Source organism: Populus nigra, chromosome 4 (assembly GCF_951802175.1).
Source record: "Populus nigra chromosome 4, ddPopNigr1.1, whole genome shotgun sequence".
NCBI lineage: Eukaryota > Viridiplantae > Streptophyta > Magnoliopsida > Malpighiales > Salicaceae > Populus > Populus nigra.
Window position 1 is genome coordinate 21,857,962 of NC_084855.1, and position 72,089 is coordinate 21,930,050.

The window sequence follows — 72,089 nt, forward strand, 5'->3', positions numbered from 1 at the left end:
AAAGTATTTTTGAGTGAAAATGAATTTTTATGCCAGCCTTTCTTAATTTTCCAACCACTATGGCCTGGACAAACAACCCAATAGATGACATCGCCCATTTAAAAAAAAAAGCATGGGCCTTGGCTTTTTTTTTTTAAGGCCCATGCCAATGAGCTTGGCTTTGTTTTGTTTTTATTATTTTTAATTTCATCATTTAACATTGAGTTTTTATTGAATTTTTTTCATTGATTTGTTTTTTAATTTTATCATTCAACATTTGATTGATTTTAAATTGGTCTTCATAGTTTGTTTCGGTTTGATTTTTATGAAGTTATTGCAACCTCAAATAAACATCCCAATATTTGGTTGGTGCTTAATTTTACAAACATCTATTTTTTTTAAAAAAATAAACATTATTAAACCTAGTGAAGTCCATGACCCAAATCGCGTGTTTGACAGGTTGACTTGGATTCGTTGAAAATTAAACTTCATAGTTTTTTATTTTATTTTTTTTTATAAAGTTACCGAAGTCTCAAACAAATGTTTCAACATTGAGTTGATGTTCTAATTTTATTATCATATGATTAAATAAAAAATAATTTTTAAAGTTATTAAACTTAATGAAATCTATAATTCGATTTACAAATTTGACAAATTAAATTATAAAATTTTAATCAATCTAATATATTATCATCTTAATATATATTTTTTTAAATATCGACTTCAATTCATATTCCCGAGGACCTTGAGATAAGCAATCTCTAGAATATTTGCAATTAGCAGGAAGAAGATTTAAGGATTAATTTAACCTTTTTATACACGAAAAGTTTTAAAAGGTACGGGATTAAACCTTGTAGTGTATGAATAATGCCTCCGCTTAAGGCTAAAGTAACCCGTTATTTGCACTATATATTTTCATTAATTCATAAAGAAAGCCCTTTTATTATCAATTTGGTCAAATGAACACATGTATTTTCAAATTCAATCAATTAAGTACAATTTTCCAACATTGAAAAATCTTCAATCCTATTGAGTGATGTCCTTCTTTCTTTCCTCGAGTCATAATCATAAACTTGTAAATCTTCCTTTCATTCATGCTTATATCATTGAGTTTTCTCTCTTTTGATTTTCCCGAACTTTCAATCGTTTTGAGATAGAAATTACAAGTGATAAATTGACGTTAGTGATGCCCAAAAGGGGTTTTTTTTTTTTTTTTGACGAAATGGTCTAAACCATGCTAGTTCTATCCTTTTGTTGAGTGCCCATAAATCTGACCGAGACTTAATTGGTCCACGAAATCAAAGATGGTCTAGGAAATGAAAAATCCAGCAATTTGCACCACTATAATTAGTTTTAGGTCTTTTCTATTTCAGGGAGGTTTCTAGATTAGAGAAAATTATAATTTGTTTTGACAAATGAAAGTAATTCATTCTAAGTTAACTCTTAGCAAAGTAAAAATCTCCAATACCTTTAACTCTTAGCAAAGTGGATTTTGGTACAAACTGCTACTTAAGCAGTGTGCTGGAACAAGCCAGGCATCTCTTACAGAAGTTCACACAAAAAGAGTTGTAAAGGGTAAGGCAGAGAGAACGGATTACCCTTGTTTTAAATGAAAGCCACTCATCAATCACGTTACCACTGTTGCCCTCTTTGGCCAAGGAAAGGTGAGAGCTTTACCAATGACCTTTCATTTTCTTTTCTACCATTTTCACTTTCTTTCCAAGCCAAGTTATACATCAATAATGTCACACAACTTGAATATCACCAGAACTCTCTGCATCTGCATCCCCACACGTCTCTCGACAATGTGTAAAGACCGCTTCCACTAAATGATGTAATAAAGCTCTTTACCTGCAAAAGGTCTACTGCTCCATTGTATCCTGTGAAATGTTGGCCTGCAATTAGAAACCAAAAGGAGTGAGTACAAGTCTTAACAGAAATTTTTATTTTGATTGTTGCGCTAAGGGGAAGGGCAAGAGCTTGCCTGTTCCTTCGAAGCATTCTACAGTACCAATAGTTGAGACTTCTGATCAATGCCGTTGAATATGAAAGTTCCCACCATGGGAACAAATTGTTTTGTTATGAGCTGTGAAGAAGATCAAAATTTGAGATATCATGGAGGTATTCTTGAAACACAATTTTGATCAAGAAAAACTTAAATGTGACACTATATTGGCAAAGATAAAAGCACGTTGTGTACTAGGGATAGATATATATAGCACCTTGATCACTTCTTGTGATGCAATTCCCCCAATAAAGGCAGCAACTGCATGGAGTTCAGAAGCACCAAACCGGCACATTTCATTGATAAGGTCCTCAGTTACAGTTGAGCCATTGCAACCCAAGTCGTTAAGTAGACCAACAACTGCAGTTTTCAATCGAGATATATCCTCGTCCATTTCCCTACATGACACCAATGTTAAAGCAGATCACAGTTTAGTAGAAGAATACAATGGCTTTTTGGAAAAAGAGTAGCAGGAAGTATTCTCATATGTTACCCTTCAAATTGCCCAGGGAAACTATTATAATTAGCAGAAAAGCGGTCAACAGCTCGAAGCAGGATGTAAAACCCCATGGCAACACTGCAACTCAAGTTCAAAGAAAATCAAAGGTTCTGAGCCAAACAAATTCCTCTCAACTAGTCTAATATACAGTTCATTTGTGTTCTGATGTAAAACTCAGACAAAAAATTATTCTTTTAATTAAAAAAAACACGTAGCAGTTGTGATCCATATTGAAATTCTCCAAGATAGTTGGCGAATCAGATTTCCCATAATATGGGATTCCAACAATTGTAATGTTTGGAGTGAATAATGCATGTGAATTCTGCTCAATTCATGTGTTTTGCTGAGACACGTGAATTTTGATGCTTTAACAGCTGCAACACAACTGTGATTTTACATTAAATAACTTTTTGTCTATGTTCAAGGCATCCGGCATTAAAAGACCACAAGCTTTTGTGCTAGGTACTTTGTGTTTTTTAGCACATGGCTCTTCAAATAAAAGGTAATTTAATAGAAAACGAACTTTATCAATAAAGCACATACCACCATTTTATTCTCCTCAAATCTTTCAAACTATTCCGTCTTTTTAATCATTATTGTAATTTGTAAACAAAACTTTGCTTGTTTATCATTAGATTTCTTTACACAAAATACTACTAGTAACTTGTGGTTTGAGGACAACTACAACAGCAACAATAATAAACAAATTTTAGACAAAATAAAATAACTGTACAAAATTATTATTTATTGATAAAAAAATTTTTATCAAGAATGACAAATGAATTTGTGAGAAAAATAAATTTCATGAACTCAAAAAAAAATAATTAAAAACAATCAAACAAAAAGAGATTATTATAACTAATATGTTACTGTTTTTCGTAACACATAAAAAATGGTGATAATTTTTCATAGAGCCACCAACATAATATTTTCCTTGAATACAGGAGATAGTTTTGATAACAGTTATAAGGATATTATTTATATTTTTGAAATCTCATTTTAATGCTTCCCTTCATATTATATAGATGTACAAGACAGAAATTAATCAGAGAATCATTCTCAAAAATCTTCTCATGCCAGGGAAACAGGATTGTTGCAAGACAATGCTATCTGAATTGTAAACCATAAGGTGAAACTCACCTGTATTCCTCATCAGTTAAATACTTCTGTACCTCCGGTACTGCAGGATTGCTGAACTCATCTTCAATAAGTCGATACCTGCAAACCTACAAAGAAGAGTTTTAAAATGCTCACAAACACACCTTATCTAAGAACAATATAATCCATCTCAAAGAGGAACAATATCAAGCCTCTATTATGTTATAATGACATAGTTGCATGTCTAGAAGAGGATGTTTTTGGGACACGAAAAAAATATGCTTTTCCAGTGATCTCAACTGAATTGTCTTACTGGGTAACATTCCAAAAGTTACATAACTCAACGATAACACATAGGTGAGAGTCCATATGCTATCACTTCAACAATTCCTTGAAATTAGTTGAATATAAATGGGTAGTTAATGGTGAACATGTTCATTCTGATAAGAGGGAGAAACATAAAATTTTAGTTAGCTTAATAATCATGAATCATAATGTAAGGATAAAGGCACTTCAGCCTAGGTACTTAGACAAACAAATATCTGAAAGATAAGCAGTCACCTCAAGAGGAGATGCACACAATCAATTACAGACAAACAGAAAATAAAACATAATATATGAACTTACCTTTAGTTTTCTTGCATTTTTACAGAAGCTTTTAATCATTGCCTTTGAGATGCTATCTGGATCTCTACCAATTCTCTTCAAAATACTCTTAACTCTTTGCTGAATAACAAGAAAATCAGCCTCTGCTTTTGCTAGGTAGATCTTCTGCAAATTTACATAAAGCCTGCAAAAGAGTTGATATTCCATTTATATCTTCCTTTTATTTTCATAATTTAACCTGCTATGAAAGATTATCAACCCAGATAGGCTTAGTCACTAACTCAGTTGAAGATGTCATATCTGGTATTGAACCTTCAAGAGGCGCCTCCCCTCCACCTTCATTCACAATGAACTCCTAAGAATGTGAAGGCCCACTTCAAGAAATCAAAATCTCAAGCATGGAGTGTGATAGATCTTAATGTTATCATCAAACTAGATCCTATCCATACATAATAGGAGAACATGTCTCACAGACTCCAATTGGACACTGAAAAAGCGGAGAAAGAAGACAAGAAAGTGAGATGGATGTAAGATGCACATTAAAGCTTGAAAAAAATTGTCCACCCCTTCAGAACTTGTGCACAAAGACTGAAAAGAAAGAATCTATGGCAAGCCATGGAGTGTGAAGGCCCACTTCAAGAAATCAAAATCTCAAGCATGGAGTGTGATAGATCTTAATGTTATCATCAAACTAGATCCTATCCATACATAATAGGAGAACGTGTCTCACAGACTCCAATTGGACACTGAAAAAGCGGAGAAAGAAGACAAGAAAGTGAGATGAATGTAAGATGCACATTAAAGCTTGAAAAAAATTGTCCACCCCTTCAGAACTTGTGCACAAAGACTGAAAAGAAAGAATCTATGGCAAGCCCATCTACCATGAAACCCAAACCTCTAATAGTCCTATTACTTTCTTTCTAAAGTGAAAATTCATGAGCAAACTTCCATGCATAGTGCCTGATCAAATGATTGCAAAGAACCTCTAAAGAGAAGGCATAACTTCTAGACATCCAGAGTTTACCCCAGACTTTTGTCCAAACTAATAGTTTAGAAATAATATAAACATGATGCTCCCTTAAAGAGAATGGGCTTCCAAAGAAACAAAGATTAGTGATCTAAATTTTTCCAATAGTAAAATTATCCACCATGATACACATTTGGCCAATTTCAGTTTCCCTGAAGTCCACAACAAGCTTGTCAATCCATTCATGATATAATCCTAAAAGCATCATTTTACAGACTGCAATACAAGTGAATTGCACTTTAACCACTGTCAGTTAACAATTGGAAAACAAGTGTGAGCTATGATATCAAAGATCAAAGTCAGATTGTAATGCCTAACCTTCAATGCAGCAACCATCACCCAAAAGTCAGATGAATTAGAATCAACTTCACTGCAGCTGTCATGGATTATCTGCAGCAGATCAGAACCTAGGATACCAAAAACAGAGAGAGGCAACATTAGAGAGAACAAAGCCACCATTCACAAGGAACTAAACAATATTGTTAATATTTTTTTCTATTTTTCCTTTCTTTCCCTTTTTTTTTCTTTTACAGTTATATTCTTAATGTCCACCACAAACATCATATTAATTTCAATGCCAGAATGATCCCCGTGGAAATAGATTAAAAAGCTACTTGCATATTGACTGTGTTAGAATAATATAGAATCAGTCAGGATAAAAAAAGAAAGTGCAAGAAAACTGAATCAATTATGAGGATAAGGGGGTAACGTGACAGATAATTTATTGTTAACTCATTCTGTTATATAAGGCAAGCATCCATCCTACAGGGTAGGACAGATGAGTTTCATGGAAATATATGACCAATTGCTGATCCTCCAAGCAACACAAGTGTGCATGCAACCTTTTTCTTTCCTTTATGGTAAAACGTAAAATTCTTCTATTAGACATTTATGCTTTACCTAATATGAAGAATGAACAAGTGAGCATAACAAAAATGCTCTACTTCTATCAATAACCAACAAGTTTCTACAGGAATATCATTCTCCAAAAATTTCAAACCCATTCTTCTGAATACTTTATACTCACTGATTCCTCGAGGAGCAAAGACTTTAAAGGAGGCCTCAATAGCTTCTTTATAGTTGTCTTCATCAATTGCAACCATTCCTGCTTTTAAGAGCTCCTAACGATTCAAACCCCAAAGTAAATGGCATTAACAGACAGAAATAGGAAGAAAGTGTTACAGGTAGACTTGTAAACTAAATTGTAAACCTTGAATTCTTTCTTCTCATCCCTAGTTGATGGCAGGGCACCACCATGAGCTTTGGCCCACTCCTCAGCCATCTTGACAAGAATGACAACATAAGGTGTGTGCTTATGGGCAACAGGATCTGCCACCTTTAAATCAATACTTTCTGCAAACCTATCATATGTAAATATCGCATAAGAACTTAAGTAGAATACAGCATGTATGCTTTAAGCTCCAACCAAAAAACGAAGGATGTTTATTACAAATGGGAGCATGTTCTCTAGGTACAACATAAAGTGAGACTGGGAAGAAAGATACTTCATCCCACTTTGTTTGTCCATGTCTCTTTTTTAGAGATTTCCCCTAATATTTGTCTGCTTTCTAAATAAAGTACATGTAAAAAATATTATTTTCCTATCTTGCCTCCTTTTAAAAGATGTCCCATAATATTTGTGCACTTTCTAAATAAGTACGCAAAAAAATATTATTTTCCTATCTTATCCTCGATTTTTTGAGGATTTACATCTAAATTTCAAATTATATGGAATTCTACATTTTCCAAAGCAGAGTTATTTTTTAGCATATGCACAGTAGAGAGAGCAGTAAATGCTGTTTAATTAATAGCTGGAAATCCAATAGTAGACTAATAGAATGGGACAGAGGGAGTAATAAATTTCTTCAATTCACTAGAGTAAGCAGTAGTCTACTGGTATAAGATACACATGTGCATTCCAAAATATCAAGTAAAAATAGATTCAAAGACAAAGCTATATGTACCTTTTGAGCTCAGGCCATGGGTTATTTAACCGTAGGTCATCCAAGAAATGATCAGGCTTTGACTCAATCACTGCATGTTCCTGCCTCAGAAAATGAAAATTCAATTTTGGAACACCTAGATACATGGAAAGCAATTTCCAGACTTGATAGTTGATATGCTAAAAATTGTTACAAGTGATGCCCATTTCAGTTTTTATATTCTTCCGATTTTGGCTCACCAGCTTTCCCTTCCCCTACACAACTCCCTAGAGAGAATTCCAGTACTCTTTTGCCATCAACTTATGAAAGAGATGGAAATGTCCAAAACAATGAATCAGAGAAAATTAAATAATGATGTAGCCACAAAGTAACCGAGTAGGTCATCCATTCAGTGCCTCAATGCAGTTTAATCCTCAGTTTCTGGAACGTCAAGATGGTTAGAGCAATTTCAATCATGATGAAGTAACAAAAAAAATCACCTTCACACTATTTCTGACAAACCCAGTAAGGCCATAGGAGCGTGCAAAAATTAACAAAACATTTGCCTCCCTGCAGATTTTATCAAGCTTCACCATAGAGTCTTCAGCCAACTGCAAGTGATATCAGAAATCACCCATCAAAGTCATAGCACAGAAAGAATTAAGATAACAGAAAACTGTCTTGAGAAATGGCAAATCAGAATTTTCAATCATGAAATACATGTAATTTGTTTTCAGATGCTGAGACAATGAGGAAAGACTATGCAAGAATTTTTTTAAAAAAAGAGCAAAAATGGGGCAAAAATCCCATCATTAGGATACCATCACCACTTTACAAAACCACACGCAAACATCGGCATATTTATTTTATATCCAAAACAAAGTAACACGAACATACAATCATAGCGACAAGAGCAAGCTCAATATCCTATAGCACGGTATTCCATCAAGAATGCACAATTACCCTACTATAGACATCAAAATTCAATACCTGAGTAGCTACAACAAGCGTAAACTGCGAAAAGAAGGAGGGATTAGAGTCAATCAATGCCTCAGGATACTCTTCTATGAACTTGGCTTTAACAGCATCATTCAACTCTTGAAGAAACGTGCACACACATTTCGCCTTGGATTGCCCAACACATGATTCATCCACTACCAACCACCATCACAAATAAGAGAAAGCAAAGCAAAGCACGACAAGAAAGAAAGAAATAAAGAAAAAGAAAGTATACCCATGAAATTATTTCCAAGGTCACCCAGTTCAACTTTAGACCCATCAATCACAGTGATGGATCCAACTCCACCAAGTACAAGATTTTTCAGTGTCTCGGAACCGGTAGGACCGCAATTAAGCAAACAAATGCTGGCTTTTTCTAGGGCAGTCTGTCCTTGCTCACCCCATATCCTAAACACAATTTCCAAAATAAAAATTTAAGGGGAAATTGAAGCTTGAAGTGAAGATAAGTAGAAAGTAGTACCTGAGTTGGCGATCGTATTTGGTTTTTGGCTCCGCCATTGTTTAGGGTTTGCTTTAGCTATAGCTACTGTCAACTTCGCTTGATAGTTACGCAGATTGCCAGAGGACAAGGAGAGGACGACAGAGGAAGACCGTGGGCGTGTCTATATATATATAGGCGTGGGTAAGCCCAGATTGGAAAACGAGTCCAGTGTTTCTGGTTAACGAAAGAAATGTACATAGATCCTGTTTTGAACTGTGTTCACTAAATTTTAAAAAACAAATTGTTTAAAATTATTTCATATATTTTAAAATTATTTTAATATAATAATGTTAAAAATAATTTAAAAAAATCATTTTAAAATATTTATAAACAAAAATCATTTCAAAATATATTAAAATAATCTATTTTTTATTTTTTAAAATTTATTTTTAATATTAGTATGTTAAAATGATATAAAAATATTTAAAATAAAATTTAAAATAAAAAAAAATAATTTTTAAAAAATAAGATTAGAGTAAAAACATACATATCATTGCTTTTCTATTTCTTAACTCTTATGGATTATGCTTTTTATAAATAAAAATTATAGATTATGTTATTCAATAACTACATGTATTATAATTTATGTTCTTTTGTTCATTTACGTTAGTTGAAAGATCTATGTATTTAGCTGATAAAGACGAGATGTTTTATTCTTTTTTTATTTTATTTTAAAATATTTTAAGTTTATAAAAAAAAATATGAATTCTACCTTTTTATCTCGTTAAGGTTTTTTTTTCTTTTCATCCAGTTTTGTTAAATCACGTGGTATGTGTTTAAAATATATGCAATAAAGAAATTTTGAATTAAAAAACCCAAACCAATGAAAAATTATCTAAAGTGAGAATTTACTTATAAATACTCACCTTTATCAAACATTTGATATCAGTGTAGTAAATGTGAATAAAAAAAATATTATACAATATACTAAAAGGGCTCAATATCTCTCTTACTGTTTACCTAAACTCAAAATATTATGAATTGTAGCAATATAATGGCACCTCAACCCTTGCCACAAAGAGTTGCAAAGGCAGCGGGGGAGAGGGTGGGGTTGTCTTTTCACTGGGATGTTATAATATCCCACATCGGCGGGTGAGGGTTTGGTAGCTGGCCTTATTAGTAGTGTCAGTTACTAACATGTTGTACGCGTTTTGGAGCGTCAGGCTCAGAGTTGGACTCGCATCACCAAGAACAAAATCGTGAGGACGGTAAGGCCCAAAGCGGACAATGTATGATATGTTGGGCTGGGCTATTACAGATGCATTTGGCATTGAAGGGATGATTGGGGAGAAAATGATCACTTCAAGTTTTGGTGAGGTTGCCCTAGGCGTTAGCTATGCCCGTGCCCTCACGTGAGGACATCTGGCGTTTGGTCTGACCTGTTCTTGCGCACTCGAGCGCCACATGACACTGGGGTTGGCTTGCCCTTGCCCTGGGTGGGAGCTAGGCTCGCGCCCCCACGTTGGGACACTTGGCGCTTGGGTTGTCTGCCCTTGCACTGGGGCTGCCTTGCCCGGGACACACAGCCAGACACAAGCACAACGTGGCATTAGGGTTGGCTTGCCCTTACCCAGGGCACACATCCAGACCCGAGCATCACGTGGCCCTGGGGCTGGCTTGCCCTTGCCTTGAGCATGAGCTAGGCCCGCGCCCCCACGTGGGAACACCTGGCGCTTGGACTGCCTTGCCCAGGGCGCACTGCCAGACTCACGCTCCACGTGACGAGACCTGGTGCTTGGGCTGCCTTGCCTATACGCTGGCTCAAACCCGATATGGTGCTAGGGTTGGCTTGCCCTGTGCCCAAGGCTAATTTGTCATGCGTCATGACCCAATTTTCATGGGTCCTTTGACCTAAGGCTATTGAATCTTGAGTTTCTAAATATAATTATTCCTCTTATAAATATTATTATTATATTTAAAAGTATTAATATCAAACATATTGTAATTGTGTTCTAAATATTATTAGTTCAATTACAATAAAAATGATAATATTTATATCCCAAATAATAGTATTATCGATATTATTACTTTGAATTATAATAAAAATCATAATATTAAGAACACAAATAATATTATTTTTAATATTAATTCTTTCAATTATAATAATAAAAAAATATTTGTACCGCAAATAATAATATTTATACCACAAATAATATTATTTTTAGTATTGATACAAATAATAATATTTTTTATATTAATACTTTGAACTAAAATAAAAATAAATATTATTACTTTTAATTATAATAAAAATAAAAATATTTGTACCACAAATAATAATATTCATACCACAAATAATAATATTTTTTATATTAATGCTTTGAACTATAATAGAAATAGTAATATTTATAACACAAATAATAATATTTTTAATATTAATACCTTCAATTATAATAAAAATAACAATATTTATGACACAAATAATAATAATAATTTTTAATTTTATCCTTCAAATCAACTATATAGTTTTTATCTGGTGGTAATAATATTTTATTTCAAAGTTATTAATGATAATAATGATAATAAACATAATAATTTCTATTTTTACTCTTCAAATGAGTTTTGCATCAAGACCTAATAATAATGGATTTTCATCAGTATCCAATTCGTTTGGAACCTACGCCCCACGCAGTGACCCCTGTCACTTGGGCTACCCTAGCTATGTGCAGGGTAGACCGAAGCGCGTAGGTGATGCTGAGGTTGGCATGCCCAGAGTGCACAACTAGACATAACACTCATCTCCCTTTGGGTATGGGCAACGAGAGACCCATGCCCAACCCCGCTTGGGTCCAAATCAAAGGTATTGTTCCACCAATATAACAGTATTGGCTTTATAGAATTTATAAAGACAATAACATGCATGTTATGAGGTTGTGCAGGATTGCAAGGCCTAAGCCAACATGTATGTTGATACAACTGCTAAAAAAGCTACATCTTATTGCTTACTTTTGCATTAAAAAAAACTTTAGACGCACTTGCTCATTTTCATTTGCTGAATCATGAAGCATTTGTATTAATGTTTTTATTGTTTGGTGTGTTGGTGGAATACAACAGCATACATTATTATTCTATGTATTGTGTCTTCTAGCTATGTTAAACCTTGCACCATGCAGTAAAAATATTAAATCTTATTTTGGAATTAACGAAATCTACTACATGCTTCAATCTTAGAATATGTTGTTTATTCACATCTGTTTTTAACCATTCGGTTAGGGTTTTTTTTTTGTCTTTAAAAAAAAAAACAAGGTGCTAAGACTTTGTTATTGTTAGAGAAAAAAAACATGAATTTGATTTCAAATATAAAATTAAAAACTATAAAACTTTAAAAAAAAAATTTGAACCCACATGGTTATAAACACAAATATTTTTTTAATACCATTTTAAAAAAATAGTATTATTTGTTTTTTAAAATATTTATAATACAAATAGTACTATTTTTAATATTAATACCTTCAATTATAATAAAAATAAAAATATTTGTAGCACAAATACTAATAATAATATTAATAATAATTTTAATTTTATCCTTCAAATCAACTATATCGTTTTTCTTTGGTGGTAATAATATTTTATTTAAAATTTATTAATAACAATAAAAACAATAATTTATACTTTTAGGACATAATGATAATAAGCCTTTGTCAGGACCCAATTCGTGTGGGTCCTGCGCAAGACCCAAGTCTAATGGGCTTGCACAGGACCCAATGGTAATGGATCCTGCGTATGATCCAGTTCTAATGGTTCATGGTTCATGTCTTGGGACCTAATTCGCATGGATCCTCATTAGGATCCAAATAATTTGTGTTCTAAATATTCTTAGGTTTTTTAATATAATAATTTGTGTTATAAATATTTTTTTTTATTTTTATAATTCAAAGTGTTTCTATAAAAAAATATTATTATTTGTGTTATAAATATTATTATTTTTATTGTAACTCAAAGTATTGATATAAAAAATATTATTATTTATGTTATAAATATTCTTAATATAATTATTTGTGTTATAAATTTTATTATTTTTATTATAATTAATCGTATGAATATTAAAAATATTATCATTTATGTTATAAATATTATTATTTTTATTATAATTAATAATATTATAATAAAAATATTATTATTTGTATTATTAATATTATTAGTTTTATTATAATTAATATTATTAATAAAATAATTAATAAATTTGAAAAGAAAATATTATTATTAATATTGAAAAAATATTATTTTTTATATTATAAATTTTTATAGTATTTTTTATGAATGAGACATTTAGTCTTTTTATGGTTTATCATATGCTCGAGATAATTTGATTTTACAAAAACAAATATGAGTTGATATATTTTAATAAGTACTATGTGTTTGTTAGTTTAACTATTTTCGCTTAAAATACTAGATGGTGGTTCGCGCTAGATTGTGAACCGGGTTAAATTTTTCCTAACATACAAGGTAATGATAACTTGAATCAACCCGAATTAACTTAATTAACACGTGACCTATGATGTTTGATGGAGAGAAATCTGCAAAAAAAAAAAGAGGAAAAAAATCACAAAGTTCAAGGCTTAATAACATAATATCAAATAATAAAAAAAAATCAATTTTTAAAAGATAGCGTCAAAGAAAACCCGAGTCAACTCGGGTTAATTTGACAAACCAACCATCCCTGATATGAGATCGAGATAAAAAAAAATTCTCAAAATAAAGACCTAGCAAAAAAGATCTAAGTTTAATAAAAAAAAATATTAAAAAAAAACTCGAGCTAACTTGCATTATCTTAACAAATCTGCACTCGTGATAACCTTACAAAAAAAAAATAACAAAGCTCAAAGGGCAATAATCTAATGTTAAATGATGGAACTAAAAAAACAATCTTTTTTTAAAAAAAAAAGTCAAGAAAAAAAAAAGACTTTCAAAAGAAGAATCTATATAAAAAAAAGATCAAAGTTAAATAAAAAAATATTAAAATAAATCCAAGATAACTATGGTTAACTTGACTAATTCGCACCCGGGTTAACCCCGTAGCAAGAAAAGCAAAAAAATCACAAAGCTCGAGGGCCAATAATCTAATGACAAATGATAAAAATGAAAACAAAACATCAATTTCAAAGAATAACTTGTCAAGAAAAGAAACTCCACTAACCTATTACTTGGGATATAAGATCGAGAAAAAAAGAACTATACTTTAAAAAACAATCAAAGTTAAATAAAAAAATTTGAAAAAAAAACCAAGATAACTCGAGTTAACTTGATTAATCTTCACATAAGATAACCCCACAAAAAAAAGAAGCAAAATAATCACAAAGCTCAAAGGCCAATAATGTAATGTCAGATGATAAAATTGCAAAAATAAAACTAATTAACAAAATTGTCCAGGGAAAAAACCTGAATCAACTTTACTAACTCGTTACTTGGGATACGAGATCAAACTAACCCAACAAAAAGAAAAGTGAAACAAATAATGAACTTCAAGACCTAATAACCAAAATGTCCAATGATGAATTTGAGGAAAAAATCAATTTTTAATAAAAAAACAAAAAAATGAACTTAAATCGAACCAATGTTACGAGACTAAGATTTCCCAATAGAAAGGTAGACACAAAAAAAAATAACAAAGTAAATTTTCCAATTAAAAAAACAATTTTAAAATCAAACAATAAGGACAAAATCTGGTATAAAAAACTAAATTAAAAAAATAATTGGGGACTAAATTAAAAAAATTATACAAAAATAATAATCAAAAGAATAAAAATCCAAGTGGTATAAAAAGCTAAATAAAATAAGATAATAAGGGGCAAGATTGGAAAAAAGATAAATGAAAAATAGCAATAAAAAAAGGGACCAAAATTGGATAAAAAAATGAATGCAATAAAATGATCATGAATGAAATTGAAAGATTAATAAATCAAGAAAATGATAAAACACAAAAAAAGAATAAGAACCAAATTGAATACAAAAATCAACTTAAATAAATTTTACAGGGATGAAATTGAAAAAAAATAAAATTTAAAAAGCATCAAAAGCAAAATAAAGAGTAATTAAAAGAATGAAGGTCAAAACTTATAGAAATATAAATTGAAGGACACAATTATTTTTTGGATGGACTGTGCAAATTTCTAGGCCAAAAAAGGAAAAAGAGAGGGAAAAAAAGATTATTGAAGGCCAACCATGGCTCCACCACAAGCACGTGTCATACTGGTAGAAAAAGGACAATACACTGATGCTAACGCCACATTGGATGATAGAATTTAGTAATTGAACGGTCTCGCACACGCCACCTAAATGACATGAGGACCACTATACGATCTGAAATATACGTTAGCAGCTTTTTTAAAAAAATATTTATGTTTTAAAAGTTACTAAACAACTCCTAGGAGAACCCAAAAATATCCTTGAAATCATGCTTATAAATTTTTTTACTTTAGTGGTAATCCAACTGTTAAAAAAAAATAATATAAAAAACCTCATGTGTAACTTTAATGTTATTTTTGCTCTAAAAGGCTTAGGCATAGTTTTATCGCCCAAATAATAATAAAAAAGTTAAAAAAGCTCTGAATAAAAAAATATACAATCTTTTTCTTTCTAGAGCAACAAGGTTATTTAATTGTGAAAAAAATATGTGTATATCAATTTATCCTCAATCAATCTTACAATACTTAATAAATCCTCTTAAAAAATGATTTTACCTTAATTACAAGCTTTATCAATTTGATAAGAAAGATATATTTTTTTTGTTTCGGTGAACTATAAAATATATCTAGAGTCAGAGTAAAACATTGATAACTTTTAAATTTTTGTTAATACAGATTAAATCAAATAACCAGGCAGCTTGAATTGACTGGTTGATCTAATTCAATAAATAGAGTAACAATGCATACTAGTCTCCTACACATAGAAATAAGAAAAGGAAAATTCGATTGTCAAATTATATTTTTTTCTCCATAATTTAAATCACTGCATTTCTTACAATTATCCATTTTAATTACAACATAAATAAATAAAACCCGATTTTTAAAACTACTCCCTGGCATTGCTTGACAGTTGACACAAGGCTATTTGCCTATTGTGCTTAGGAATTCAATAAGTTCTCGCATTATATCCTGTTTGGAAGTATTATATTATGTTTGGAAATATGACTGTGATTATTTTTTAAAGTGATTTTTATTTTGAAATAAATTAAAATAATATATTTTTTTTAAAAAATATTTTACATATCAGCATATTAAAATGATCCAAAATATAAAACAAATTAATTTTTAATAGTTTTATTTGAATCTTTTAGAAACGCAGGTTGACTTGTGTTTCCAAATGCTCAAATGGTGTCAATTTAAGTGATTTTTTTTTTATTGATGTAAGTATTCGGGTCAGCTTGCATGTACCTCGATTAATCCTACGGGTCCTGAAGGTAACGACCATATAAGCCTCCAATGACCTTAAAGTTTATGAAACTTGAACCGATGACCTCTAGAAAACAAATCTAAAAACTGATTAATTAAACTATATCCCTTCTTAATAATATAATGCAGTCAAATTTAGTATAAATATAATTTTGAGGTCGTTTTGTCTAGCCAGATTTCTTGGCCTCCCACACCGTCGAAAATCACTTGCACATCATATTCTTGCTACAGCCTTCCATGCGGCGTCACGTTATTTTCTTAATAATAATAAAAAGAAGTTCTCAGCCCAACGGCTGTTTTTTATAGAGCTATATTAACTTGTGTTTGGGAACACGTGAAGTTTTTTTAAAATAATTATTTAATTTAAAATATATTAAAATAATATTTTTTTTTATTTTTTATATAAATCCATTTAAAACTTCAATTTTTTATAATTATAATCTCAATTTTAATTTTGAAAAATTAATTTTTAATTGATCATCATGCTTTTCTAAAATATTTTGCATACACGATAGCATATGAGAAACAAATTCCAACAAATAAAATGTTGTCGACATATGGTAAAATTATAAAATAAAGTTCAAGCTTTTCAAATATTATTGGCTAGGGGTTTTTTAATTTAAATATTCTTTTTTTTTAATTTTCATATACGTGGTATTATTTTCAAGTAATGATTTTATCAATTGACACACATGTTTTTTAACAGGTGTCACATGATGTAATAAAATTGAATGGAAGAAAAGCAGTTTTAATGAAAACACATAGTAGAATGGTAGAATTCATAGAAAAGTTTTATATAAATGCAAAATGCATAAAAAAAAGGTACAAAGGCAAAACACGCCATTAACCCTTTTGTTTTTTTTAAAACATATAGATGATATGCAGTTGGCTTTTTAATTAATAGAAATGGTCAAAAGAGTGCTAGCCTTAACATATTCCTGAAAGGCATAATTTATAATAATAAAAAAATTATAAATGGACACAGTTTATAAAAAATAAAAAGTCAAGGGTTAAACACCCCACCCCATTGTAAGGTATGCAGTATAAAAATGCAATTAGTGTCACGACCCAAATCCCGGATTCATAACCGGCACATAAACAAGGTTTTCCTTCAAGATTCCATACCTATGCGAACCCAAACTTACACACAAACTTATCCTAACTCAATCAGAGTTCAACACAGCATTAATAACAAAATCAACTTCATAATATAATTGAATTGTCTTAATACAAGAGGTTATATAAGTTCAGAGTTTTGGAGTACTAACTAAACAAAAAGGAAATGTACAAAGTACAACCAAAGAGCAGGTTCTGAAGGTTCAACAAAAGTGACCTGCTATCAAGCTATAAGCCTGAAAAGGATAAATAATGAGAGGGTGAGTTCAACAACTCAGTGAATAGATAACGTTCAATACACACACACGAGGTAATACAACAATGAGATATATATATATATATATATATATATATATATATATATATATATATATATATATATATATATATATATATATACATACAAGTATGGCTTTTAGGTTCTTATAGAAAAATTTCTCAAATAGGCCATAACAAGAATATCATATGGTAAAACTCGTTAGAAAATCAAAATGCAATGAGCATGAGGCTCCGTACTGTGGGATTATCAGTCCACACAAGTTGGTGACTCCCCTGACCAACTAGGGTTCAGATACGATGTGCATAAAGACTAACACTACCCTATTAGCATGGGTATTCTGACTAACATACCATAGATTCATAATCATAATTAAACAAACATATTCATATCTCAAGACTTAACTCATGACATCAATCAAATGAGGAGCTATCAATTCAGAAGTCAATTCAGAATATATATACTGGTTCATATCAATAATTCGGATTCAACAATTGATCATACTTATCATAACAAGGATAATAATCAACATATATTATCAAGAAGCATGATCTAATTCATATTAAGAAATCAAGTATTTATAATATTTCTCATGCATATGGAAAATTATCCACTCACCTGACTCGAAAGCAAATAGAAGTCAAAAGCAGACATCGAAGAAAATCCTACTGACGTCCCGCTGGTAGAATATCAGGATTATCTGAACATAAAGGAGACATATTCAAGAATGATTCAAAAGAATATATAACCTATTTAATACACTTATCTAAGAGTATATTCCATAACCCTATATGTTTTTGAACTAACTAGATATTTTTCTAAAAACCCAGAATCTAACGGTTTTCCCGAAATCCAATCCATAATAAAACAAATAATAAAATTGGTAATAATTCACTAAATAACACTTAATTATTCATCAAACCAATTTGCACAAGCTCATATTACAGCTAGAGACTAATCTGAAATTTATTATATTTTTAAGGGTCAAATTGTAACTTTTGTCAAATTGAAGGACCAAACTAAAAATATCATAAATCCATTACTATACTGAAATCCTGACCATAATTAATCCTCATTTCTGTCCAGATCATCTCATTATACTCCAGGGACCATTCTAGAATTTTTTTCAAATTGCTAGGATCAAATTGTAATTTTTATCAAATTGAAGGACCAAACTAAAAATATCATAAATCCATTACTATACTGAAATTCTGGCCATAATTAGTTCTCATTTTTGTCCAGATCATCTCATTATACTCCAAGGACCATTTTACCAAATTTTTTGGGTCAAATTGTATTTTTTGTCAAATTGGAGGACTAAATTGAAAGTGTTAAAATTTCATAACTATACAGGAATTCTGCCCATAATTCATATTTTATTCTGTTCAGAATCTCGGAATAGGCTCCAGGGACCAATCTGTAAATTTTCCAAAGTTTGGGGACTAAACTGTAATTTTCCAAAATTAAGGGACTAAATTGAATTTTCATCATCTTCAATCTCAACCCCAGAATTTTCACAGATTACCTATTGTTATCCCCTGATTTCTAACACAAATTCACCATTCAAACAAAACCATAACTCAAAATCATCATTTTCATCTGCAATCTCTCAAATTCAACTTAATAATCAATTACCCACAACAATCAATCTTATAACATTCAATTTAATTCATCAATTAAACTCAGAACACAAATTTTCAAAATCCTAACATTCATCAAAACTGAAATTAAAGTTCAATTAACATACATTTATACATTTAACAACCTAAATCTTACCTTTAAACTTATTTCTTCAACTCTTTTCTATTTCTCTTCTAATTTCCCTCTTTTCTCTTCTTCTTCTTTCTCCCTTCTCTCTCCTGCCGATTCTCTCTCAAATTTTTAGATCCCTCTTTTGTTTTTTTCTTCTATTTATATTTATTATGTTTATCTAATTACTACACTACCCCTCGTTCATTTATACCCACACTTTAAGCCACTAAGGGCTTTGTTGCCATTTCCTATCTTTTAATACAAAACATTACAGTTAGGTATTTGGTAATACACTAAACTATATTTTATATTGTAGGGCTCATCAAAAAATTAAGTTTGAAACATAGTTTTTGTGAAACAATTTTTACATGTTGTTTTTTAACCGAGTTTCGTAAAACTCTGTTTAATTTTGCGTTTCAAAAGTACTTTTTTTAAAATTTGAAAATTTTTAATTTTTTTCTTTACTACAATTTTTTTGTATTTTCAGATCATTTTGATGCGCTGATATCAAAAATAAATTTTTAAAAAAATTATTTTGATGCATTTCTAAGTAAAAAGCACTTTAAAAAAGCAACCACAACTAAACATTTTATACATGTTTTTTTGTTGTATATAAACCTTAATTATAATTTTTACCAAACACGTATCTAAATTCAACCAACCACGCTTAACCACACTTTTTTTTTTTAAATTTATTTTTTTAACCACAACCACAAACACAGAAACTATTTCAAAAACAAATACACTCTTACTTTCAGTTGCACAAATTATCAAAAAAGTCACGATAAATACACTAATATAAATATTTATATATAAAATCAACTTGTTTATTTTTAATGTAATATTCAAGAGAAGAATTTGTAAATCACACCGAATTATATAAATACAAGAACACAAGAATAAATTATCCACACCAAACAAGTTGATAAATACATACTCATTATATAAAGATCAAATTGTTATATTTCGGATATGAATATTGATCACCGACCTTATTTCATATTAAAAACTAAATTTAATGTGGCTTCATATCTCAGGGTTAGGACACATCAGCGCAAAACCCCAACACTTCAATATTCCATCATAATTCATATAAAAAATAATAATACGTTGAAGATTATTTAAAATAAACAAACATTCATTCAGGGTTCGAAAATGACTCTCGAGAGCTGCCAGAATGAACTGAAAGTTGCTGGAACGGAACCTGGAAGTGGTGGCGCGTGGGAATCATATGCTGGTAGTTGCCAAATGAGTGGGACTCCAGCGTTTACACCTCACACTCCATCACCAAACTTGCAAAAATAAAACAAGAAGCCCAACCACACTCCAGCATTGTTACCCCAACCACACTCTAGTTGTGCTGTACTCGTCATGGTATTTTAGCATGTATTTACACCGTGTCTCTTACAAATGCTTTTGTGTTGTTTTTTTGCTTTGATTTTTCTTGTACTTTTACAATTATAATTTTTTTCATGTTGTCAACGTGGAGTTGGTGAGCTAAAGATAATAATAATAAAAAATAACTCTTTTAAAAATAGAGAGGAGGAACTCAAGTAGTCTACTCCAATTAAACTATTAAAGAACTAAAATGAGTTGAAATTTGCCGAGATTTCAAATGTTATTGGAAGTTGCAAGGAAAAAGACTTTCCTCGTGGTAATGTTCTGGAAATTCCAGTCGAAAACTTCAACTAGCCAACTCCATCTCCCTCGAACTTTCCAAGAAACCAAACTGAGACGAAAAATATTGTTTTTATGTTTTAAAAATATTTTTAAGAAGATTTGAATTTTTTTATATTTTTAAATTATTTTAATATATTAATATCAAAAATAATTTTTTAATAAAAAATATTTTTTTAAAAAATTACAACCCACTTTTTATCTTCCTTGGCAAAGCAAAGGTGGGAATGTCAACTTTCTCTGGCAAGAGGAGACAACTCTGTTTTTTTATAGAACATTGACCCTTCCTTCGTCGCTCCACGATGCCCGGTCCTTTCATTATCAATATAATTTTCTTTTATTTATTCCCATTTCTATTAGAATAGTATTATTTTGAGGTCGTCTTGTGTAGCCCAGGTTTCTTGGCCTCCCACGCCGTGAAAAATCACTTGCTCATCATATCCCTCTAGCCCTTCATGCGCCGTCACGTTATTTTCTTTATTAAAAAAAAAAATATTCCCAGCCCAACGGCTGTTTTTTACGGCGTTATATTAGACTTGTGTCTGGTAATGTTTTTCTTAAAGAATTATTTAATTTAAAATATACTAAAATGATATATATTTTTTTATTTTTTTTATATAAATCCATTCAAAATACATGTAAAAGAACTTTAATTTATTTTTTTAAATAAAAAATACTTTAAAAAATAGATTTACAAATACTTTCTAAACCCAACCCGTTTTGAGTTTCAAATTTTAAAGGTTAATATATATATATTTTAAAAAATTAAGATAGTTTATTTTTAAAAAGAGTTTAATAGCTTTTTATCAACTCAAGTCAGTTTCTTCTTCCATTTTTTTAACTTGAATTGGTCAGCCAGTTTATAACTATAGCTTTTTTTAACACATGGTTCTGACTATGTGGCATATTATCAGAGGACCACGTCACCAGGCTTAACAATAATGTGGTACTGGAAAATCCCCGAGCCACCGCCACAACTAGGGAAATGGAATGCAAGGAATAAGAAGATGCCACCCTAATAATCCCCTGCAACCATATCCATCAGGTTCACACATCCCTAAAAATATCAAGGTCCAAGGATTCTGTTTTACTGACGTGGAAACTAACCATTTGTTGAAACGTTTAGGCGAGGTCAGACTGCATCGCAGAAAAATCAATGCCTTCATTTGTTCCGCTTAATCATAATTTCACGTCTATAGTTTATTCGGAAAAATTAATTAGTCCTTGTAGTTTAAGAAACCAGTACCTAATCCTTGTTTTTTTAAATTATTTATAATGTAATCCTTTTATCAATTTTATGTTCTTTTTTTCATTTATTTTACCTCTTCCTTTTCTAAAAATAGAAAAAAAGCACGTGAGATGAGAAAATTTGATTAAAAAAAATATAAATTATTAGATAATCCTAGTATAATGCACTCATCCACGTAAAAATGGTAGTACTTTATAATTTCAAATATTTAACCTTCATGTGATGCTTATTTAACTATCATAAATATTTTTACAATATTTATATCATTTTAAAAATATATAAATTAAAATTTTTTATTCAATACGAAGTGAAACATAAAAACAATAGTTTTTTTATCCTAATTTTACCCAAATAAGAGATATATATATACATGGGAAATAGTTAATAATTTCTCGTAAATAAATATTTTGTAACAAAAAAAAAGAATTAAATTTTCATTTAGTGTGATTTTTGTGAATTGATGTGAGTTGTTTAACAATATTATAAATATGTTTGGTTAGAAATAACTTATTTTAAATCAAATTTTATTGCAAAATTAAGTTAGAATTTTGATCTAATCAATTTTAATTTTAGTTTTTAACTTATAGATTCTAACCTATAATACATATATTATTAAAAAAAGTTGATTTAATTCATTTTCATAAATCATGTTTCTAATTTAAAGTGATTTTAAATTATTTTTATCATACATTATTTATGAAAATAATTTTTAAATTGTAACTCAAAGCTAAAAGTCGATTTCATAAGCCATATCAAATGTACTCTAAATTAAAAATGGGCAGTACTAGATAAAGGACTATTTATTTATTTATAACATTTCAGGGGCTAAGTTATTACTTTTAATAAACTATAAGAATTGAATTAGAACCAACTCTCCTAGTCTCCCTTCCTCCCAGCCAGAGCTCTGAACCAGTAGTATATTAACGTTCTAGAAGAGAGCGGCACGCAGCCCTAGGTCTTCCAGTTGCTCTCCACACGCCTCTCCCTCTCTCTCTCTCTCAAATCATCATCAATCAAATCTCAGAAACAGCCATGATTTGTTGTTAGCTTCCTCTCTGCAACCTGAGCTCATCATCTAATCCTTATCTGGTGTGCTTTTTTATGTGAAATCATCATGCATATAACAGGCTTAGGATCAGCCTCTTCAATTCTTAGGGCTTCTAGGGCTAGGTTTCCTCCTCCTGTCTCCAAAACTTCCCTTATCTATTCTCCTAAATTTTCTCCTTATTCGACCACTAATAACCAGCTCCGATCTTTGAGCTTCTCCTCCGCTGTTCGATCCTTCCGCTGCTCTTACTCTCGCTGGAGCCACGGTGTCGATTGGCGCTCTCCTGCTACTCTTCGCCATCAGATCAGAGCCGTTGCTCCCGTTGTCGAAAGCTTCCAGCGAAAGATCGCTACTATGGGTATTCTTCATTCTCATCTCCCCCAACTATCATCTGTTTCGATTTCTGTAGTTAATTATTTTAGCTATAGATTTTCAGGGCAAATCATTTTGCCGTTTCAGAAATGATTGATTTTTTGTAATCGGCTGGTTACTTTCTCAGTACTGAAGTGGATGGTTCTTTTTACTTGAGAACCTGCTTTAATTATTAATTATTAATGATCAAATAATAACAGCACTGATTAAATATATTTGATTTCTTAAGCTCAAGAACATCCTTTCAAGGGAATTTTCACCAGCCTCCCCAAGCCAGGAGGCGGCGAGTTCGGAAAGTTCTATAGCCTGCCTGCTCTTAATGATCCAAGGATCGGTATTTTCTGCAACATTTGTGCTTCATTTCATTTGGGTTGTCAAATTTAAGTCAACTTAGCAAGATAGCTTTGACTATATGTGATCTGTGATGCGTGTTTCTTGTGTAAATAACAGAGAAACTGCCCTATTCCATCAGAATTCTTCTGGAATCTGCTATTCGTAATTGTGATAACTTCCAAGTAACAAAGGGTGATGTTGAGAAGATCATTGACTGGGAAAACACAGCTCCGAAACTAGTTGAGATTCCGTTCAAGCCTGCTCGTGTTCTTTTGCAGGTATGTCTGAAGCTTGAGAAGGTATACACTGTTTTGGCTATGATAATGAATTTGTGTTTGATCTGTACGTTTTATTTTCAGGATTTTACTGGAGTACCAGTTGTTGTTGATCTTGCTTCTATGCGTGATGCTATGGCCCAACTTGGCGGTGATTCCAACAAGATCAATCCTTTGGTGCGAGTCTTTTTTTCCATGAAGTTTGCTATATGCAAAGTCACTTTAATTTATTATAATCAGTTTTTGTTTAAAAAACGGTGCTAAAACACCTTTCCTAGACAAGCATGGTAAATATTGCTGCCTGCATGCTTCTGGAAATCTGAAACCGCTGTTTTCTGTCTTATCTCATCTTGTTCATTGATCCTGATCAAATTCTGGAAACTGCTTTGTTTCGCAGGTTCCTGTAGATCTTGTCATTGATCATTCAGTTCAAGTTGACGTGGCAAGATCAGAAAATGCAGTGCAGGCAAACATGGAGCTTGAATTTCAGAGGAACAAGGAAAGATTTGCCTTTCTTAAATGGGGTTCCACTGCTTTCCAAAATATGCTTGTGGTTCCTCCAGGTTCTGGTATTGTTCATCAGGTATAATATAAAAGGGTGGTGTGTTTCGTGTTCTGAGATTTGACATATTGGCTTATAACTCTCACTTCCTTTAGCAAGCCAATTATATCCCAGTTTGCATGACTTTTTAATATAATTTCTTATGGTAGTTGATAAATAACTAGAAGCTCAGACTAAGTATCGAATTTATTTTTATTGATGTACGGTGGTTGCACACTTAAATTTCAGGTGAATCTTGAATATCTTGGACGCGTTGTATTCAACACTGATGGTGTTCTCTACCCTGATAGTGTGGTTGGAACTGATTCTCATACAACCATGATTGATGGGTTAGGAGTAGCTGGCTGGGGAGTTGGAGGTATTGAAGCAGAAGCTGCAATGCTTGGCCAGGTAGTTAATGTGATATCTCATGGTCAAAAAAATATTTCTCCAGTGTCAATACTAGAACTTCCCAAAAGATAACTAGTATGCCATCTTAAACCATGTTTCTATCACAGAAGAGTATGAATGCAAAGGCGAAGAATTTGCATTTTATTTGCACGCATTTTTAACTTATTTTGTTGTGGGATTCCTATATTTTTTAATTAGTGTATATCAGCATTATGTGGTTAAGTTTGGGCTCAAGTGCAATTTTCCCATGGTATGCGAGTGCTACTAATTTATCACTTCTAGGGATGCTTCTTTTTACTACTTATATAGTGTTTCTTTAATACTCAAGGTGTACTAGTTGTATAGTGTTTTTTTAATACTTAAGGTGAATTTGTTTTTCTTTCACATATTATGTATGGGGTTGCTATTGCATGGATGCTTTGGGATGCTATTCATTTTCAACTATCTGAAATAAGTGTGGAGGAGCATTATGCTATGATTTTGTCTCCTAACATTATACTTTCTCAAATTGACAGCCGATGAGCATGGTGTTGCCTGGTGTTGTTGGGTTCAAGTTAAATGGAAAGTTACACAATGGTGTCACAGCTACTGACTTGGTTTTGACGGTGACTCAAATGCTGAGGAAGCATGGTGTTGTTGGAAAGTTTGTTGAGTTTTACGGTAATTTGATTCATGGACCTTAATTGACTTAACTATCAATTGCTTTCTCTTGTTTCTTTTGGATGAGGATTTCATATTGTCTGTTTCCTGCAGGCGATGGAATGAGTAAGCTATCATTAGCAGACAGGGCTACTATAGCTAATATGTCTCCTGAGTATGGTGCAACTATGGGGTTCTTCCCAGTGGATCATGTTACATTACAATATCTCAAATTGACTGGAAGGAGTGATGAAACTGTGAGTCTCATTTCTTTTTTCCAACATATAGTTTGCAATTTGAAATCTATACTGGATGCTAGTTGACGGGTCTTCTTTTAATAGGTGGCAATGATAGAAGCATATCTCCGTGCAAACAAAATGTTTGTTGACTATAATGAGGTAAAACCTTTTGCTCCTTTTTCAATGTTTATCTTTCTTCTGAGCACCTGATATACTCTTTATTTTGTTATTTACCGTGCATCTATGAAAGTACTAATTTTCCCTCACCAATTAATTCAGCCCCAACCAGAAAGGGTGTACTCATCCTATCTACAACTGGACCTTGCGGATGTTGAGCCCTGCATTTCTGGACCAAAGAGGTGTGCACTTTTTTACATGCGTTAACTCCTGTTCATCAACACTATCTCACACACTGACACCTTGCAGCTCATTTTCAACGACTTCAATGCAAATCTAACATATCCCCTTCGATTTATAGCTCATCAAAGCATGTGTCATTCCTTGCAGGCCACATGATCGTGTTCCATTAAAAGAAATGAAGGCTGATTGGCATGCTTGTCTTAATAACAAAGTTGGATTTAAGGTTGGTTGTAAACCATTTCATTCAGTGGGAATAACTGATATCCATGATCTTTGTTTCCATTGGATCCAGTTGTCTAAAATTTATTTTAATATAATTTGCCTTTTCCCTGTTAAGGACTTCGATAAATTGAGTCAAAGGAAGTGTATCTGCTTCATATCATAATGACTATATGGTCACCAGCGGTTCAGTTTCTAGATTTCATTGGTTCCTATAGAGGTCATAGCTATACCGCATTTTCTTGTTCTTTTTTTTTTTTACACTGGGGCTTATCTTTGATACAAGTTGGCTGGATCTATATGTTTCCACAGTTAAAAGCCATTGAATGTTGCTTTTTTAGCCGAGAAAAGGATAGGTGGAAGTTTATGCTTTTCACTGCACTGTGAATGCTGGATCACTGTATTTATCAATGTTGCTCAAATTTTCATCCTTGCTGGATTTAAATGACACTCATTGATTACCCTTATTTATGCTTTGTCCATTTACACAGCTATAATGAAATTTCATTATCACTTCCATAACATCTGGTAACAGCACCACCTTTTACTTTGTTTGTCTGTCGCCTCTCCAACCACAAGGAGTAGTAAGTGTCTTCCATCTATCCTACCATTTGCTGTTAGCTCTCAACCTGGACTACACTGTAAATTCATCCACGATGTCCACACCCTATGTATGTTTGTATACAAAGGGGTAGTTTACTGAGGATGTGGGCGAATTATTTTCATTTGCATTTCTGCAGGCAATGATAATTTGCTGTTGATAGTGAAGCAAATGTATCCAATCTTAATAGGGATTGAGTGGATTTGGATTAATTTTTATTTAATTTTTTGGGTAGGATACCATCGAACTGGCCTCAACTTCTGATTAGTGGTTTTCTACAAATAAATTTTTAATCTGATATGAAAACAGGGTTTTGCTGTACCAAAAGAGGCACAGGACAAAGTGGCAAAGTTTTCATTCCATGGACAGCCAGCAGAGCTGAAACATGGTAGTGTTGTGATTGCTGCAATCACGAGCTGTACCAATACATCAAATCCCAGTGTCATGCTAGGTGCTGGTCTTGTTGCTAAGAAGGCTTGTGAACTTGGTTTAAAGGTTAGGCATGCATAGACTTCTTGTACTTGTATTCTTGAAGGTGCCTCCTCTCGCTGTTATGCCAATTTTCTTTCCCTGATCTTATCAATATGGCACAAGCATTTGTTTTGGCCCTTCTTATATTTCTAAGAATGTAAAAGCTACTGTAGAATTGAATTATTCTTTAATTATCATTTCATAATTGTCCACAGGTAAAGCCATGGATAAAAACAAGTCTAGCCCCAGGCTCTGGAGTAGTTACAAAATATTTACTCCAAAGGTATTACCTGAATAGTTTGAATGTTTATAGAATGCAAGTTCCTTTTAATTTTCGTACTTGAGAGAAACATCAGTTAATTATGTTTGATATTTTTTTTTTTTTGCATTTTGTAGTGGGCTGCAAAAATATTTGAATGAGCAGGGCTTCAATATTGTTGGATATGGATGCACAACATGCATTGGAAATTCTGGGGATTTGGATGAATCTGTTGGTTCTGTTATTTCAGAAAATGGTAATTTTGAGATTATATCGATACCATTAGTTCATTGACCGTGTTTGCATTTGAACTTCTCTTTTCTGACTACTTCCTCACTTTCTCTCTGCAGACATTCTTGCAGCAGCTGTGCTTTCTGGTAACCGAAATTTTGAGGGCCGTGTCCACCCCTTGACAAGAGCCAACTATCTTGCTTCACCTCCTTTAGTGGTTGCCTATGCCCTTGCTGGGACGGTATGTGTGCTTGATACGTAGACAAATGATTATATGTAAACCTTGCTTAATATGGTTTAGGGAGAGAGGAATTTAAGTTAATTAATGTTAAAGGGAGCTAAGTGTTGACCTAAAGAGGAGTTGGCTAAATTTTTTAGAGTAGCGGTGTCATTTTTCTCTCTCTTTGTCAAACTTATACTAGGCATCACTTTTACTTGCATTTAGTGTTATGCCCCACTGGCATATATCTTTAAAAATATTCTAATTAAATTTTGTTCAAGATTTATTTTTGTCCTCACCAGGGCCTTCCTGTAACTTCATAAAGCTTCTAACAACACTGTTAACTCTTCGTGCCTTATACTCTTGACACTGTTACTGCTCTACCCTTATATATTCCAACCTGCTCTTTACACGGCATTTCAAACTTTGCTTTAGCTGCCCCAAGTTCCCAATGTTTGTCTCTGTTATGCTATTAGATAAGGTTTGTTGATTACATTTTTGTTTTGAAACTAAGAGATGAACGGTGAAGGGTTTTTTCTTCGCAGCTCCTAATTCAACATAATTCAACGATTTTATGTTGAACATTCTATGTCATGTTTGGTTTATCGGGATCCAGTTTCTTTGCTGAGCTTCCATTGAAAATCTCATTCTTATTGTTGCTGCTCTTCATCAATAAGGTGACATGAAAATGTTTTCCAGGTTAACATTGACTTTGATAAGGAGCCAATTGGAACAGGAAAGGATGGTAAGAGTGTCTATTTCAAGGATATCTGGCCAACAACAGAGGAAATTGCAGAGGTAGATACTGTCAAATTTGCTTGTACCTCTTGTTCTGTAATATGATGTTTTACTGCTAGAATGGACTGAAATTTACTTGTGATGCATGTTTTTCAGGTCGTTCAATCCAGTGTGTTGCCTGCTATGTTCAAAAGTACATATGAGTCCATCACAAAGGGCAATCCCATGTGGAATCAGCTATCCGTGCCAGCTTCAACTTCCTATTCATGGGACCCTAGCTCAACCTATATTCATGAGCCCCCATACTTCAAGAACATGACCATGAATCCTCCTGGAGCTCATGGGGTGAAGGATGCATACTGTTTGCTTAACTTTGGTGATAGTATCACGACAGATCACATTTCTCCAGCAGGAAGCATCCACAAAGACAGTCCTACTGCAAAGTATCTCCTTGAGCATGGGGTGGATCGCAAAGACTTCAACTCTTATGGAAGTCGTCGTGGAAATGATGAAGTGATGGCTAGGGGAACTTTTGCCAATATTCGCCTTGTTAACAAATTTTTGAATGGGGAAGTGGGACCCAAGACTGTCCATATTCCTACAGGCGAGAAACTCTCTGTGTATGATGCTGCAATGGTAAGTCTCTTGTTATTAGATGATGCACAATTTTCCATCTTGACTTGTTTCCCCTAAATTTCACTCCATCGTCAATATTATTCATTTATAGTTTATTTTGTGCCAACTGAAATAATAATCAAGGAATTCTAGATGGACTGTATATGCCATTAGTATACAAGTTCCCTTGCGAATTTTCTTATAGTTCAGTTGTATGGGCCCAGTTGTTGCATACACTGATGAACTTGGGCATATTTTAAGTGTCACAGACATGATATGCTTCTGCAATCTGAAGAGGTTTCCTGTGTTTCTGTGCCAATATATCCTTGTTTGCAAATAACCCATGTTTGTGAACTTGGTTTTTATCATTTCTTTTAATTAACTTTGAGTGATCAATCTACTATTTCAGAGGTACAAGAACGCTGGACATGACACCATTGTTTTGGCTGGAGCTGAGTATGGAAGTGGAAGCTCCAGGGATTGGGCTGCCAAAGGTCCAATGTTATTGGTGAGTTTTTCCTTTCATCATTTCAGCTTGAGTAGGTTTTTACCCATCTGACTCTGTTTTGAATTTCAATGCACCCACCCTTGTAAACTTTCTTATGGGCTTCATTTGTTGGTAGGGAGTGAAAGCAGTGATTGCCAAGAGTTTTGAGAGAATTCACCGCAGTAATTTGGTGGGAATGGGAATTATTCCCCTTTGTTTCAAGGATGGTCAGGATGCGGACACACTAGGATTGACTGGTCATGAGCGCTATACTATTGACCTTCCAAGCAATATTAGTGAGATAAGACCTGGCCAAGATGTGACTGTCACAACTGACAATGGGAAATCCTTCACCTGCACGGCTCGCTTTGACACTGCGGTGATTCTCTTTCTTGAGCTATTTACTATTTCAAGTTCATGTTTGAATAATGTTGGAACATGGGGATTGCTCAAGTTTTTCTTGGAAATCGAGGGAGTAATTTGGGTAATATATTAACTTAATTCGACTTATATGAACAGCAGGAACAAATTATCAATAGTATTTTCAGTCCTGCATAGTATTGGCAAACACTAAATTGAAAAATGTGTTTATTTGTTGAGTACGGAGAAGTTTTTCAATAATAAAAAACAAAATCAAGATTAGTACCCTTTTTTTATTTTTTAGTTTCGACCTTATTTTTTTTATAAAATTGGAGTTAATATGTTTCTAAAATGCTCCTAATTATTGTGGATAGTTCAAATATTTTCCACTTTTAGGAATATCAAAATACAGACTATCCGAACCTCCCTAACTTTATCGTACTGAAGCACCTGATTGTAAATAAAATCTCAACATTAAACTGGAGAATTTCAGCCTTGTGCTGTTTAGATGGTATTGGGTAGCATCCTGCTGTCTTTTTATTTTTTAATTTTTTTTTCGTGTGCATTATTGTGATCGTCTTTAAAAGTTAGATAGATGGAAGTGCATGACCACATCTTTTGCATGGTTGAAGGCCGCCTCATTTTTCTTAGCTGATGCCCTTAATTGCAATTGCAGGTGGAATTGGAATATTTCAACCACGGAGGCATTCTTCCATATGCTATTAGGAGTTTGATGAAGCAGTGATTACTCCGTCACTGATCAAGGCCTTCCTCCCCCTGATAACTTTCTCGATTGTATAACTCGAGAAGAAAATAAGAGTTTTAATAAAAGGGAAAAGTCCTTTTTCACGGGACAGGCATTTATTTTCACTTTAATGTCTGAATGAATCGTCGGCCAGAGGATTGCTTCCAGAAATATGATTCTGTTGTTCCGGTGATTGCTCGAAACCTCCTCCGTGAGTTACGTGATTATCATAATGTCCTTTGAGAAAGCGATTTGAAATGGCTTTCAGTAATAAAAATGTACTTCATTAGGAACGGAATTATAAATTATTGTCTAGTGATTTCGATACCGGCGAACAGTTTCTTTTCTGGGGCTGAGGAAATGTGTGTTGAAGCTGAAACCATGCAGCGTGAAACACTAGCAAATTTTGTGCTGGATAACAGTAATTTTTGCTACTTGAATATTGAATTATAGTTTGCCTAGTGTTTCATGTCATGTGTAAGTTACTAAAATAATTGAATTGCATGTCCTGAGTTTCATTTTAGTGCTAAGTCTGTATGCAGTGAGAATTTCTTCTTGACATTTGCCTAAGAATATGTTTGGAAGTGCAAGGTATTTATGTCTTGGGTGGTTTTTTTTTTAAATATTTGTCTTTAAAAAATATTAAATTTATAATTTTTTTTAGTTTTTTATAATCTTTATGTGCTAATAAGAAAAATAATACGACGATGTATTTTTAGAAGAGATTTTTTTTTTAAAACAACTTGTACTAAGTAAAAAGGTATCTCATTTGCGAAGAGATTATTAATAGAATATTTTAAATCCTAAAATTTTCAACCGATTTCCAAAATAGATTTAGTAATTTATGAATTTTCAATCGTTTGAAATCCTTGCAAATAGGTTGGAAAAACTTTTAAATTGACTAGTAACCGTTTATAGTAAAACATTCAAATTGCCAAGTTGAAAATTATTTTGTTGCATTGCACAGTGGCTGGTACAGCTATTGGCGTAAGTACCGTTTCAAATTATTTATGAACTGGAAGTCTGAAACATTCCATTGCTAAGAAGTTCTGATCAACCAAAACCAGCTGACCGCCCCCTATCCCTGGTACTGCGGCGGTTGCAAAATCTTGAATCAAGTGCGTTTAGAAACCTTCTAAAAAAATTTGATTTTTTTTATTTAAAATAAATTTTTATATATATTTTTAGATTATTTTAATATGATGATATTAAAAATAATTTTTTTAAAATAAAATATTTTATTCTAATATATTTTTAAATAAAAAAATATTTTGCCACACTACAACTATGATTTTGATGCATCTAGAACCTGCATGCGACACACTCTCTCCTCTTTCATTTCGTTCCCGTCACACCCGAAATGCCCCTCAGCAGCCATTGTTGCCATTTCCTCGCTGGCAGACCGAGCGTCAAAATCGATGGCTAGTAGACTTGAAAACTCGTCTGAGTGAAACACACTCTTTTTTTTTTTTTTTTCCTTCAAATTATTGATGATATGAATCTTGATACTTGTTTTAGGTACCTCGACATCTGGACCGAGTCATGCCTCAAAGTACAATGGGTGGAAGATGATTTAGTGTGGTCTTGTACACCTGGTAGGTATGTCCTTCGACTTGATGAAATCTTGTTTGATTTTTAAAAAGATAAAACTAATATTAATTTAATGTTTTAGTTTTTATACAAAATATATTGAAATAACAATATTTTAGATTGATTTAAGTTAAGCCGGTTTAACTTATTTAATCTGTGACCTGGATTATGATCCTGATTAAATTTAATAACTCTGGTTTCTGAAAATTATTTTTCATTTAATTAAACAATTATAAAAATAAAAATTTATAAGGACAAAAAATAAGATTATCGAGGAGAAATATATTTTTTCAATCAAAATTATCTTTTCTATTCATGTAATATTTTATTTATTTTGACAATAAAAATTATCATTTATTAGTAGTATAATTCATTGAATAAAAAGCAAAAATAAATTAGAAAAACTATAACAATTTGAAATAAAAGGAAAAAAATATATTTTAAATAAAAAAATAATTTTTATTGATGCATTTTTTTTTAACTTCAGCAAAAAAACATGTTTTTTTTATACGATGAGCATTGCTTTTTAAGCAGAAACTCATGATAATCGCGAAACCAAGCTTCATTTAAAAAATTAAAAAATAATCATGAATCAATCATCTCTCCATAACTATATGAAAAACAAAAACAAATTTTTTTTTTAAAAATATAAATAATCTACAATTAAAAACATTAAGAAAATAGATATTTTATTTCAATTCAATGATAATGAGAAAATTATTTTAAAAATTATACATATCGAGCCAATACATAATTATTCATAAAACAATTAATAATACCATCATAAAAATTCCTAATCTTCTTAAAAACAACAACATATATTTTGTTTTTTATTTTTATCATGAGCATGTTTTTTGAATAAAAGACAAAAACAATTAAAAGAAAAGTTTGTTAATAGTATCAATTATTTGAAATAAATAGAGAAATATATTTCTTTAATTTAAACTCAATTTCTTTATTAATACATCTCTTTATTGATTTAACAAAAAAATGTTTTTTAATTGTCAACACTGTTTTTAAATAAAATCTATTATAATCTTAAAAGCAAGTTTTTAAGAAATATTAAAATGATATCTCAATAACTTGTACGTGATTGAAAGAAAAAAATTAATAAATATGATAAATTCATGTAATAAATTTATTAAAAAGCTTTAAGAACAAAAATTTTATCTTTATTGAATATTTATGAGCAATTTTTCTTATTTTTTGTATATTAGGTACATAATAATTCAAAAACAATTGTTAATATATATTCCCATAGAAACCTATTATATTATTTAAGAACCATGAAAAAATTAAATAATAATTTAAATATGATGTTAAGCCATTTTTATAATGCGTGTCAATCAAAATAAAAAAAAATTAAAAAATAGACATAGAATAGGACCAGCACCCCTTATCCAATTAAAAAAAAGTTGTGCCACGTGCACGCCTAGCCTCTTTTATTTTTTTAAATTTATATATTTTTTTATTTTTCAGAAGTAGATGATGAGTAATTGGCCACTAAAGATAAAAACTGCTTTTCAATCTATTTTTAAATAAAAACATCTAATAATTACCAATAAAATATCAATAAATTAAAGTTATCAACTCAAAACATTCCTAAACCAATATAAAAACACAAAACTTAAAATATTTTTTTTTCAACCTTGATCTATATTTTTTTAGTGATATAAAATCTTAAAAACACTTTAATGATATTTTTAGAGGAATATAATGATACTAAATTTGACTTTTTTTGTTCCTAAAATCTGGCCAATTTTATGTTTTTTCTCTTCTCCATAATTTTATGATGACTCTCTCTCTCCTCATAAAATACAAGGACCGGAATGCAAAATAAATAAAATGCAAGACTGAAATGTAAAATCTCAATTAACAAGGAACGAAAATAAAAAAAAAACTTTGAAGACTAAAATTTCAAAATCTACAGCTCATGAAAACAATAGAAAAAAGTCTGTTTCTTATTTCTTGAATTTGATCTTCTTATTTTTAATTTATTTTAATCAATAAAACTAAAATTTATTTTATCAAATCAAGCACTATAATTTGTTTTTGTTTTTGACACTATAAGAATTTATAACAAGCTAATCAAGAAAAATGGTTAGGCCCGAACAAAAATTAACATAATATGAAAGAATAAAATTAAAAAAAACTCTCAATGACTTAAACAAAAAAAAAAGCTTTCAAGACTCATCGAAGCTATAGTGTTTTTCCTTGTAAATGGTTGTGGGTAGGATTAGCAAGTATGGAAACTGGATAAGAAACAAAACCAAGTATAGAAATGGATTGTACTTGTGGGAATACATATCAAAAAGTTTGAAACATGCACCCGTATAGTTATTCACTGCAATTACACAGATAATTTGATTGCAGTTGGACCTGTAGTTGATGATCGGTAGTGTTGATGATCATCCAGTAAGAAAAAAACCCTTACCGTTTGTACTAAATTCTCAAAACAACAAGTATAGATGCTTTTACAGGGATAAATTAATAGAGTTAATGGCAAATTGAAAACATGTTCATTAACGCTCCTCTGGAATGCTACCCAGAACCGGCTTCCAACTGCTGCTACTCATGATCACACCGCCATCTCTACTTTCTCCAGCTTGATCAGTCCTCCTCTCTCTCAACCTCAATGCGCCTATCATTTGCTCCACAGAAGAGTAGTTTATGTTCTTCCTAAAATCCAAGATTTGCTTTAACTCTTCTCTTGTAACCAAAACCCTAATCCTCACAGCTCCACCACCTTTAGATGTCGTTGTCTCACCCATCTCGCCATCTTTACCAACATTAACCTCTTCATCTAATCCTAACCTCACCGTCCTGGCCTTGCCACCTTCAGCATGTTTGGGGCGCTCTATCTTGGACGACACCAAGGGTGTTGTAGTCTCTTCTATCATGCGTTCTTGATCCGCTTCACTTTGTTGCTCCAACTTGGCATTTTGTGACACAGTCTTGCTACTTGTCAGGCAGTTCCCCATAAATGAAACCAGGAAGTGTAAAAGAAAAGATGGAGGCCAGGGAGAAAAAGATTAAGAGTAGTGAAAGCATATAAATAGAGAGAAAGGGAGGCTTGAGGAGGCGAAGCACATGAATAACCGGGTGTTACGCCGGGTGTTCTAAAGAAAAAGAAAGAAATTAATATTTTTTTTTCTCAGCTAGTCTATTGGCTTGTGAGAAAAACATATATTTGTTCATCCTTTTGGGCCACAACAAAGATTATTTAAGCATCACGAGTCAATCATCTTATCTTAGGGTAATTCCTTGACTTCTTGACTCAACTTAATTTGAGATTAATATCTAAAAAAATATATTTTTTTTAATTTGCGCATCACATCAATGTGAAAATACATTTTTAAAATAATTTAAGGAAATAATTGAATCTTTGTTAACGTGTATGAATTGATCTGAAAATGTTTTTTTTTTAACCATGCAACAAGTGAAGTTATGCGCATAAAATAAATAATTAAAAAAGTCAATTGTCTCTATAGCTTCAAATAAATTTGTAGCGTCTATATATCTAATATTGTTTATTGAGATTGTTCTTTGTTGATCCATGATCCAAAGCATTTTTTCAGCTTTGCTAATTGACAAAATCTGTGCTTGCGTGAGATTTGACCCTAATAATTATCAATGTTACCGTCTAATTACGCCTGTTTTTCAGGGCTTGCATGTTGATTATCTCAAGTTTAAGGCCCTCTAATTGCGCTCGGGCTGCCACAACTTTAATCTGGGGAAATCTTTATCACTCCGCTTACTGCTAGTCTCTGAGCAAATCAGGTAGTTCGGGTTTAAGAGTTAGAATTTTCTTGTAAAATTAAACTTAAAAAAAGAGAGAAAAAGAGAAGAAAAACATGAAAAATCACTATGAATGATTAGGCAAAAATCAACCAGCCAATAATTATTTTAGTTGATGCATATTAATTTAGTTATACCACATTATGTGTCTAATAATATTATCCAACCGTACTGATATATATATATATATATATATATATATATATATATATATATATATATATATATATATATATATATGAACAGAATCTGCACCAAATCACTAATCTTTAATGAACAAAAATTGCAGCTTGTAATTATAGAATAGCAAAACGTTGTGAGCAGCGAAAAGTGACTAATTTGGAACTGGCCATATAAATTGCACTCTTGTAAAACCGGTCCGCCCTCTGTTGGCTTGAACCAATAATAGACTTAACCGGCGTTCATAAATCAATTTACTTACTCATGAATCTTAAATCAATTCGATTATGAATTGGTGGTAGCGGTTTAAAGTGTTTTTCGTTTAAAAATATATTAAAATAATATATTTTTATTTTTAAAAATTATTTTTAAAATCAATACATCCAAACGATCTAAAAATATATATAAAAAAATTTTAATAATTTTTTATTTAAATTTAAGGTTCAATCAGTTTTAAAACGAACTCTAAGTATGATAGATGATGTACAGTCGGCAGCAAAAATCTACTCCTATCATCACTCGGATCGAACACGCTAGAATTACAGATTAGCAAATCTAAACAACAACATTAATGTAGTATTGCCCTAAACTTTTCTAGATTAGTACTTCATGCACGTAGTTAAACAGTAAAAAAGGGCAAAAGTTTCAAAGTCTTATCTGGGGTTGAAAATTTAGCCATAAAAAAGACAGCTACGTATCAAACTGGGAGATCGTATGATCCAGTGCATGTGAAATGTCCTTCAACTTTTAGGGCACAAATCTGAAACTTCTCTGGAGGTGCACGATACAATCATGCCAGATTTCTTTAAAGGATCGTCGTCGTTGAAATACCAGGCGCTGACGCGTTTGAACAGGCAGATGTTGTAAGCATCATCTTTCACATGGGATTAGGTGACCAGTTCCTTGGTTTCTTACGAATGTGGAGAGGAGATACTATGCCTTTGTTTGCATGTGCGAGATGACCCATTTGTGCCTGCTACAATTGCTCCGTGCAGTTTTATAATGGAAGACAACGAAGAAGATGCATGCATTGGACAAATTTAAAACTTACATATCACGGGGTGATCCAGATGAGTGTTTACGTGTAGAAGTAAACACAAGCTAAAACATATACATACACACATATATATATATATATACATACACACACACACACACACACACACACACACACACACACATATATATATATATATATATATATATATAAAGTTAGAAGTTAATTTAATGGCTAATTAAATGATCATGATTATTCTTTCCTATTAACAATTAAAAACTCAGCCACATCAAGGGAGTTTAAGTAAATATACAACCATTTTTAAGAACTAACCTAATAACTTTACTTTTAGGTTGACTAAGTTTCTAACCATAAAAAACTAGTTACATGAAAATCCTATTCAGAAAAGAAATCGTTGATGTTACTTAATATTCCATACAGATCGTAGCATAAATTTTTAAATAGATATAATTTTGCTTGCTGCAATTCACTTCCAATTATTTTTTTTTGAAAAAAGTTTTTATGATCTTTTGTCTAACAATTGCACGTTATGCTAAATTAAGAATCAAAAGAAATTTATTTAGGAAATTAATGCATATCATAACATAAATAGTCGTCATCAATCACAAAATTAAATTTTATGAAATTAAATTTAAGATCAAAATACAAAAATCTTAAACCAATAAAAATTATAAAAATTGACACTTTAAAAATCAAATTAAAGTTTTTCCTGCATTTTCAAGAGTGAAAATGGAAAAAGGTTATTTTTTTTTTGTTAAATATTGTACTTGTTATTTCAGTTTTTTTCAACTATAACCTGAATTTCAATTTTACAATATTGATTTTTAATTTAAGAACAAGACATTCTTAGACACTTTAAATAGACAATAGCATGTAAAGAAAAGCATATCGGGAGACATAAAATGGTGCAAATATAACTTGCAATGATAAAAATAACAAATAAAAAAAATGTTCCATGACTAAAATGAAAAAAAAACAACATTCCTTCAGTCCATTAGAAAATTGAAAATCACCAACGAAAAACTTCGTTGGTGAGTAAATACCATTTCATTGACTATTTACATTGCTGATGAAGTTACTGAGAGAAACACATAGTTGGAAATTTTTTTGTTAAATATTTGCTATCTGTCGACATTATAAATTATTGACAAAAACATTGATAAAATATTGATGCCAAAGAAATAAAATGCACCAAGCATATTCTATCAGCCATTTCATCGATAAATAAAGATATAAACAAACTACAATTTTTTTAATAAATTAATTTAAAATATAAATGGATTATAAAAAATGAATGAGTTTGTTTATTTTGTTTATCAAAACTTTACAAAAAATTCAACAATCGATGATGCTAACATTGTGGATAGATGTAAATCAATGCCAGCAGATTGGGGTGGCTAACTTTGTGAGAAAGTAGAGTGGGGGCTGGTGGTATCTTTTAGCAGGAGAAGGAAGAAGAAGGTGAAGAAGAATAGGGGAGGAACTGTCGGTTATAACTTATTTATATTTATTGATTATAATATTTTGTTAGCAATTCTGTTAGTAATCATGATGTATAAATTTGATACAATCGCTAATGAATTTTTTATTTTTTATCCCATTATATATTTTATCAATAATTATTAACAAAACATAATCTGAAATTACCGACAGAAATTTTCCATCATAATTTCTTTCAGAAATTAACAATTGTTTTCTCCAATTATTTTTGGTAATGGAATAACAACGTTCATAATGAAAGCTGAGTAAGTGATCAGCAGCTGTAGCATTTTTCATTGTTAGTGGTAATTTTTAATATTATGTGTATATTTCATCACATAATAAAAAATCGATTAGATAACTACATTTTATCACATAATATGGATTAAAAAATAATTCATTGCATCAAATTAAGGACTAAAATGAAATTCTCAATGCATCTTTGCTTCTTTTACACAAATACTCCTAAAACTCTATTACTAAAAGCAATAATCAAAACTTAGCCACATTCCAACCTCAAAGGTCCCATGGTCACAAGACTCATAACCTTAATTGGGACTTGGGAGTTTGGAAACACAACTTGTAATAATTGCAAATAAAAGAGAAGGGGTATAATAGTAATGAGCTACTGTTAGTATAATACATTCCACATTGTTGATGCATACAAATGAGCAAAACCCTGAGACGACAACATAGAATGAAAGAAATACAGTTATCACTTCTTCTTCTCTGCTTTCCCTTCCTTTAATCTTATAACTTCATTGGCATACCTCACACCCTTACCTTTATATGGTTCAGGGGGTCTCCATCTCAAAGCAGCAAACTCACCAATGGAGCACTTGTCATTTCCACTGACAACAATCCTGGTGTTCTCTTCCGCCTTCACTTGTAGGTCACCAGGGGTTGTCATCCTAACTGGATGAGACAACCCCAGACTTAACACCATGTCTTTTCCTTCTATGTTTGCATGAATAACCGGCACCAACTAGTTGAAGGTCTCTTCTCAAAACCGTTAGATACTCCCACCACCATGTTGTTGGTAAGTGTCCTGTGTGTATCAATTTGCTTAAGGTTCAAGTAAGGCATAGAAAGAAGGCCTTAGCGAACATTTTCCAAGGCAGGTATCGATATTTCTGTATTTAGTTTCTCCTGTCCTTGATGTCCATATCAGTATAAACAGTTTCTGAGAAAATCCTTAACAGATGCTGCCATGAAGATAGGCACTTTGGGTAGAATATCAAACAGCTAGCGGTGTTTATTTTCTCATACAAATCATGCAGCTCTAAACACAAACAAGCAGTATCAATGGTCATGAAACAGGGGCTGCTTGATTTGCATTCAGTTCTGAAATTTCATCAAATTCCACATCTAAGGGTTGACACTATTACATTATTGTCAAGTGGTACTTCTACAGCAGTTTCTAGGTTCAAGCATCCTAAGTGAAAATGCTCTCGTTTCAGAAAACAAAGTCATGAACATTTTGTTGGATCCTATATCTATTACTTTATTTGGCATGATTCACATTGTCATTTCTATAAAGGTGGAATTGTCAACACATAATCCATGTCCATAATCAGTGTTAGACCTGAAATGACTACTTCAAAGATCGAAGTTTCCTTACAGAAAAGATGAGACATGTCAAAATCACAGCGAATTATTCCCATCAAAGACTAGGCAATAACCTCAACTAAAAGTAGAATGAAAACCTTCATTAAAAAAGAAGTTAAAATGAAGATAATTGGTGAAATACATTATATATCAATAAAGTCTGCAATTCATATTCAAATTCTTTAACTGTGCAGTCACGTTAGCATGTATGATTTTGGTCAAATCCTAATGCAGCAAGTATAATCTTCCACAGACAGGATGCTTCAGGAGCACCAGAACCAGGTTAACAGTGTCAAGTGAGGTTTAGGTTTCAACAGTTCCATCATTATTGAAACAACATAGTTGGCTTGTAAACTACAATTTAGAAGTAATCATCATGGCAGCAAATTCTTTACCAATAAATTTTCTTCTAAAATTATTTATTCTTCTTCTCTCCCAAAATTTGCATGCATGATACAGAGTAGGTAACCTCTCTTAGTCCCTAAATTTGTCAATGTCGCATGCCAGAACTAGTTCAAAAACAGATTGAAGCAGTTTACGCATTCCTAATACAACCTCTGAAGGTCCAAGAATAAAGCGTTCGAAAATGAAATAACTAGTTAGTCTAATAGAAAGCATCAAGTGCAACAATACTAAAAACAAAGAAATAATAGGCAATCAAAATATTAGAGCCAAATGATGGAAGACTTTACCTGAAAAGTCCATGCATTTGATTTGCTATTCTAGTGTCCAGAGCCTTTTTGACCTGAAGGATTCCATTCCCACTGTGTGATGACGTATTAGATGACTGGACGCTAACATAGCATGTTAACTGTGCATGCTGACGTCATAATTACATCATGCTGATGTCATCCTTGGCATGCCTACTGTGCATGCTGACATCACAATTATGTCATGCTAACGTCATTCATATCCGGGTCAGTCACATGGGTTGGGTCAACTGGTATTCGGGTCGGGTCAGCCCATCCGGGCGAAGAAGACGCATGGTACGCGTGGGGCGTGTCTGCACGCGTGGACTGCCACCTCGTCGGCGCGTGGGGGCGTGTGCTGGCACGTCCGACGTCCAATTTCGACGCCGTTTTCACCAGTGGCTTTGTCTCTTCCTTCTCTACATAGTGGTATGGTCAAAATATAATTTTGACAAATTTCATTTTTGAGCAAAAATCAAACACCACTTTAAACCATATGCTCTGATACCAATTATTAGGGATTCCAGCTCCCCCATGCGCGGACCGGTGGCGTTCTGATATTTGCTCAAAGGAGGGTAAGCACAATGACACAATATTTTACGTGGTTCGGCAAAACCGCCTACATCCATGGGAGAGAGTCCATATTATTAGAGATAGAGAAAGGATACAAAACAAATACATGGAGAAGGAGGATCACTTCACTCTACTCTACTCCTAGCTCTCTTTGGTGCTCTTGCAGCTCTCTCTTTCTCTCTACTCTCTTGCACACACTCACGTTCTCTCACTCTCAACCCTCTCATTTTGCTCTCACAAAATCATGCCTCTTTTATAGAAAAATATGATGAGCTCCTAAAACACATTTGTCAACATGAAGGGGCCAACAAAGCCTTAAACCATGCCACCATTTGTGGCATTAATGGAGCAACCACTTGCTTAGTGGTGGGGTATTGCCACTAAATGACAATATCCTACCTGCCACGTCATCAGCCGTGAGCCGAGCCGAGCCTCGAGCCGAGGGATAAGATTCTGTGCAGCGGAGTCTACGTGCAACCGGATCTGAGATTGAATCTGCGCTGTTCATTCGGCCAGAATTGTTTTGATCAAATCTTTGCCGTCTGAAATGCGATTTGGACGATTTCAGACTTGTTTCCAGCTAATTTGATTGTTCCGGATGCAATGGTACGGTCCGATCGTTGAGATTTGAGACCAAAAAGGCGGTGGTGAATTAACAAAAGAGATTGCCTGATTAGGAGGCATCTGAAGGTCATCGTGGTGGTCGATGGAGATGAAGAAGAAGAAGGTCCACATGTTTACCCAATTACATGTGCTGAACTGCTAAGTGGGAAGAATTTTAACTGCCTTGAAGGAAGGTAAAATTGAGACACTCTAGACACCCGATTATGTGGACAATTCGAGGTGGAGAGTGAAAATTGATGAAGACCAATCTTAACGAATCTAAACACTGGTAGTCTTGCCAGATGTTGAGAAATGATGTATTAAACCAGTATATTCCAGATCACTTGTAAAAGAAAGTCGGGACAAAGCTAGCAAATGGTTATATATACGGAAAGACAGTACGATGGATAGATATGACCTAAGAAGTTCTGTCTAGGAGATTGGGTTTTAAGCGGGACCGATGTGACCCCTCTAATCTTTCATGGGAACTTGCTCAGTGGAAGGATTATCCATACGGTACTATTTTCGTATATATAATAGTTTGTAATGAAACAGTTGAAGACTAGCAGGATGACGGCACAAGGGTACAGTGGGGTTCCGAAGGTTCAAGGATCTGATGGAGTGGTGATTTCTCCAAAGAAGTTAGATTCGGTGACTGTGATTTCTTGAGGGAGAATTGATGAAGACCCTGATAATGGAAGAGAAATACAGCAAGGGGATAAAGATTGGCATCCTATTTTGACTTGGACAGGTGTTATGACAGGATGAGCTACTGTCAAACATAAGCAAGAAATAGGGAGAAATCTGGAGAACAGAAATTGCACGAGGGCACACGGAGATTGTGCAGGAGTACCCATAGGATCCAATGAGGTACTGTAATGAGACAACAGGTGCAAAGAGAAGAAGTGTTCCCAGATGAAGCTTAGAGCAGAGACTGTTAAAGTTTGTACAACAGGAAGTCTCTTATGCTCTTGATGAAAACAACAGGCGAAGACCTTTCCAATGCATGTAAGGATGGAAAGAGAGCTGCTGTAGAAGCACCTAATTGAGGGGGTGCAAATGCCTGTGATACAAGGCAACCGCCTATGATGAAAGGCGAAGACACCAAAGAGAGTTGGTGTAGGTGGAGTTGTCAAGCAGAAAAGCGTAGAAGCTCCAAACATAGAAATCGAGGTGGAGGATTGCGAGGAGTATACCGCAACTTTCTCTTTCTATGTAGTCAGTGGTAGCGATCTCTTCCATAGTGCACATGGTGGTAGAGAATTTTGGAGCCACTTTGAAGTATCTTAGTTGAAGGAGGATGCGACCGCCCCATGACAACGGGCGCAGACGCCTTAGAGAAGGTGTGAAGGCCTTGATATGAGCACAAGATCAAACTGCCCTTTGACAACGGGCGAAGACACCTTAGAGAAGGTGTGAGGGCCATGATAGGAGCCTCAGTTCAGATCGCCGCATGACGACAATCGGAGACACCCAAGGAGAAGGTGTGGAAGCCATGATATAAGCCCAGTTCAAAACGCCCCAGAGCCAATGTAATGGCTAGATATGAGTGGACAGATGTATAGTCAATGAAGTGGCTATGATGAGTATGGAGACAAATGCAGGATTGACTTTCATGGATATTGCCCCCATGCTAAAGATCAATGAGCTAGAAGACATTTGCCTTGGACAATAAATGTGTGACTTGTGGAGCATTAAGACGCGACTGCTATAAAGGAGCAGAGGGCATGCACAGGTTCCGGGAACAAGTTGACTCTTGTCAAGGTGGTGAGCTCGATAATAGCATTGTAATACTCAGAGTATGAAGACAGATATAGATCAACCTTTAATGGGCTGCCCCTATGGTTAAAGGTGGAGAACTACCTGGACTCTTACGACTAAGAGCGAGAGACTCACGGAGAAGTAAGGCGTGGTTCCTAGGGTGGAACAGAGGGCAGACGCAACTCCTGGATGAGTAGACTCTTGGAAGAGTGGTGAGCTTGTGATCACATTGAAATACTCAATGATTGTTGCACTTGGGAACATCCGTTTGAGGGGGTGTTGTAAGCCTTGGTGTAAGGCTTGAAAAATCATTCCGAACCGAGCATGGTTGATACGCTCGAAGGGGAATGTTGTGTTGAAGACGCTCTCAGAATGGAAGCTTGGAAGAGCTACAGAATGCAAGCTTGTGCTGAAGAAGCAAAAGGACAATTGCCCACATAAATAGTATAGCAAAGGGGGTGATTGTTAGGATATTGCCATTTAGTGGCAATACCCCACCACTAAGCAAGTGGTTGCTCCATTAATGCCACAAATGGTGGCATGATTTAAGGCTTTGTTGGCCCCTCCATGTTGACAAATGTGCTGGAGAAGCTCATTATATTTGCCTATACAAGAGGCATGATTTTGTGAGAACAAAATGAGAGGGTTGAGAGTGAGAGAACGTGAGTGTGTGTAAGAGAGTGGAGAGAAAGGGAGAGCTGCAAGAGCACCAAAGAGAGCTTAGAGTAGAGTAGAGTGAAGTAATCCTCCTCCTCCATGTATTTGTTTTGTATCCTTTCTCTATCTCTAATAATATGGACTCTCTCCCGTGGATGTAGGCGGTTTTGCCGAACCACGTAAAATATTGTGTCAGTGTGCTTACCTTCCTTTGAGCAAATATCAGAATGCCACCGGTCCGCGCATGGGGGAGCCGGAATCCCCAACATTCTCGTCCCTCTCAATCTTTACTTCTTGTGGATAATTCCTTGAAAGTTCCCCCAATAGACCCTTTACTTTTAAATTCTGGTCTTCCAATGTGATTGTCACATTAGATGGAACTTGAACTGGTTGCTTCCCTATCCACGACTCCTTACATTCTATAATCTCTCTCGAGAAACCAACACGAGTTACAGGAACACTAGGTACACAAATTCCGCTTCTTTCGTCCAAAAATACAGATCTCAAATTGCTGATACACCAGAAGAAGAGAAAACTTCAGAATGCTTTTACAAAATATGAACTCATTTCCCTTCAGTTATGTACGTAACAAACAGATTTCTGAGATACAAGACCGTATCTTACGTCCTAGCTATTTATACAAGTACGCAAATAGTTAATATCACCCAATAGCTATGAGCACGACGTTTCTTCTTTTGGCCATTTAAGATACAAAAAGGAAATACCTAGTGGCTACATCATTAATCCAAATCAATAATAACACACTTTCTTATTCTCATACCTCCTCTTTTAATACACATTTATATTCCTAACAGCCTACGAAGCTGAAAATCAGCCAACAAATTTCTCAATCAAGTTACATTTGTACTATTGAATTATATGATTCCATTATGTAGTTCAACAGCAGTATTCCATTTCCATTGAAGACGAACAAGAGCACTCATATAATATGGGAAAGACCACCGATCAACAAAAACCAACCAACAAACTTCAACAGATAACCCCTATTATCCAACAAGTTTCAACATCCAAGATATCATAATCTTTTAGAAAGCACTTAACTTATATTACCAACAATGCAGGTTAGAATGCAATTGCTGCTCTTCAAAATCCATAAACCACTACTTTTTATGCCCATATTCGATGCATAACACAAGCCGACTCTTAAATACTTTCGTACTGTGGTCATTTCCTTTCAAATCATTAACATGTTTGCAGATAGCATACCTAGTTGACTCAGAAACTTGACACTTGACAATGAGACACAAAGTTCAGTCATTACAAAGCTTCCAATTAAGCAAACCCATGTAATAATTTCTAGTTTTAGCCCAACCAAATCATCTATTTCAAGAAATCTTAAATTCTCCTTAAAGAAAACCAGCATTTTGGTTACCAAGAACTACCCATGACACAAAAACGTAATGTGCAAAGAACCCTTTAATAACGTAAGATAGTTGAAAATGATAATAGAGGGTTAGTTTCTTGACCTGGTCTGAAAAGAAAAGTGATTGAAGAAGAAGCCATTGTCAAGAGCTTTCCAGCATCAGTGAGCAACTGTTTCGCTAGCTTTGATAAGAGAGGGAGAAAAGGGCCTCTCCAAAACGACCGTTTATCCAGCTATTATTCAGAATGGCGAAATTACCATTTCTATGGAGATTGAAATCTTTGCTATCGTTCCTTTTCTTGTCTGGACATTTCTACCCCGATCCTAGTGCTCGGCTCTAACGGCTTATTAGGTAGCATTTGATTGTTATCGTAAAGATAAAAAAAAAAAAAATAATAAAAAAAAAAATATATTTAATTAAAATAAAAAAATAAAAAATTATATTTATGAATAATTTTATAGTGAGTTTTTATAATTTTAAAGTAGAAGGTAGAAAAAAAATGTTGAGATATTATTTTTTTATATATAAAATATATTTGTAAAAAACTTTCAATTCTAAAATTATTCAAAAACATATAAAAATTCAAATAATAATTATTATAGTTTTTAAAACAAACTTGGAGGTTGATCTAAGATGAGATCCAAGTCATGACCTGAAAGGATTAATATTAAAATAAAAATGATTGTTATCAGTTTTAAAATTTCAATCGAGGTTTGATTTAGGACATAGGGGTCATAGGTTGGGTTGACCGTTAACCCCTGTTAACTCGGTTAAACAAAAAAATAAAATTGGTTATTATCATAAATTTAAAATTTGAATTGAAAGTTGACCCAGGGCCAGACCTGAGTTATAGATTGGAAGAGACAACATAATAATCAAAATGATTATGATTATAGTTTTAAAATCCGACTATGAAGTCGACCAGAGTCACGGGTCAAAAAAATCAACCCGAGTTGATTCGAGTTAATATAAAAATAAAAGTGGTTATTATTATAGTTTTAAAACCTGACTCTTGGGTCGACCTGATAATAGGTTGTGAGGGTCAACTTAAGTTAATGTAAAGATAAAAATAATTGTTACCATAATTTTTAATCCCAATTTAGATATCGACTCAAGGCAAGACTCGAGTTACAGGTTGGGAGAGTCAACTTGGGTTGGCCTAAAAAAATTATTTTAATATAAGAATCAAAACAACTTTGTTTTGACCAATTAATTTTTTTTAAAAAATTCAACATGTTTTTGACTTGTATTTTATATCCTGGATCCACTTAGTCATATGTCAATCTAAGTTTTTGACGGGACAAGTTAGATCGATTTTTTCTCTATTGTTTTTCAAACTTGGACCGGTTCATATCTTAATTTAACTTGTCAAGTTAATCTAGATTTTATAACTATGATTATTATAATATTATTAATTTCAATACTTGATATGAATTAAAATAAAAAAATAATATATAATATAATTTTTTAAATATGTAAGTTTAGTAGTAATATAACTGAAGGGTAAATTTTACATTTTATGCAAAGCAGGCCAGCATTGCACACCCTCCCTCATTTGGTGATATATTTTAGATAAGGACAAAAGACATTTGTTCTTCTCTCTCACAGGTAGTATATATTAACGTGAAAACCTGGTGGGTGCTTCCTTTTCTCGCCACACACATTTAAAAAAGTGAGCATGCTTTTTCTTTATCCCCTTTTTTTTAACAAGAGAAATCCATAGTCTTTACATCTGGTTTCAGTTTTTTTTAGAGGAAACTCTTTGAGTATGTTTGGTTTTGCGGTAACTGTTATGGTTGTGGTTTTAAAAAAATTATTTTATAAAAAGTACTTTTAGTTGAGGATGGTTTGAAAAAATAGGTATTTGGTTAAAACTATGGTTGAAATTGAAGTTGAAAAAAAAGTAGTTTAATGTGTTTGGTTAAAAAAATGCTTTTCAAATTGAGGATATAAAATAATTAAAAAATATATATTAATATTAATGATTTTTAATTTAAATATTATAAATTTAACTACTGTTACTACATCATGAAATAAATAATATTAATATCAAATATTTTTTATTATTCCATTAAATTATGTGCAATGTCATCACATACAAAATCTATCCAACAATCACTATATTTTTCATGGTTTCTTATGCGCGCAACAACAAAAACTGAATTTTTTGTTACGTCATCAAGCGATCTCCTTCTAATTTTTTGAATAGAACACGATAAAAATAAAAATAAAAACTGAATTTTTTTTAACTAGGCCGGATCCGGCAAGAACATAATTGGAATTGCGATCAAATTTCACAAATGCTACGTCATCATGCGATATCCTTCTAATTTATGTAGTGTTATTAAATAATATTAAATATTAGTTTTTCGAGTAAAACATAATTTTTTTTTTTAAAATCAACAATTTCATTACGTACAAAATTCATTCAGTAATAACTACAGTTTCCATGATTTGTCCTGCGTGCAATAAAATTAGGTAAAATATTATCATGAATGAAATTGAGATTACAATACGAGTAAATTTAATTCAACTTAAAATAATTTAAAAAAAAAACAAAAAAAATATTGTTCACGTTCACGTGAACAATGCGAGTGTAATTAATTAATTGCACTAATTTTTTTTTTTAAAATTTGAGTGCTGGTTTTTTTTTTAAAAAATAATTCTGTTCACTTAGTGAACAGTGCACAGTGGAGCATGGCTCCACTGTTCACTGAAGAGTGGAACCATGCTCCACTGTTGAAGTTCCTTTCCCACCACGAGAACCTGCGGTCCAATCTCTAATTTGAATGGGTCTTACCAGCAAGACGCAATGGATTTTTCTTAACCAAACACTGTCATGTGTAGCTGCGGGTGATCCTCACCCGCAGCTATACTCCCCGGCCACTTTCTACCCTCATGTCCAAACATCCTCCTAGCATGTTATAACCTGTGTACAGACGAGGGTGGGGAGCCTATATCTATAATCAGGATGTTGAATGATTTTCGTGTCTCCTAACTGTCTGGAGCTTCTTGCCCGTGAGCTTAGCAGCCAAAGAAAATATGCAACTTTAATAAAGTTGCAACCTTGAAGTTGATATGCAAGGAATCGCGAGTGAGGCTTGCTATAAATATTGGTTCTTGGAGTCTTGAGTGACTGAAGTTAAATATATGTGGCATGAAGTGTTGTTGGGGCTGACAATGGAAGCTATGGTTTGCACTGGTGTTTAATGATCTGGAGATGGTGCTGGAGGGATGCAATAGGGCAACAGTTATAATTAGTTTTTAATGGCCGTGGTGGCTGTCTCTCTACTTCTTTCCAGGCTACTTGGGTTAGGATTTTGTGAGGTATATAGGAGAAATGAAGAGGTTCTGGAGCTTGTGAGCTGGTGGAATCTTGATTCTCGATGTTTAAGAAGAAATTATGATAATTAATTATAGCCAAGAAAGAAAGCTTGTCCTGCTCTGTAATTTGCATGGAGAGAACACCAACAGTCTTATATTTTAGACTACTGAGGATGAGTTTTTTATGTGTCACGAGAGCAACTTGGAGGCAAAGAAAGAAGATCTAAATGGTTGAAACTGGATCATTAATCTAGGCACCTATGATCTTGATTGATTAAGAGATGAAGGTGTAGAAGAGTGAAACTCGAGCATGTTTTTTATGATCCGTGATTGAGATGGGTCATTGTGGTATTTTTTTTGGGATATTTATAGATAAAATAACTTATTCTTGATGGTTGGATATTGTTGAGGGGGATCATTCCTGCATTTTGGGATATTTTAGGGTATTTTAGTGAAAGGATGAGGGATAAAATTGGATTAAAATAGGGCAACCTGTAGTCCATGCCCTGCCCTTCTTTTATGAGGTGATCCATCTTCTGATATTTCTTGGAATGTCGGGACTTTTAGTTCTTTTAGGACCAACTTGTACTGGGTTTTTGTCGGTTCAAATTTATTGAACTTTTTTGGTTGCTTTCAAGGGATATTTCTTTATAGATGGACTTTTGGATATCACGTCAAATCCATATTATTCTTGTCAAATCTTTAACAATTCAAAATCCATTGGAGCCCTTTTGGACTTCATGAAGGATTTTTCTTATGCAATTTCTATACAAAACTTTGTACAGTGTTTTAAATGTTATGCATACATCTTTCTCTAATTTGAAATGCAAGCCATTCCTTTTTGCAACTTATCTTTTGATTGATGGAGGGTTTACTATAACTAATCTAGCCTCGTGGTCACTTGGCTTCCGGCCTACTTAAAGTAGCCCATGAGTCATTTTCTGAAGCATTGACAATTTTACATGGCCTAACCTTTATGTCGCTCACCATGACCTATTTATTTGTTGGAAATTTTCTGTCTAGTTGATCAATTTGAGAGAATCGTCTAGTACCAATTCTTCTAGCATAACCGATAAAAGATGAGCTCAACTATCACTATGAAAAACACCGCCCCTGTCTCATTCCAAGAAGAGTTTTGTTTTTCACTGATTATGTTGAATGAAACAAACTGCTTTTTGTAATGAAAGATGCCCCTCAGTCTTGCTATAGATTCTTTCAAATAAGATTTCCCCTAATTGAACCTGCTATTCTCATTATTTCAGCAATCATCAAAAGGTTTTGATGAAGTTCACTAAACTATCATTTGACTAATGCTTGCAATGGACTCTTTGCCTCTAGCTGACTTAGATATTATCCATTACCCCTTTGGTAAAAAAATAAAACAAGTTCGTTGTTTCCGCATTCTATCTAGTAGTAATAAAAACCCAACTTAAAACGGATGGTTCTCTCTCGTCTTAATAAATTAAAAGGCGTGCTATTTACCGTTGGAAAGGTATGGAAATCTAATTCCAGCCCAATTAGAATCACATCAAAATTCGACCTGTATATCTAGTTATGACCAAAAGAGTAATGAAAGGTCAAACTATCTAAATCTAGTCTTCTTCTCCCAATCTTTGTGTAATGGTCTTGGTTCCACAAACAAGCCCTTCTTGAATATGAATTAGATTAATCAAGGCTTGCTTTTTATTATTACAAATCCTCTTCAAGTCCACCTTAGCCCATGTCTCTTGAAGAAGTCCATTGAAAGCTTCTTTGAACTTCTTAGCCCTAAGCCTAGTAACTGGACCAATTAGAACCTTTAATGGATCCTTTAATGCCTGGATCGCATCATCCCCTCTCTCCTCAAAAGGATTCAACCTCGAATCATCGAATCATCACCTACATTAAACAAAGGAAGATAATGAACATTGAATGTAGCATTGACACCATACTCACATAGTAGATCCACTTTGTAGGTATTATCATTAATCCTTTCTATGATCTGATAAGGACCATCTCCTCGAGGCATCAACTTTGATCTTCTTTGTTCAGGAAACCTTTCCTTCCTCATATACACCCAAACCTAATCACTTGGTTCGAATCTCATAAATTTTCATCCCCTATTGGCTTTGTTTGCATATTGTTCATTCTTCTTTTCTATTTGTTGTCGAATTTTGGCATGGAGATCTTTCACCACCTGTGCTTTTTGATTACTGTCAAGACTAACCCTTTCATCAACAGGTAAAGGAATCAAATCTAATAGTGTCAAAGGGTTAAAACCATACACAATCTCAAATGATGAATAATCAGTAGTAGAATGCACACTACGATTATATGCAAATTCAATGAATGACAACACAATCTTCCCAATTTTTAAGATTCTTTTGAATGATAGCCCTTAACAATTGAATCAAAGTCCGGTTAACAACTTCAGTTTGGCCATCTGTTTGTGGATGATAAGTAATAGAATATAAAAGTTTGGTTCCTAACTTACCCCATAAAACCTTCCAAAAGTAACTGAAAAACTTAACGTCTTGAACGAATACAATGCTCCTAGGAAGACCATGTAGCTGAATGACCTCTCTAAAGAATAGGTCAACTATATTGGTTGCATCATTAGTTTTATGGCAAACAATGAAATGTGCCATCTTAGAAAATCTATCCACAACAACAAATATAGAATCTCTCCCTTTCCTAGACCCAGGTAGACCCAAAATAAAATCCATAGAAATATCAACCCAAGGTTCCTTAGAAACAGGCAAAGGTGTGTATAGTCCATGAGGCATTACCCTAGACGTAGCTTGTCTACATGTTATGCACCTATTACATATTCTTTGCACATCTCTTTTCATATTAGGCCAATAAAAGTGCTCATACAAAACCTCCAAAGTTTTAGTAATTTCAAAATGCCCCATTAAACCTCCCTTACGTGCTTCCCTCACAAGTAATTCACGTAAAGAACAATTAGGCACACATAATTTATTTTCCTTAAACAAAAATCCATCATGCTTAAAATATTTATCCTTGGCCGAAACCTTGCATGTGTCAATATAACACCAAAATCATGATCATCAAGATACAACTCCTTAATATACTCAAATACTAGCAATTTAGTATTAAGAGTATTGAGAAAAACATACCTTCGCGACAAGGCATTGACGATCACATTTTTCTGACCTTGTTTGTATTTAATCACATATGAAAAAGTTTCAATAAACTTAATCCACTTAGTATGTCTCCTACTTAACTTACCTTGACCCTTCAAATGTTTCAATGATTGATGATCAGTATGTATGACAAACTCCCGGGGCCACAGATAATGTTGCCAAGTCTCCAAAGCCCTCACTACTGCATACAACTCTTTATCATAAGTGGGATAGTTAAGAGTTGTACCATTGAGTTTCTCACTAAAATAAGCAATAGGCCGTTTGTCTTGCATTAGAACAGCTCCAATACCTATTCCTGAAGCATTACATTTAATCTCAAAAGCTTTATTAAAATCAGGTAAAGATAGTAAATGTGCCGAAATCAACTTTGATTTTAACAAGCTAAAAGCATTTTCTTGTTCTTCTCCCCACTTGAAACCCACAACTTTCTTAATAATTTCAGTCAATGGAGAGGCTATCATACTAAAATCTTTAACAAATCTCCTATAAAAACTAGCCAAACCATGAAACTCCTAACGTCTGTTATGGATTTTGGTGTAGGCCATTCTTGAATAGCCTTAACCTTAGCCTCATCCATTTCTATACCTTTTGCACTAACCACATATCCAAGAAAAACAACCCTATTCATGCCAAAGTCACACTTTTTTAAATTTGCATAGAAGGACTCTTTTCTAAGCACATCAAGAACTTGTCTCAAATGACCTATATGCTCATCAATCTCCTTACTATAAATCAAAATATCATCAAAGTAAACAACTACAAACTTATTAATAAAAGCACGCAACACATGATTCATCAATCTCATAAAATTACAAGGTGCAGTAGTAAGTCCAAAAGGCATAACCAACCACTCATACAAACTATATTTAGTTTTAAAAGCAGTTTTCCATTCATCCCTTCTTTCATCATAATCTGATGTTAAACACTTTTTAAATCAATTTTTGAAAACAATTTAGAACCATGTAATTCATCCAACATATCATCTAATCTAAAAATGGGATCTTTATAGTGATGTTATTGATAGCTCAACAATCCACACATATTCACCAAGTTTTGTCCTTTTTTGGAACAAGAAGTACATGAACTGCATAAGAACCCATGCTCTCTCGAATGTATCCTTTCGACATCAACTCCCCCACTTGCCTTTGAAACTCCTTAGTCTCTTCAGGATTGCTTCTATAAGTTGGCATATTTGGTATAGATGCTCCTGAAACAAAGTTAATTTGATGCTCAATACCTCTAATTGGCGGCAAACCACTAGGAATGTCATCTAGAAAGACATCCTCAAATTCTTGCAAAAGAACTCTAACAACACTAGGAACACAAGAATCTAAATCATCTGAGTTAAAGAATGCCTCCTTATACACAAGTAAAATCATAGGCAAGTCAGAAAGATATGCATGTTTAAGATCATTAGATTTTGCAAAAAAATTAAGGTGTTTCCCCACTTTTTCTACACACTTTTTTTTCTCACCCTTCTTTCTTCTCTCCATTCATTTTCTCTCCACTCTTGACCTTCCTTTGATTTTTTTGTTCTTGGCCATGACCTTCCCCTAATGTCCTAAGGGCCAAAACTTTGTTCCCTTTTGTTTTCAACTTATGGCTCACTTTCTTTTCTCTCTTCCTCACATCCTCACCATGTTGTTCAACTTGTTTTTCCATTTTGGCTGAATTTTTTTGTTCCTCCACTTTGGCCGAAACATGTTGCTCTTTCTTATAACCCTTCTTCAATTGAATTTGATCTTCATACACTTGCTTTGGTGAGAGTGGGGCAAGTGCATAAATCCTTCCATCCTTCTCCAATGAATACCTGTTCTTAAACCCATTGTGCTTGACTTTTCTATCAAATTGCCAAGCCTCCCTAGTAACAGATGAGTAACATGTATAGGCACAACATCATATAACACTTCATCCTTATATTTACCTACTGAAAAAGAAATCATCACCTGTCTATTCACCCTAACAATACCACATTCATTCAACCATTGAAGCTGATAAGGCCTCTCATGCTTCACGGTATTCAATTCCAACTTTTTAACCAAAGTAACACTAGCAACATTAGTACAACTACCACTATCAATGATCATACTACATACCTTATTGTTGATTAGGCATATAGTATGGAAGATGTTCTCCCTTTGCTGCTCCACATCATCCTCCTTAGTCTGAATACTAAGTGACCTTCTAATCACCAAAACTTTATCACCAATAGCATACTCTAAATCACTAGCATCCTCAAGTGGTGGCATGTCATCACAATTAGACTCCTCACTAATGGACACAATCTCTCCATCATCCCTTAGAATCATAACTCGATGATTTGCACACTCTGATGCATAATGTCCCATTCCCTGACACTTGAAACACTTTATATCATGATTACACTTTGGTTAGACTTCTACCTTAAGTTTTTGATCATTGGCCGCAACCTTCTTCTTCATGGAGGTAGGTTTGGCATTTTTGAAAGTCACCAATGGCTTTGTTGGTGCACTACCCTCTCTCCTATAATTCATTATCCAACACGAAGAAGACCCCGTATAAGCTCTAGATCATGTATTACCCTTCCTTTTCAATTGTCCTTTAACCTTAATGGCTAAGTGTACTAACTCCTCTAAATCAACATATGATTGCAACTCCACAACATTAGCTATGCCTCTATTCAAGCCATTCAAAAACCTAGACATAGTCACTTCCTTGTTTTCATTAACATTAGCCCTAATCATAACTATCTCTAATTCTTTATGATACTCCTCCACACTCTTATTACCCTGTGTAATCATTTATAAATGATTAAACTAGGAACATACCACTTCTTCATTATTGTCTTCAACTCCTCCCATATGCTAATTGGTCTTTCTTTATTCATTCTTCTTTCTACCACCAATCTCTCTCACTAAACCATGTCATAGTTAGTAAACTCAACTACAACTAACTTTCTCTTCCGAGTACCTACTCAACATCTCTCTAAACATGAACTCCATCTGTTTTTGCATTTTAGATAGCCCATCCTCTGGAACTCCTCTCTTTTTCGGTGACACGCTGCTAGAAGACATTATCTCTTTTTTTTTATACCTGCACGAAATTATTAGCAATAAAAATAATAATAATACCTCACACACTCGTGTTTCACATAAAAAATAGGCTTTTTACTTTAATATGCTCACCATGCCTTTTTTTTTTTCACTCAAAGTTGCCTTTCTTTAGTTCTTAAGATAACTTAGCAACAATTTCAGAAAAACAACCAACTACACAGTGAATTTATAAATGTAATATAGACTGAAGATGATGCGTCGTTTATGGTTTCTCTTTAAAAAATAAACAACATGTCATCTACAATACCTTCTTCAATTTAATTCTTACTCCTTTAAGTTTTGTAATAAAACCATCAATTGAACGCGATTTTTGGGAATTTCTTCAATTTCACCCCTAACTATCTTCAATTGAATTCTTTTCTTTTCGCACCTTCTACACAATGATCCTTGGTTTTAAAATTCTCCAATTTGATCCTTACTTAACCTTCAAATCTCTTTCAATCTCTTTTAATAATTAGAATAAATATAGAAACAAAGCACATCAAGTTTATAGCCATTTGTTTATAAAGAATAGAAACCATAATTTATTACAATCATCTTAATATTTTGTGTTCTTAATGATTTAATTATAAAATATTATTCTTATTTCATTTAAATTAAAAATTATGAAGAAAACGTTATACATGTTAACTAGAATTTCTTTTAATTAAATTTATAATAAAATTTAAATTTCTGACTCTAACTAAATATAAACATGTAGAAAATATAATTTTAATGTTTTACATTGCTAAAAAGTGATTGGATTTAAAATAAAATAATGAATTATTCCAGCTCATATTAGATTCTTTTTTCATTTAGAGAACAATGAAAATTAAGGAAAAATTGTAAACGAAAACCTCTAAAATGTGTTCTCCAAGCCAAATACAAATTTAGAAAATTTAAAAACAAGTTTTCGAATTCGCTGAGTAGAGAAATATTATATTTGAATAAGAAGTTCCTGTTTAGAAAAGTAAAATCACTCTGCTTTTGAACAACCTCTAAATTTCTCTCTATTTTTTTTCAAAAGAAAAAAGCATTAATTTCTGGGGAAAAAAACATATGAAACAACATGAGAATAAGTAGCAATAATAACGATAAAGAAACAGGCTTCACAATAAAGAAAGAGACTTAATGATACTAGTAAATAACCTTTTTTTATTATCAACTTCATTAAATACAAATTAAAGATGTATTTATGAACAAAGTAATCACTGACTAAGCATTTGGAAGCCGTTTACTTATAAATTAATTAGCAAGTCGTGTCCTTCAATTCAATTGAAGAATCCACAATCTTCATCTCTTCCCGGGTTGAGTTTTAAGCAGGATGGCAATTTTCCAAGCAAAATATTTCATGGTTCTATTGTGTTTGATTGGTGTATTTATGGGTACACCAGGACTCGCAGGACGCAGTATTGCACCATCGGGAGAACCTACGCCCAAGCTTAGCAAATATATAGCAGGTTGTGCTGCAAAGTTGACTGGAAAATGTGGAGCAGAGATTTTTCATAGTTTTAGTGGCAACAATATTAATCCATCGGACAGTTGTTGCCAGAAGCTCGAGACAACAGGAATAGATTGTCATAATGCATTTACAGAATTTCTCGAATCGAAAGAGCCCCAAGAAAATCCATCTAAGATTTCTCTAAGGAGCCTGGATATTTGGAATCATTGTGTTGCTGTTGCAGCTAAACCATAGAAACCCTTTCCCTTGACAGTTTAACAATGTTTGTGTTTCTGTCGCAGCCCAACCATTACTCATCAATATGGTAATTTGTTTCCCCAAAAAATACTATTATGCTATTTTAATAATACATGCTACCAAAACTCCTGCCTCTCTCAAAATTACTATTGAAACTTTTACTTCAAAATTTACTTTTTGAAAGTTACAGTAGGATTTTTTTTAGCAAATCTGGTTTCATTAAAAAAAAACCTATAAGACTGTTTGTAACTCTCTAAATTCAATTCACAAGGTTTAATAAACTCTCATGTTCAAAATAATTTTAAGAGTCAAGAATTGAATTTGAAATTAAATTCAATGTCTAAAATTAATAATAAAATAAATTAGAAGCCAATGTCTCTGATTTGCTGCACTAAAAAGAAATTAATGTTAAAACTAGCGTTTTCAAAGCACCCATGTCATTTTTTGAAAGATCTATGAAGGGAAGGTAAGTAGAGTAAAATAGAAAATAAAATGAATTGAATTATATATCTTTTAAATAAGTGAATTGAACTTTTTTTCATTTAAATTCAAATTGAATAATATAATTGATTTCAATTACATTAAAGAATCGGTTGCAAACAACATGTAAAAAATTATTAATCATCTTCATTGCATGATGCAAACAAGTTATATGATTAAAAAAACACCACTAACTACACACACTCAGTTCACCGTGGATTGCTACTGTAAATTTAGTCAATGAATTGCAATAAGTGAGGTAGATTTCAGGTAAACCAGACCAAACTGATGATTGGATCAGAATCGAACAGGTTTTCAATAGAACATATTTCATGGTTGGATTTATTGGAGTGAGGTCTTGACAAAACTCTTGAAGAACTAGCTAAGTTCGAAGCTTCTGTTTGATTTGTATACTAGCCAATAATCCCTGCTATGCTGCAGGGGGATTCCAAGTTAAGAGAAGAATATATTAATATTGTCAATTCATTTTCTTACATATTGAAAACGTTTTAATTGAAAATCCAAGAGTTGATAGGTGTATTTAGATAAATATATTAAGAATTAACAGAAATAATAAACCATAAAAAAACTATAAACAAAAACTAAAGAATTATTATAGAATATATCTATATAGGAAATACCATAGGCCTACTCTAGTGTTGTAATCTCTACATTTACTATTGTATATTACTCGACACATATAAATAGAAAAGGCTGGCTAACTAATATGTTGAGCCTCCTAATTATTCTCAACTTGGTATCAAAATCTTTTGCAATCAGAACTCTTCTCTTCCTCTCCCTAATGGACTTTGTTGCTGTTGTCGGCTTCTCTATCCTCCAAACCAGCGGTGTAGCCTGCCAGCCAACCACTCACAAGTTGTTGCTGGTGGTGCTTTCCCACACCAGCAACATCTCTCACTTGCAGAGCAGAACCATGGTTCTTCTTCCAATGTTTTTGCCGTCCCTCTCCACATCATGGGGACATCAACTCCATCTATAGTTATTTTGTTTAACACTCAACAAGTTGTTTCATTGAAGCTTACAAACAACAATTATCTCTATTGACGAATGCAGATGAAGCCATATCTTCTTGGTCAGGGTGTCTTCAACTTTGTCGATGGCTTAGTGTCGTTTCCTCCCTCTCATGTATCTTACAGTTCTAATGGTTCCTCTTCGGCAATCAACCCCTCTTTTCTTTGTTGGAAACAACAAGATCAACTTAATTTAAGCGGATTACTCTCCTCTCTCTCTCTCTCTCTCTCTCCCCCCATGGACGTACTGCAGCTTGTGTTAGATTGTCAGACCTCTTATTGTGTTTGGTGCACTCTTGAGAAAATGCTCGCCTCTCCATCAAATTCTTGCATTATGCAACTCCATGGGTCTTTTCAAGATCTTCAACAAGGAGATGCTTCGGTTGCTATGTACATGCAGCAAACAAAGTCATTATTTGATGATTTGGTTGCTGTTGGCCGACTTCTCTATCTTGAAGACTTCAACCTTTATGTATTTTGTGGCCTTCGTGGTGAGTTTAAAGACTTGGTAACTAGTCTCGTGACCAAGGCACATCAGTTGTCATATGTTGACCTTCATAGCCATCTTCTTACTCATGAGTTTCTGCACAAGACCTCCCTTTAATCTATGGCTGCAAATCCACCTCTATTGCCCATGCCATCTCTGCTACCCTTTGCTAATCTTGCCCAGCATCACCGCAACCCCAATTTTAGCCACAACAGAGGTTATTCTCGTGGCAACTAGCGTCCCAACAACAACCATCACAGCCACTAACAAAGGTCTGATTTTCACGGTTTTCATTCCTCTGCTCCCATAGACTAGAAGTAGAGCAATTGGCAGCAGACCAAACAACCCTCTGGTTCTAGGCAGTGGTCTCCTTACCAATCTTTTGAGTAGAACATCAAGTATCAACAATGCTTCTCCTTCGGCCACACAGCCCCTTAATGCTCTCAGTTTCACATCAGTGGCCAACAACCCTTTGCTCATCTTACTGTTGGCACTATTTCTGCCCCTACTTGGATCTCGGACACTGGTGCCAACCAACACATTACGCTTGATCTTGCAACTCTGATCGATTTTGCACCCTATCTTGGTAATGATCACTTGCATGTTATGGATGGTAAGGGTCTTTCCATATCCTATATTGGGCATACCATGTTACGTTCCTCTAAATGCACCTTTACATTTTCTAACCTTTTCCATGTTCCTCATATTACCAAACCACTGCTATCTGTTCAAAATTTTTATCGTGATAATAATGTTTATTTTGAATTTCACACATCTGTGTTTTATGTAAAGGATCTCACCTCCAAGTTAGTGCTCCTTTCCGGTCAGAGTAATGATGGTCTCAATGTTTTATATGAGTCTTTTGCCACGTCCATCCCTCAAGCTTATTGGTCTCCTTGTGTCTCTACGATTGCTGATCTGTGGTATCGTTGATTGGGTCATCATACTTCTTGTATTTTCAATTTTTTAGTTTCCAAAAACAAAATAGCTTGTACTTCTAGATGCTCTCTTGTTCAATGTCAAGCTTGTCCGCTAAGCAAGTCATCGCATTTGTCATTGAGACTTACGGGTCACAAAACTACTACCGCACTTGATTTATTATTATTTACTGATGTTTGGGGCCTTGCTCTTATATTTTCCTCTAATAGTTTTCGTTACTTTGTTATCTTTATTGATTTGCATATAAAACATATATGGTATTATCCTCTTGTTGTAAAATCAAATGTGTTTTCTACATTCCATCATTTTCAAGTGCTTGTTGAGCGTTAGTTTTCATGCAAAATTTAATCCATTTAAACTGATTAGAGTGGTGAATATTGTAAGTTAAACAGTTTCTTCCAAACTATTGGTATTCATCACAGGTTAATTTGTCTTCATACATATGAGCAAAATGACACCGTTGAGTGTCACCATCACTATATTGTTGAAACTGGTCTTATCCTCCTAGGCCAATGAGTGCTCCATTATGATTTTGAAATTATGTGTTTGAATCATCAGTGTCTCTCATCAATCACATGCCTACTCTTGTCCTCCAAAATCAATCTCCTTTTGAGTGTCTGTTTAATCCTAATTATGATTTTTACGTACTTTCGGGTATCTTTGTTTTTCTTTATTGCGTCCATACCATGATTATAAGTTGGATTTCCGTTCATCTCCAAGTGTGTTCTTAGGATATAGTTCCTCTCATCTTAGTTATTGCTGTCTTGATTTAGCATCTCAATGTATTTATGTCTCCCATCATGTTTGTTTTCATGAAGATATGTTTCTTTTTGCAAAATCTGAACAGATAGCACAACAACCAGCCACCTCCTTCCAGCCTACACATTTGCCCACCTTGATTACCTCCCTAAATTTTCACCTCACTACCTCGCCAATCACTAACAATAGCAGCTCTGCATCACCTCCCGCCCCACACAACGAGTGCCCTCATTCCCCAACCATGTTTGCCACCATCCCAAAGCCACCCAACTCTGCCCCTATGTCACGATCTACTTGTTTCTCTAATAACCATTATGCAGTAACAAGTTTTCCTCCTTCAGAGTTGCATGTTTCTAGGTCTGTCATTGCAAACAACATTGGTTCTACAACAGGTCAGAACCTTTATTGCTGTGAGCTCAGGCCCTTCGATAGGTTCTCCAATTGATCTACAACTCTTTGTTGATCTCTCCTCTTATCCTCTCCAATAGCTCCTTAGTTCAAATTCTTCTCCCCATCGTTTTTCCACTCGTTAGCATCCTATGGTTCTTCATCCTCGACTGCCAAAAACTACCCTTCTAACAGCGTCTGCAACCACCTCTGCTGCTCCTATCTGTCGGGAAATGCCTTCTCCTAACTATGAACCCATTGCATTCTTCGATGCTAACAGGTATGAAGTTTGACATGGTGCTATGCGTGATGAAATTCAGGCCTTTTTGTAAACCCTGAGTTGAAATTTATTTGAAGAACAAAACTGTTTAAAACTTATAAACTAGACTAGAATAAATAAAATTTGTTTATAAAAGTCCATTTACCTTTTTAAAAGGGTGGAAATGAGAAACTAGCATGTATTCTAGAAAAGTGGGAATGAGGGGGGAGATGCTCATCAATAATGTGATGAAGGACCAAAATGTATAAAAGAAAAGTGGAGATACTAGAATTTGTTTTGACATTAACCAAACATGACCTACCATCACTTATGAGGGAGTATAAATACCTTGAGAGAAAACTTATATCTTTTCTTCTCCCTCTCATCCGGTCAGCACAACAAAAGAAAGAAAAAGATTTGGCCTCCCTTTTTTGTACACATTTCACACTAAAAAACCTCTTGTATGTTACATAAACTAAACACTTACATGAGAGAAGAGTGATTGGATAGTATAGAACCATAAAATTATGGTGTTGGAGGGCATAAAGGCCGGTTGAAACAGAGGTAAAAAGGGGAAGAAAGAAAAAAAATCATCATAAAGAAAACATCCTCAGTCCTTGGATAAATTCGTAAGGCAAGGATAAACATTTGCTCTTCTATTGTTATTTTGATTCAATTTGAATCCAAAGGGAGAAAACCCCAAAATAAATAATCTAGGGTTCCTAAAAACCTTATGATTTTGAAAGACCAATTAATGTAATTAGAAGGTTGAGATGAGCAATGAACATTTTTTGCTCCTACTATTTGGTGTGATAATCTTGGTGCTACTTATTTATCTACAATTCCTATCTTTCATGCTCATACCAAATATGTTGAGGTCGACTATCTTTGTACGAGACAGGGTTGTTGATTAGTACTTAAAAGTACATTTTTATCAAGGTTTTATATCATCATTTTGCACTTGAAGTATCAATAACTCTTTAACTAGAGCATGTTTTATAATAACAAGTCTGATAATATAAGGTAGCTTTAATTTATGGTAAATGCTCATTTTAAATGCAGGCATATCTCACAATTCAAAGGATTGATTGCTGTGATTAACTATTGAAAGTGAAAAGACAAAGAAAAGGCTAAGCTTAGAAATGAGATGCCGATTTAATTCAAATTGGAACACTGTTCAGTCATTGGATCATATCTGGAGCTATAGATCTTGGATTTCAGTTTGGTTTATATGGATAGAAAGATAAGAAATAGGCCTACAATGTTCATGAATAATGAAAGATCCAAATTTGCCATTTTCAAATTCAAAGTTTGGCCACAAAAGAGAAGTCAGAATCTGTCATGCAATCCAGCCCAAACACTGCTCAGAATTTTACCCATAGCTGGAGTTCTAGAAGGCAACATGACGTCCAATTTGGTGGGTGGAAGGACAAGACAATTTCCAATAACTTTCATGAAGATGACCTGCTTCAATTCTGATGTGAGCAATGACATTTCATCCAAACAAGAGCTTGAGAGCTGTCCACCACGTCCACCAGAAACACGACTCAGTATTTTAGCCATATCTAGAGCTCTAGTGATCCAAATACTTTGAAATTGTATGGGTGAAAAGAGGAGATGATTTCTAACAACTTTTATGAAGAACATTTTAACAAATTCTGATTGAATCAATGTCATTTCATCTAGCCAAAATGCTTGAGTGCTGCTATCCACGAAGTCCACTAAATCAATAGTTGGCTACTCCATCAATAATCAATTACCAAATGAATAGTTCTGAATTTTAGCCTATAAAAAAAGGCATTTGCCATTCATTTAGACATCTTGGTTTTCAGATCAAGATTATGTTCTTACTCTCTCTCTTTATATTTTTGTAATGCTTAAGTTTTGCTTTCATTAATCTCTTTTTTATGCTTTTCATTTCCTTTACTATACTTAGTTAACTTATATCATGTTTATGTTCTTATATTGTTTATTTATGTTTTTCTTCTTCATAATGTTTAGCTAAGTTTATCATGTCAATGTTAAAAGGTTTCACTAATGGTGTTAGGATAAGTATAATATAAACTCAATATGGACTTCAATGCTTATATCCTAAACAACTTGCTATTAACAAGTCTTATCATTTTTATCTTATTAATTCTTAATACCTTGCTTGTTAAATGGTTAATCTAGATTTGTGTTCTGTAACACTTGGTACATCAAATACTTGATCCTTCATAGTCTTCAGCCGACATCGTTGTTATGAGAGGAGCTTGATTTATTGTCAACATAAGTTAGCATCATGAATACCGGATAAAATTTAAAAGTATGTTATTATGTAAATAAGATTATTAATATGATCATGTTGATAATTTATAAAGAGTTTATACTTTGCTTATCTTTAATACTAGTAGTTAATCCTCTAACCTTGACATTTGTTTTTATCATTGTTTAATCTTCACATTAATCTTACATCTCAAAGTCCTCTTTAACTCATCACCACCACCGCCACCACCATCATCATCGTTGTTGTTGTTGTTGTTGTTGGTATTGTTATTATTATTATTATTTATAATTTATATAGTTCACCTCCCTCTGGTTCGACCCCTGTCTTTCCGGGTTATTTATTACTTTAACAGTCCTACACTTGGGATAAGACATCAACTCTTTAATCGTGTCAAGTTTTTGGCGCCACTGCCGGGGAGGTAAATTCTTGTATAAATTATAATAATTATTTTATTTTCACTTTTCACTTTTCTTTTGTTTCCTTTTCTTTTGTTTTCTTCTTCCTTTTATTCTGTTTCTACAAGTGCATGAGAGTTTGGTCACGTACATTAAATGGTAGACTTTGTAGGGTATCCTCATCATTTTTAGAAAATATAGCTGAAGAAGATAACCAGTCGCTTTATAATGAGAATAATTAGAATAATCGAGTTTGAACACTTAGAGACCACATGAATCCTATAAGAACAAGTGCACCCGATGCATCTCACTTTAATTTTAAGCCAAACATTATTCAACTTTTACTTTCTTTTCATGGCTTAGATCTAGAAAATCTATACTTGCATTTGAGAGAATTTGAAGAAGTTTGTAACACCTATAATGACTTAAATTGTAGCATGAGCACCATCAGATTAAAGCTCTTTCGTTTTTCATTAAAAGATAAAGCTAAAACATGGCTACAAAATTTTAGATCAGGATCCATTCATGCTTGAGATGAAATGCAACAACAATTTTTAAAGAAGTTTTTTCCATTTCACAGAACAAACTTTTTCAAAAGAGAAATCACCACTTTCACTCAAAAACCAGGAGAAACATTTTACCAATGTTGGGATAGGTATCGAGACTTACTTAATACTTGCCCTCATCATGGTTTTGAAACATGGAGATTGGTTTCACATTTTTATGAAGGGTTAACACCTAAAGATAGACAAATGGTGGAATTGATATGCAATGGAACTTTTGAAAATAAAGACCCTGATGAAGCAATGGAGTACCTAGACTTGCTAGTTGAAAATGCTCAAAATTGGAACACTACAGGCACTTATGAGGCACCAGGTAAAACTCAAACTCATACATCTAATGGAGGTATGTACAACTTTAGAGAAGATCATGACTTCCAAGCCAAATTTGCATCTTTAGCTAGAAAAGTCGAGGCACTAGAATTAAAAAAGAGTGGTCAATTAAAATCTATTGAAGACATTATGTGTCAAATTTGTGAAACCAATGAACACTTAACCAATGACTGTCCAACTTTGTCTTCTTTCAAGGAATGCCTCCATGAACAAGCTCATGCTTTAAACAGTTTCTGAAGGCCCAATCATAACCCATACTTGCAAACATACAACTCTGATTGGAGAAATCACCTAAATTTCAGTTGGAAGAATGGTAACAATAATGCACAAACTTCACAGCCACTGTTTCAAACACACTATAATTTTTAAAATTCTTAAGGATATGCACTTTCTTATGCTCCCCCTCCTAGAAGAAATCTTGAGGAAACATTGTATGCATTCATTGAAAAGCAAGAGACAATTAACACTCAACATGCTCAAACCATGATAGATTTAAAAGATACTCTTGCAAAATTCACATATGCTCTAAGTTTTCAAGAGAAAAGTAAGTTTCCATCTCAACCACAACAAAATCCCAAAGGACAATACAATTCAAATGCAAGTAGCTTTGGAAGTCAACACATGGGTCAAGTCAAATCAGTCATTACTCCCCGCAGTGGTAAGGTTATTGAAAAACCCATTCTTAAACCTTGTGAGAAAGAAGATGAGGTAGTCTTTGAGGTTAAGGAAGGGGTTGAACTTGAACACTGCAAAGAAAAGACTAATTCCCTGCTAGCACTTTTATTTCCTCATGCCATGACCAAACAAAGGAAAGTCAATCACAATTCTGAAATCTTTGAAACTTTCAAACAGGTAAGGATCAATATACCTTTGTTGGATGCTATTAAACAGGTACCTTCTTATGCTAAATTTTTGAAAGATATGTGCACTGTGAAGAGAAAACTGAATGTGAAAAAGAAAGCCTTTTTAGTAGAATAAGTAAGTGCCTTTCTTCAAAACAATATTGCTTTGAAATATAAAGACCCTGGTTGTCCTACGATTTCTTGCTTTATTGGAGAACATAAAATTGAAAGAGCTTTACTTGATCTTGGAGTTAGTGTGAATTTACTTCCATATTCAGTCTTTCAGAGTCTCAATCTAGGTGAGTTAAAACCAACTTTTGTAACTCTTTTACTTGCTGATAGATCTGTAAAAGTTCCTAGAGGAATAGTTGAAGATGTGTTAGTACAAGTTGATAAATTCATTTATCTTGTGGATTTTATTGTCTTGGATACACAACCTGTTGAAGCATGTAATTTAATTCCTGTTATTTTAGGGCATCCATTTCTTGCAACTTCTAATGCATTGATTAATTATAGGAATGGACTGATGAAGTTATCATTTGGAAACATGACATTGGAGATGAATATTTTCAACATTTGTAAGTAACTTGGAGATAATAATGATTTACAGGAAGTGTACTTTATTGAAAAATTAGTTCATGATCAATTTGAAACTATTTTTAGTGAAATTGAGTTTAATGAATCTGAGAATTTGCAAATGGTTTATTTTCAGGAAGAATCAAAGGCAAGTAATTGGAGACCACAAATTGAAGAATTGCCACCACGATCAATTGAGTCCATAAGTGTTCAACCACCAAAACCTGATTTGAAGTCGTTACCATTCAATCTCAAATACTCATTTTTGGGAGAAAATGAAACTTTTCTGGTAATAATCTCTTCCAAAATTAATGCACACCAAGAAGGTAAGTTATTACAGACTCTGAAAATGCACAAAAGGCATTAGGATGGACCATAGCTGACATAAAAGGAATTAGTCATTTGATTTCCACACACAGGATTTATTTAGAGGAAAATGCTAAACCCTTTAGAGAAATGCAATGAAGGCTTAATCCTAATATGAAAGAAGTAGTGAGGAATAAAGTTATTAAGCTTCTAGATAATGGAATCATTTATCCTATTTCTGACAGTAAATGGTTAAGTCTTACCCAAGTTGTACCCAAGAAGTCTGGAGTCACCGTGATAACAAATGAGAAAAATGAGTTAATTCCAACTAGGACTATTACTGGTTGGCACATGTGCATTGACTATAGGAAACTTAATTCAATGACTAGAAAAGATCATTTCCCTTTACCTTTCATGGATCAAATCCTAAAAAGAGTTGTAGGTCATGAATTTTATTGTTTCCTAGATGGCTATTCAGGTTATAATCAAATTGAAATTGCATTGGAAGATTAATAGAAGACTACTTTCATATGTCTATTTGGTACTTTTGCATATTGAAGGATGCCTTTTGGATTATGTAATGCACCAACCATTTTTCAAAGATGCATGCTTAGCATATTCAGTGATATGGTTGAACGTTTTCTTGAAATTTTTATGGATGATTTTTCTATTTTTCGGGATTCATTTGATGATTGTTTGACTAACTTAGCAAAGGTTTTGAACAGGTGTGAAGAGAAGAATCTTGTGCTGAATTTGGAAAAATGTCATTTTATGGTAATAAACGACATTGTATTTGGTCACATTGTTTCATCGAAAGGAATTGAGGTTGACATATCTAAAATTGAGTTAATTGCCAACTTGCCAACACCAAAATCTGTTAAAGATGTTAGATCATTCTTAGGACATGCTGGTTTCTATAGAAGGTTCATCAAAGATTTTAGTGTCATATCTAAGCCATTGTGTAACCTTCTAACAAAGGATACTGTTTTTGAATGGACTGAACAATGTGAAAAAGCCTTTGTTAAACTTAAAGGCTTGCTTACTTCTGCTCCAGTCATTCAACCTCCTGATTGGTCATTACTGAAATAATATGTGTTGCTAGTGATTATGCCGTAGGTGCTGTCTTAGGACAAAGAAAAGATAAAAAACCCTATGTGATTTACTATGCAAGTAAAATTTTAAATAGTGCTCAAATGAATTACACTACCACTTAAAAGGAATTACTTGCAGTAGTATTTGCATGTGACAATTTTAGATCTTATCTTGTTGGCTCACCTGTTGTCATTTTTAGTTATCATACAGCTTTAAAATATCTTCTTTCAAAAAAGGATTCTAAGGCTAGATTGGTACGATGGATTTTGTTACTTCAAGAATTTGATATCACAATCAAAGACAAGAAAGACACCGAAAATTTTATCGCAGATCATTTGTCAAGATTGACAACAGATTCAAGATCTGACATCACACCAATCGATGACTACTTTCCTGATGAATCCTTATTTTCTGTCTCTACAATGCTTTGGTTTGCTAATATTTTTAATTTTCTTGTTTCAGGACATTTGCCAGCTCATTGGAGTACCTAAGATAAAAGAAAGTTCTTGAACGAAGTGAAGAACTTTTATTGGGATAACCCTTATTTATTCAAATATTATCCTGATCAAATATTTCAAAGATGCATTCCTGACAATAAGGTAAGTAGTGTCATTAAATTTTATCATTCTGAGGCATGTGGGGTCATTTCTCATCAAAAAAGACAACTGCAAAAATCTTACAAAGTGGATTTTACTGGCCCACCATGTTCAAGGATATACATGCATTCTACAAAACTTGTGAAAATTGTCAAAAATTGATACTAGTCAAAACATTTTGCTTTATAATGCTTGACTCCATTTATTTCCTAAAAAGCTAAGATCAAGATGGAGTGGTCTTTTTATTGTGAAACATGTGTATCCATATGGGGTCTGTGATATCGAGAATCCAAAGAATGGTAATGTTTTCAAGGTAAATGGACATCGTTTGAAAGTTTACTTTGACAATTTTTCAGTTGAAAATGACTCTATTGAATTGGGTGATCCTGTATAGAAAGATTGATTCTTTTTCTCATATTTTTTGTGTTTCTTTTTGGTGTGACCTTTGTTTTGCTAATTTCTCTTAACTCAGTCAAATGGCAGATAACGGTACTCTGTGACTCTTAAGTCGGTTCTTTCAGTTTCCCATGTAACTGATATCTGTGTATATATTTGTGCAATTCTTTGCTCTTTCTCCCTTCTTTGTATCTCTTCTCATTTGAAAATGGACACCACTCTTGAAAAATTGAAAAAGTATGTTCCCGCTCTGCCTCAGAATGCAATTACAAAAATTTACCATGCTAGTTGTGAAAGATTGAGATCGTTAATGAACCATGGAATTCCTGAAGATATTCACAGGCTAATTGAAGCAAAGGTCCGATTATCAGGTGAGTCCTCCAATTCTTTCATTTCATACATGCCTGGAATAGGTAAAAGCACTTTTGCAAAGAAACGTCGTGCAAAATGACTAAAAGTTTGTCACAGATGTACTAGATGAACTTGTAATGCAAAATGTCGTTCTTTAGGAATGGTCTTCGTAAACCGTGAAGATAAAATACAATTCATTAAGGATGACCTGAGTAAGGAGTCTTTATATAATCTTCTATTAACTCTTGAGAAGCATGCTAGTAGAGATGTGCATCGTGCAATTCATGATTTATGGCTCTAATTTCATAAAGAACATGATCAACATAGTCTTGGAAATCTAACTAAAAAAAACCCTGTTTGCTAGTTTTTAAGAAAACTGGATGGGAAGCCTGTCCCCGACCTATAGAGGGCGTTTAAGCCGTTCTTAGACGTAAAACCAAGGGAAGATGTGAGTTACAATCACAACTACTTGTACATACACATGGTTTCAAAAAATAAAAAACAAAGAGAGAGAGAGAGACTCCAGCTGGCCTACATATAGGTGGTATGATTGCATTTTCAATTTCTCATCTATAAAATCTTCTTTTCCTTCCCTTCATTTCTACTCAACCCACACATTCAACAGATATCGAAGTGTGTAAAAATGGCAGGTTCCTCAAGTCATCAAATAAGAAATATTTGTGTTTTCGGTGGATCTAGTCCTGGGAAAGAAAAAGAGTTTTTAGAATCAGCAAATCATCTTCGTCAAGTATTAGCTGAGAGAAAGATTCATTTAGTGTATGGAGGAGGCGACCTTGGGTTAATGGGGGTGTGTGTCAATAGTTGTATTTTTAGGAGGTAGTCAAGTTTTGGGGGTCATCCCTAAAGCTTTAGCAAAAGAGGACCTCATTGGAAAAACAATTGGAGAGGAACTACAGGTCTCCATAATGTCTGATCGATTGAATACAATGTTTAATCACGCTGATGCCTTCATTGCTTTACCAGGTGGTTTGGGCATATTGGAAGAGATCTTTTATATTTCCTCTTGGGCCTAACTTCACATTCACCATAAACATATATGTTTGTTAAATGTTAATGGTTTTTATGATAAATTGTTATCTTTTCTTGATCAAGCCGTGGAACAGAAATTTCTAATATTTTTGGCATGATAAATCATAATCTTTGCTGCTACTTCTAAACAATTGATTGACCTACTACAATCTTTCATCCCTATAATTGACCCCTCCATGAGTCGCATAAATTGGTTAACTATGGAAAGTCGTAAAAAGCTTAGATTGGATTTGAGCCTTCGTTTGTAAAACCTTATGTCTTTTAGTTTTATTAATAGCATATTATTTTGTTTTGTTATTTTTTATATTTGTTTAAGTGTGTTTTAGGTTTGTCAGTGTTCGTTGTTTCAGGTGATGTTTTCTATACTCCATCTTTCTACCTTATGACATTGAGGACAATATCTCGTTTTGGTTTGGGGGAAAGGGTAGTAGTTGATACTTAAAAAAATAATTAACTAACTGTGTTTTCTATCTGTAAAACTGTTGTTACTAAGATGGCAAAGTCAAGGAGTTCTTTTGTTAAAGTGATTCTTGAGACGTATCTTAGTAAACATTCTTAACAAGGTCTATCAGAATACTTTTTGAAATATTCAGGTTTACAAACTCTCACATTATTATCAATTGATTCTGCTCATATACTAATTTAACAAGTATTCTTAAACCTTCATTTTCACTCACACACTTTAACATATGATTGTGGGTCGCACATTGGATTATTACATTATTTATGTTCTTTTGTTAAAGGTAACAACTAAAGGAAATAGATAGTATATAATTTGCAAAAATAAAAATAAAAATAAAAATAAAAATAATTGATGATTATAAAAACGTAGATAAGTTTGGTTTCGTAGCCTCCCTAACCTAAGCAATTAAGCCCGAAGGAGTGTTTTAACACCTAATACCCCAAAGTCAACTGACTTGGGAACTATTGGCCAATGCTTGTTACATGAGTTGAGGAGAAAGCTTAAGGGAATCAAACATTACATTATCTACGTATTAGTATCTGCAACCCGAGTTACTAAGCTCGTAGGGATGTCTCAACACCTAATGCCCTAAGACCAATTAGTCTGGGAGTCATTAGCTGAAAGCTCATTACATGGGTTAAAGATACATTGTGTTTTAATTTTTTTTTATATATATATAT

At 33.3% G+C, this 72,089-nt stretch overlaps 2 protein-coding genes and 1 pseudogene across 2 annotated transcripts; 1 reads left to right on the top strand and 2 right to left on the bottom strand.

Moving 5' to 3' along the window:
• Positions 1 to 1,381: 1,381 nt before the first annotated feature.
• On the bottom strand, positions 1,382 to 8,778 carry LOC133692649 (NEDD8-activating enzyme E1 regulatory subunit AXR1-like). The gene is made up of 15 exons (XM_062113742.1): positions 8,617 to 8,778; positions 8,371 to 8,543; positions 8,127 to 8,290; positions 7,637 to 7,747; positions 7,179 to 7,258; positions 6,425 to 6,575; positions 6,242 to 6,335; positions 5,533 to 5,621; positions 4,469 to 4,542; positions 4,209 to 4,371; positions 3,624 to 3,709; positions 2,478 to 2,561; positions 2,202 to 2,382; positions 1,964 to 2,065; positions 1,382 to 1,874 (listed from the first exon to the last, which is right to left on the bottom strand). The coding sequence occupies exons 1-14, from the start codon at positions 8,652 to 8,654 to the stop codon at positions 1,982 to 1,984; spliced, it is 1,572 nt and encodes a 523-aa protein (XP_061969726.1). The 5' UTR covers positions 8,655 to 8,778; the 3' UTR covers positions 1,382 to 1,874; positions 1,964 to 1,981.
• A 14,218-nt stretch (positions 8,779 to 22,996) lies between these two features.
• On the top strand, positions 22,997 to 31,783 carry LOC133692482 (aconitate hydratase, cytoplasmic-like). Its single transcript, XM_062113465.1, has 20 exons — positions 22,997 to 23,502; positions 23,746 to 23,850; positions 23,967 to 24,127; positions 24,209 to 24,301; positions 24,522 to 24,707; positions 24,915 to 25,076; positions 25,592 to 25,736; positions 25,830 to 25,972; positions 26,057 to 26,113; positions 26,234 to 26,313; positions 26,462 to 26,537; positions 27,444 to 27,629; positions 27,821 to 27,888; positions 28,002 to 28,120; positions 28,215 to 28,336; positions 29,015 to 29,113; positions 29,210 to 29,689; positions 30,078 to 30,176; positions 30,292 to 30,534; positions 31,192 to 31,783. Exons 1-20 carry the CDS (start codon positions 23,211 to 23,213, stop codon positions 31,258 to 31,260), a joined length of 2,985 nt encoding a protein of 994 aa, XP_061969449.1. The 5' UTR covers positions 22,997 to 23,210; the 3' UTR covers positions 31,261 to 31,783.
• Positions 31,784 to 39,814: 8,031 nt separating this feature from the next.
• Positions 39,815 to 46,894, bottom strand: LOC133691272 (large ribosomal subunit protein uL6c-like; annotated as a pseudogene).
• Positions 46,895 to 72,089: the final 25,195 nt, after the last annotated feature.

Excerpts from the sequence above, each read along its gene's own strand:
- LOC133692649 (XM_062113742.1), bottom strand. The coding sequence starts at position 8,654 with ATGGCGGAGCCAAAAACCAAATACGATCGCCAACTCAG. Across the intron at positions 8,291-8,370 it reads CCTTGGAAATAATTTCATGG|TGGATGAATCATGTGTTGGG; the intron begins GTATACTTTCTT and ends GGTGGTTGGTAG. Across the intron at positions 5,622-6,241 it reads CTTTGCTCCTCGAGGAATCA|GTTCTGATCTGCTGCAGATA; the intron begins GTGAGTATAAAG and ends TTGGTATCCTAG.
- LOC133692482 (XM_062113465.1), top strand. The coding sequence starts at position 23,211 with ATGCATATAACAGGCTTAGGATCAGCCTCTTCAATTCTTAGGGCTTCT. Across the intron at positions 25,973-26,056 it reads CTGGAAGGAGTGATGAAACT|GTGGCAATGATAGAAGCATA; the intron begins GTGAGTCTCATT and ends TTCTTTTAATAG. Across the intron at positions 29,114-29,209 it reads CAACAGAGGAAATTGCAGAG|GTCGTTCAATCCAGTGTGTT; the intron begins GTAGATACTGTC and ends CATGTTTTTCAG.